The sequence below is a fragment of the Sylvia atricapilla genome, chromosome 4 (assembly GCF_009819655.1).
Source record: "Sylvia atricapilla isolate bSylAtr1 chromosome 4, bSylAtr1.pri, whole genome shotgun sequence".
NCBI lineage: Eukaryota > Metazoa > Chordata > Aves > Passeriformes > Sylviidae > Sylvia > Sylvia atricapilla.
The window spans coordinates 57,196,744-57,268,490 of record NC_089143.1 but is presented as its reverse complement, the minus strand read 5'-3'; the positions used below and the strand labels follow the sequence as shown (position 1 = coordinate 57,268,490).

Sequence of the window (71,747 nt, the reverse complement as noted above, 5' to 3'; positions counted from 1 at the left end):
CTTTCAGCTGTGAAACTGCTTTAAAAAGGATCATTAGTGTCAAGGAAAAACAAACAAAAAACCAACTACCTCTCTCTTTACTTATGCTTAGCGAAGTCTTAAATACAATCAGCTGTCCAAATTCCCCAGACGGGTGTTGGTGGTGACCAGCTGGGGCTGTTCCTGCTGACCCAGGTGTGTGGGAAGGAGACGCTCTGCAGGCTGGGAAAGGGGAATACTCCTTGCTTGTTTGCCTTTTGCTTGCGCTGCTTCGGGTCTCTTCATCTTCTTCTTGGCAGAAGAAAAACACTCAGAGCAATGCTAGGGCCCTGTTCTTCAAGGTGTTAAGGACTTGCCTGTGCTTTGACAGGTAGGAAAAATGCATTTTTTTTTTCCTTGAAGCTGGTTGTCCATTACTGGAGCAGTCTTCCCAGCTGTCCTTGTTTCAGCTGGGGCAGAGTCAATTTTCTTCTAAGTACCCGGCCAATGCTGTGTGCTGGGTTTAGTATAAGGATTAAATTGGTAACACACTGGTGTGTTGGCTGTTGCTCAGTAGTGCTTACCCTGAATAAAGGACTTTGCAGTATCCCATGCTCTGCCAGTGAGGAGGTGCACAGAAAGCTTGAAGGGAATATCGCCAGGATAGCAGAGCCAAACTGGTCAAAAGGGTGTTCCTTACTGTAGGAAATCATCCCAGGACATAAACAGTGATGAGTTACCCAGGAATGGGCCAGTCACTCTTTGGGGATCAGATAAATGCTGGTCAGTAGGTTGTGAGCAATTGTATCAGCATCAGCTGTTTTTCTTGATTTTTTTTACATATTTTAATAGTTATTTTAATTAGTTTCAGTTATTAAACTGTTCTTATCTCAACCCACAAAGGTTTGGGGGAAGGGGGTGTTACTTTTTTTATTTTTTTCCCCCTGATTCTTTTCCCCCACTCACTGGGAATGAGGGGGGAGTGAGAAAGCAGCTGTGTGATACTTAATTGACAGCTAGGGCTAAACCATGCCACCAGCTCAGGGCCTAAAATGCTCCCTGTGCATTGCTCCACAGGACCCTTCACTTTTCTGGGGTTTAGTTTGCATTCCTTATTATTTAATAAAAGGCCATATTCCTTTTATCTGAAATAACTTGTGGTGGGGGATTTTCTTGAGTTTGGCTCCGTGTCAAGGTGAGGGGGAAGCATTACTCTGTGCTGGGGTCCTGCTTAGTTTGGGCAAATTGCTGACAGTGTCCAATGTACCAACCAAGGACATGGAAACAGGAGTGGCTGGGGGGTGATGGTTATTTTTTGAGTGCTGTACATGTGGCTTTTTGGCCACCAAGCTCCATCAGTGGTAAAACAGCTCCATTTTGACCATGAGAATTTCTCTCCCTCCTCTGTTAAAGATGGTAATTGTGTGCAGCAGTGAGATCGTGTCTCTTGAGATGAAGCCTCACCAGCAAAGGAGCAAGGCAAATCAATGGTACCAAGTCTTGCTCCTCAGGTGTTGGAGGTATTCATCAGAGCAATTCAGAAATGTGTTTGACCCTCTCAGGGATGTGAAGTCTGACTCCACACAAGTGACACATTAAATACAAACTGCCTGCAAAGCATAAATATGATTTTGACTTTCTGGAAGAAGAATCGTCAGCTCATTTTGGTTTGCCCTTGGTTGTAATGCCAGAAACATTCCCAAATAGGGCTGTTCTTGCTGGTGTTAGGAAACATCTGTCTTGTTTATCCTCGGGTGGAAACAGGGATTGCTTCTGCCTTTTTGTTTGTAGTGCTTGCTGATAGCCGGAGAGTCAAAAGCTTTTTCTTTCTTTCTTTTTTTATCTTTACCTTTAATACCTTACTGTAAATGTTGTCACCCCTTTTGCTCCTTTCTCACGCCATTCATTACCCCCTTTTAGAGGACTAGGACCCTCTAACACTGAACAGGGGGTACAGAAACTGCAGGACCTGATGGAGAGCTTCTATTAGTGTTTAAAGCTCAAACAGAATCCACGCTTCCATTTTTACTGTTCAGTAAATGAGGTGACACTGCTGACCTCTTTAAGAAAAAGAAGAAAGAAAAACCTTTTGAATGCAAAATGTTGAAATACTTTTTTTTCCCTTTGACGATTTCAGGGGGTAAGCTGGCTGAAGGGAGGATTCAGTGTTGAGCACAGTGGGTGGGTGTGTTAAGGAGGAAGTGTTTGAGGGGTTTTTGGGGGGTTTTTAATGAAAACCATTGGAACTGGGAACTGATTGTTCTGGACCAGAGCTATGAGCTGAGGAGAGCACAAGCTGAGCTGTGTGTGGGTGGTGCTGTTTGGGACATTTTGCTGGAGGGATGCTGGTGGCCAAAGGAGATGACCAACAGCTCAGGCTGGGGCAGCACCTCAGCAGGAGAGAATTCTCTTCAGGACAGGTTATTTCAAGATTAGTGAAGGATGAGGAGCAGGAGCCAGATCTGTGAGCTGCCTGCAGATCTGCTGGGTACCTTTGTTTCCCACATATGTAGGACAAGATAATAGATTGTGTCCTCTAAATTTCTAATCCTTTCTATGAATTTTCAGCCTCCAGCCTCTTGGTCAGTCCCAGTTTGCTGTTCCAACCCCACAGGAATTATTCCTGACTCCCACTCAGAGAGGTTGCAATCAGGTCGTCTGTTCCTTGGGTAGTGTTTGTATTTCTGTTATTGCTCACTTCTGTAGAAGCCATGATTCTCAGGAGTATGTTTCCTCCTTCCCTGCCTTTTCTCCATTACTGCTGTGTTTCCTTGTGTCTACCTGCCTTTGCCTTGTCATGTGGCAAATCATCACACAAAACCAGCTGCAAACAAGATGTGCTTTAAAGAAATATGTGCTTTAAAAATACCTACACTGGAGCAGGATATTTGGAAAAACCTGATATGCGTATGATATATGCTGACATAATGTAGTTCAGCTTGCAAAGCAGAAGCAAGAGGCAGGAAAGAAGGGGCAGGATGTGCATGTGGCAGTGAGATGAGGTTGTTGCAGAACTGACTGGGGAGGGAGAAGAGGCTGCTGTGTTGTATGTCAGGAGCAGTGGGTGGATAGGGGAAAGTGCAGAAAGGCCAGGCAGTGATGGCTCAGCCTGCAGGAGCACATTGCTGGTCAAAGGCAGCCTGGCTGCTTTGCTGTATTTTGCAGAGCATTTTTTCTTCTCTCCTTCTAGTGCAAGTTCTCAGCTGTTCACATTCTGATCACACAGCAGGAGCTATTTTCTGCAGCAACAAATTTCTGTGCTGGCTGTGCTCAGGCAACCCTGGCCTGGTATTTGCTTATCACAAGAAAAGGTGGTGAGAAAGATGGTTCTCTAGCATGTATATGAATGATTTTGAAGTATGGTAGGGTTTTTTGATTGGGAATTTTTTTTGCAACTCATCCTGGGCAGAGGAGCTGGCTCCTGGGGTGGAGCTGGAAATCACACTGAGGTTCATGTTAGCCAGTGTTCTGTGCCTGGTTTGAGCACTTCTAGTCAGTCCTCAGAAAACCAGTGTCTCCTAGAAGAAGCACCTAGAGAGTCATAAATTCTGTAGGATACTAAGCACTTTCTACCCCCATTAAAGATGGATATGAAAAGGGGTGCTTGGTAGAGAAAGCTTAAGGGATGTGTAAAATGCCATTGCAGTAAACAGTCATGTGGTTATTTACTTCTGCCTGAGACAAAGGCATGGGAGATGTGAGGCCTAAAAGCAATGAAAGGAAATAACATAATGCAATATCCTATTGATCTGTGGGATTTTCTACTGCTTAAAATGGTGGCGCCACAAGTAATGGTTGTAGTTGTACTAACTAGAATTAAAATAATTATAGGATGGAAACAAAGCATGACAAAAACTCCTTAGGGCTTAAAGCTTTCTGCTTCTCACTTGTTGGCTGATGGGGTCCAGGGGTTCCTGCCATTCCTGTGTATTACTGCAGTGCCCAGTTATATGTGCTGTGAGTGTTTTGTGTCTCGCTCTGGAGCCACTGGTAACTTTTCCCTGAGCAGGCTGAGTGCCAGGTCCATGGCTGAGAGAAATCGATGTAGTGCTGCTGACTCTGGGAACTGCCCGCCCCTGCCAGGGGCTCAGCCAGCTCCCTCCCACCCCAGCGCCAGTAGGGACCTCACACATCAAATAAAACCAGGATATGTCCAGCTAAGAGGGAAAGAAATGAAAGAAAACCCTGCTTCTGCTAGAGGGATAAACAGCCTGGCATCCCAAAGCAAGCCAGGGAACTGGTGCTGAGACTTGGACAGCGCAAGGTAACAGGGAAGGTGTGGTGTGGTCAGTAACACCATGACAATAAATAAATGACTCATTTTAATTATGGTGCATTACAGAGCTGTAGTGGAAAGCATTTTGCTTACTTCCAAGCCCCAGTTAATATATGGCTGTAATCACTAGCCCAGCAAACCCAGGTGACAGAATCTGTGTGAGAGCTGGGGGACAGGTGATAGTAAGGACACAGCTCACCCTCTCCCTAAGCACCATTGCTGTTTGCACTAGAACTGCTTAGTTTGAGGATTCTGCTTTTATTTCTTCCTTTCTCAGGGTAAAGGGAAGGTCAAGTCCTTCAGTAGCTGAGGGGTGTGGGCTCCTGGCCTCACCACCCTCACAGAGGTTCTACGGTACCCAAGTCCAGGCTGGGTACTGAGATGCCTTGCTGCTTGTTTGAAGTAATAGGTAACAATTTAGGTTATTTCTTTTCAGGATGAAGCAAAGTGTCCTTTACACTTACAGCCAAATATATTTTCTGCTATTAGAAGGAAAAAAAAATTAAAAATAAAATCCAATGACTGGAGGAACCAGGGAATTTTTTCGTGGGAAGGTTTGACTGCTTTAACTTGCATTAAAGCTGATCGATGAGGACTCAGGTTGCATCATCCTTCATAAAAGAAACCTGGCTCACAGGAAGCTTCTTCTCCAGTGATATGCTGTTTCAATAGGCTGGTCTTGGAGACCACACAGGGATTTAAAAACAAGCCCCCAAAGTTATTCCATCAGCCCTCTGTGAAGTGATGCATAACAATTATTAATGAGAACAAGAGAGTCCACAAAAGACTGATGCCTTTCTTTCTGCATCCTCATTTTCTTCCCCCACCCTCAATATTCATCTGTGCCTGTGGGTCTTACTGAACAGTCATTAATCAGATTTGTGTGTCTTCTCCTCAGAGTAACAAATGGTCAGGAGGCCAGGTGGGAGCTGAGACTTGTGCTATGGACTTTAACACCGGCAGGGAAATGGCCTTCAGTTTCATAGGACTGGCTGTGGAAAAAAAGCCTTAAAATTCGTCTTCTCGGTTTTCAGCTGCACATCTAGGAGCTGGCACTCATAAGGCTCTGTGGTTTTTATCCAGCAGCCTAAAAACGTGTGAAGGAAATATTCTTGTCAGAGCCAGGTAAGACAATTTTCCTTTCAGTACCTAGCATCCCCTTATGATGCCATAATATTGTTTGCCATGTTTACTTGTTCTTCTAAAGAGAGCCCCAAAGGCTCTCCCAAGGAACAAAATCCTTTGCCCATTTTGACTCCCTTTCCCTCTGGTATGGTGCTTCAGCACAGCTTTGAATGAGGCTCTGGTATCAGCCCACAGGGATTTCTGCCGGCTCCATAGCGCAGTGTCTGAGTCATGCTCTAAAAATAGCCAGGGAAATGTCAGCCCAGCCAAAGTCATTGGCTGATTAACGAGGAGTTTTCATGATTCTACCTACCTCCAGATACGCTCCTGATCTTAACTATGGAGCTGGGCTTTTTAAAAATAAATATATATATAATAAATTATGGGTAGTGAGTTAAAAAAAAAACCCAAACTGTTAGAGGCAATGCAGAAACAGATTTCTTCACCCTCCCCAGGAGTGTATGTAATTAGCAAAGGGCTAGGGGGACTGTCTGGCTGGAAATGCAGTGTGTCCTTTCTAGCAAGAGGAATGAGAAATTAAAAACTGGACGGGGCTAAAGATGAAGCAAATCTTTTGTCCTTGAGGGCAATGTGGTACTGTGACTCTGGTCTGGGGACAACCATAGGCCAGGCACATGGTGGAGGATAAGCCAGGGACATGGTGGAGGGTAAGCCATGACGCCTGGTGCCCAGCTGTGGGAGCTTGTCTGGCAGAGGAGTGTGGAAGTCCCCTTGCCAGGAGGAGTTTCACTTGCCCAAAGTGACAGATCTGCTTTACCAGGAGTGATGCAGCTAAAAGCTCCCTCCAGCACCAGTTGTGCAGTGTCACCCGATGCAATGGATGAGCAGCTGATCTCTGAGCAGGGGAGCTGGGACAGGAGTGCTTGATGGAGGCAGGGGAGAATGCCCCAGTGCCAGAAATATCTGTCTGCTGCACGTGCTGAGGGTGTACCTGAAAGAGCATGTGGCAACAGCTCCATCAAGAGCCTTGGAAAATAAATAAAATTAATCTGATTTCTCTAAAAGCTGATGTGGTGCCAGAGCAGGTGTTGAACCACTGCAGCAGCAGCCTGTGATGGCCACATGTTCCTTGGGCCAGGCACACCAAATGGCTTGTGGTCCAAAGGTGGTGGAGGCAGACCTGAAATACCTCATCTGGAGAAATAAGGGAATGAACTGAGAGTGAGCAGTTTGGGCACGGGTGCCTGACAGCTACTTCCAGATAATGCTTTGCTGGCAGAGTTACCTGTTCCCATTAATTAATTCTGGACAAGTCTTTGCTCCTTGTTTCTGATTTATGCACAGGCCCCAGCCAAAGGCTGCTACCCATATGGGCAAGTGGAGAAGAAAAGGCATGCTCAGATGTGGCCAAGCTGCTGGCCAAGGACAAGGGTGGGCATGCCAGCACCCTGTCCAGTAAATTGGTCTGCTTTGTGTGCCAGGCAGCGAGCACTGCTTTGCTGCAGCTTTGGCAGCCCCTTCACATCCCCCTGTGAGTTCCGCACCAGTGCCCAGGAGTCAGGACAAAAACAACAAAAGTATGGATGGTCACACTGCCCCTGCACACAGTCCTTAAGTCATCCATTCAAGTAAATGAGCTTTTCTATACATGCTTTCAGGCAGTGTGCATGTATTTCAGTTAAGTTACATGAAAAGATCTCTTGCTAGGGCTAGTACCTAAACAAAGTTGCCATTAACGATAAGGAAGAGAAGGAGAAAGTTTTAGCTTGATATTTCTGAGGTGCTTTCCTTTAGACGAGGAAGTAAATGTGACTCTTTGATAGACCTCATCATGCTTGATGGAGCACAGCAGGATGCTCTCTGCAGGTACATCCTCCAAATAGCTTTTCCACCTCGAAAGTAATCACCTTCCCCCTGTGCATCCACAGCTCTGGTGGGCACACGAAGGTGAAATCACATAAAAGAAACAGTGCTGGAGTGGGGCTCCCCTTGGTCCTGATGCCTCCATGGCATGGATGTAGATGCTCATGGGGGTGCTGTGACCTCCCTGGCACCATTCCCTGTGCTCATCCTTTAAAGAACTGACCCATGGTATTGCCTGAGTCAGCGGGTGGGAGGGCTGGGGGGCACCTATCAGAAAAGGGGTCACACAGTGGTGCTGCAGGGGTGTCCTGACTGATGGCTGATGTCTTTGTAGGAACAGATTCTCTGCCCCCACACAGGTTCTTGCCCCTCCTGAGCTCACTGCCTCACTCCTTTGAAATTTCAGGTCACTGACCCATGGAGGAGCTACCTTCTTGTCAGCTTGCTGAGCCTCACGGATGAGCGAGCGCTGTCTCCAAGGCTGGTACTCAGCTGCTGGGCATGCAGAACAGTCAGGATGTGCAACGTGCTCTCCTGGATCCCTCCTTTGCCAGGCAAAGTTTCCATTTCCTGCAGAGGAAGGATAACTTCTCTCCAAATGCACCTCCCTCGCTGTGCAGTGAAAAAAGTTTTACATGGCTCAGTGAAGGAAGGGGGCACAGCTTGCTTGACCCTATCTCTGGGTATCCCTGGTTCCCAGTGCCATAGAAAGGTATGTTTTTTGTGCTAAGTGGAGTGGCCCCCTTTTTCCAGCTCCTATCCCAGCCTAGGTGCTACTGGAGATTGAAGAGAGGTGAGAAAACAGTGACGTGCTTCACAAAGAGGATGAACAGGTAGGGGTGGGTAGATTGCTTAACTCACTCTGAAAATCAGATCCAAAGGAGCAAGGGCAAGACTGTGGATCAAGCAGCACAGCAAAGTCCATGGACATGACCTGAGTGTTGTTTGAACTAATGTAATTGTTGAAAAGAGGTTTAAACATTCAAAGGGATGAAGTGTTTCGATCTTCCTCTGATGCTGCTTACCACTGAAATGCATGCTATGAGAAAGAAAATATTTCTGCCAAGTGTCTTGTAAGTAAGTATTCTTTCATGACCTCTGAGCTTTTTAGTACATGCATTTTTATAAGCTGGTTGAATGCAAATTAGCAATAATGTTTCCCTGATTTGTCAGTCCTTCCTCTTGCATTGAGGACAATGGAGGTGCAGCAGAGAATGGGGAGTGCAGCAGTTTATCTGTGCTAGGAGAGGCCTCTTCCTTCTCAATAATCAAAGAATAATTTTTCATGCCATGTTGGTGTCGTAATATGCTCCCACCATCCATCAGCGTTCCTTGCACAGTAGCCCCATCTGTCATCCCTCATAAATAAGTTTGAAAGATGCAATTTGTTAAGCAGGCGGTGCAGCTTTATTGAATAAATATTTCAGGGCCACAGACAATAAAGCAGAGTGAGGCATGAATGAAAATCTCCCCAATGAAAATATCCTACAGGTATTTTATACTATTCTGGCAATTACCAGACCACTTTCCATATGAACAGGTGGGTAAACATCAGGAAACAAACGTGGGCAACCCTGGTTACAATGACCATTAGAAATGGAGACTGTCCACATTGGCTCATGTGGACACAAAAGACCACGTTTCGAATATAGATCATGGTAGTCCAGAGACACATCTGAAATACCCCAGCATAAATCGGTTGATGTGCTGATTTGCACCAGGTGGAAGCCACTGTCTTCTTCCCCGTGGTGTCACTGTTTTCACCCAGGTCTGGGCTCTACTGGTTGCTAATCAAAGGAAAATCCCAAAACCTCGAAACTGATTGACCTTGAAATCCCCAAACCTTGAAATTATTCCTGCTCCTGTGTTTGTCAACTATGATGCAGCTGCTAAAGTTTCATTTGAAAACAGTTTTAATAGCAGTAATTTTTGATTTTGTCCTTCAAAACACAAGTCTACACATGAAAATCAACATAAGTCATGGGAAGTATGGGTTTCTACTGCAGTATTTGTATCTGAAGGATTCCTTGGAGCATAATCTTATTCTGAGAGGAAAAAAGTAGTCACTTAATCCAAATCAATGTAATTCACTTTCAGACTTAAGCTTGAAGAAGTCGAATTTGTTCTTAAATGTGTCTGAGGAGTTATTTTGGAATTACTACATAGGTTACCCATTACACTGGAGCTTCATTCTTTGAACAGATAACCAGATTCCACTGAATTATTTTTCCCCCTTACCTTTTTTCTCCTCCTCCTTCTCCAATTAACGTGATACTCAGCTACTAAAAAGCAGGCAGGAAATACTTAGAGGTTGACCTAGAGCTGGCAGCCAGCCTATGAAAACCTCACCAGCTCAGAACAATGTTTCCTTAGCACTGCTTTTTCCTGCTTTCTGGAACTACTACTGGCACTTTATTATCAGGATGATCAGAAGGTAAATGCCTGTCTACAAATTGTCTAGGTTGGGATTTTGTTTGGTTTATAACAGGGAGTGTGGTGGAAATAGGTGTGTAACTCTTCTGCTTGTTATCCACCTGTGAATGGGCCACCAGAAATCAATTAGAATGAGAAGAAAACTATAAAAATATAGGTAGGCATGAGCTGTAACTGCTTTGCTGAAACATGCAAGCAACAGCTGGGCCTTCTCTTACCCAAAATAATAGAATTGTGGAATGGTTTGTGTTGTAACAGATATTAAGGATCACCTAGTTCTAATATCTGGGTTTGTGCTTGTGTGAGATTGTCTTCATCTCTATAGCAATATCTTTCTGTATCAAGAGCTTGCTTCCTTCCCCCTCCTTGCTTTTTTTAGGAAAGAAAAAAAAAAAAAATCAGTCTGATCCAGACACACATGACTTTCCAATCCCTGAAAAGTTCTGTCTCTCTCCTTGCCTTGACAGCAATTACATTTCATCTTTTCAGAGCAGGCCACAAATGAAATAAGTCAGGAAGCTGTGCAGAGAATAAAAAGTATTTCTGGCTGTTTTCTCTCAGATGTCAACAAATTGATTTCTGAGGTTTTCCCATTATATATATATATATATATGTATGTACATGCATTTTGAAATATGTTAGGGCTAATGATTATTTTATGTAAAATTGAACCAATCTTTTCTGAAGTTGTTGTACCAGATTACCTTCAAAACTTTTCAACCTAAACTTTCCTGATTAACTGCCTTGAATTTCCACAACTCGTTTTCATGGCTACAGAAATATCACTTCGATCCATAGATAGGCTGCCAGAGAAGCTGAATTCTAAGATATGAAATAGCTTTTTCTCCTAAATTACTTGTACAATTTTAGAGATTGAATGCTTAAGCCTCCATCCTACACCACAAAATATGCAATGACACAGACTTTGGTCTTTATGTGAAAGCTGTGCTTCTATAGGGAAAAAAAGCCCCGAAGTGCAATGTTTTATGGCCATTATTTTCAACCTTAATTTTCTCTTGTCTGCAGTTGCTGATTTATAAAGAGCTATGAGTTATGGACTTTTGAGGTAGTTGCTGCCCATGAATGCTCCTGAATGAGGAGGTAAAACCCACAGGTCATCAGGTTTTCTATGGCATTTGACATCTTCTAGAGGGAGACAAACCGAAGTCCTTAGTGTGGGTTTACAAAGCTGTTGATAAGGCATGTGCATACAGTTTAATAATATGTTATAAATTAATTCTACAGAGAAATTAATGAAGTTTATGCATGGGGAACTTCTAGAACGGTGCTGAGAATCATTTCAGAGCTTCCAACTGGTAAGAATGTTCACTTGTTTAAAGACTGGCTGTTGCTAATAGAAAATTTCAGTGTTCTGTACCAAAACTTGTTGCAACTCTGGAATCAGTTTAAGATACCCTACAAGTTACTTAGAAAGGAGTTTGGGGTGGTTTTTTTTGGTTTTGGGGTGGGTTTTTTTTTGTATGTTGCTGTGTTTATCAACTGCTCTGCATAATTCATAGCTCATATTTTATTGGATAGTGTTGTATTTTCAAAAGTATGCTTAACTAACCAGCATAGCTAAAGATTAAGTAATGCCTTGGGTGCCCTACCTGTTGTGAAACAATTTCACAGTTAGTCATACCTAGAAAAACTAATGAAAGTGCTGAATGTGGTTTCCTGTTGTGGTTGTGTGCTACTGGATCCAGCACAGGAAAAAAAAGAAAAAAAAAAAACCACAAAGCAGCTTTTTTGTATTTTAGTGGAGCATATAATACTACTTGAAATGTGTATTTCTTGACAAATTCTTTTGAAAGATTCACTTAATGCATCCTACTTTTTTCTTTTTTAGGACAAAATAGAGATTTCAAGAATAATTAATTTCAGTAAGGCAGTCATGGTGTACTTACTAGCTGTGAGATAATGACTTTTCTCCATGAATCTATTAAGTAAATTCTTCCACTTTCAATCATAGGTACAGGCATATTTTATTCCCTTTCTGATTTATCATTTCTGTCATCTTTAATTTATTCTGTCATCTTTGGTTTGTTAACCATTTTTTCTTTCCAAAGGCATTTTTGACCCTTCTGATATGAAATCCATTCTGGAATGGTTCCTTTAATTTTTTGTTCTAGTCTCATCACCATGTTCACTGATACTTAAATCCTCACCTGATCTATTTTCCTTTCTGCATTTGGGTGATTTTATGATGATTAATTTATTCCAAAAATGGTTGTTGTAGCTTTTAGGTGGGTCTGAGGGGAGAGGGAAGCCTTGGGGCTCTGCAGTGGGCTTTTCCAAAGCCTCGCTTCCCCAGGTGTCCAGCGTGGTGTGGGGAGAAGGCTTTCTGTGTGAATTGATCTCTCTTCTGAAGCTATTCATGCTTTTTTGGTAGTTTGTATTTTGAAGGTTTTTTCCTCACCTTGAAATTGTGCAGTGAAAGTAGACAGCTTCGTTCTGCAGTGGTGGGGCAAGCCTGACCCTAACACAACAAAGTTGCCCAGAGGAGCTGAGGAAGGAGACAGAAGTGTCCTTGTGCTATCTGCTCACCACCTGCACTTGCCAGGATCTGGCAGAGTTGACTGCATACACCCTGGTATGAATTGCCAGCATGTTTTTATTGACCGAATTCTCCTGTGATGCAGAAAAAAGCAGATAGCAGGGCACTGAAAGAATCTGCCAACATTAAAACACCGATAATTTGATGTGCTACCTCAGTCCTTTAATTTCTTCCCTCTTGCTCTTCTCCATCCCTCCTTCCCTACATTTCGATTAGTCATCTCTTTTTCTGCCTCTATTTCTATATTTACATATACTTTTCTTTTCCCTGCAACCTTAAGCCATTTCTTGCTGTGTTCTTTCATTTCTCTCATCCCTTTCTTTCGCTTTCATTTCACAGTAGCCAAGAATGGGTTGAAGAAATGATTCATCTTCCTCCCTTAGTCCAGGCACAGGTTACAGAAGGGCTCCAAGGCACAGGTTTTTCCCTGACTTCTGATGCTAACAAGTGATGACTTACCACCAGTAATACCAAATATTTTGCATATTTGTATCTAGACAGGATATGAGCCTCCATCAGGAACATTTTTGGGGGGTTCTTTTGCTATTTCTGCATGTGTGCATGAGTAGGTACCCTGGAGCTTTATACTGATGTTTTGGCCCAGTGCCATAAATAAGGGACAGCCTGGTTTTGCCTTAGAGTGGAACTGTGGGAGGACATTAGGACCTTTTTGGATGTCTGAGAAGCAGGCAAGTACTGAACTGAACTAAGCTGGAGCTGTGCAGCTTACAGCCACTTAGGCTATGCTAGGTGTAGCTGTAGGTCCAAACAGCCCTTCTGTCAGAGGCTGGCTGTGTGATGGTAAGCAGACTGGTGGGGAAGTTGTCTGAGCATCCAGACTGCCACTGTTGCCAGTAGAAGTAGGCATTTTGTGTGGAGACAGAAACACTGGTCCCAGACTCCCAGCAGCTGCTTGGTGAGCAGCCAGGAAGAGTGGGATGGAGAGAGAGCAGCAGTTCACAGCCTGCCAAAGAGATGGTTTTGTTTGCTTGTTAGAATTGTGTGATTTACTGTGGCTTAAGTAACAAAGAAACCCAAATGAAGACAAGCTCCCTGTAGCTATGGCTGTGTAACCACTGGGTTGCATCAGCAGGACTTCTCCATCATCAGAAACAGTAGCGGGATCTGGTTTTACCTGGGGAGGCAGAACAAGGTTAGCAAAGACTAAAACTGTGCTGATCATGAGCAGAACAAAAGGACAGATATGTCTTGGGGATGGTTTATTATCCCATATCATTTTGGGGGGATTTGTTTTGTTTTGTTTGTGCCTGGCGTGGCTTCTTCAGCACTGGTGCTGGGCTTGGCAACTTGTTTCTCCTGCCAGAGGCCACCCCCTCCGCCCAGCCCGGAGCCAGGGACAGCCAGCGCCTGTGACAAACACTGCGGAGCCTCTCCCGGTGACATTCGGGAGCGGGGCTGCCACTGACGCCTTCAGTTTTAGCTTCCTTGTTTCTCAGATTTTTGTGCTGCCTAGGGCTATAGTTCTGAGCCTCATAGTGAGTGCCAGTAAGCTCTCTTCACAGAGTAAGTAGACAAAACAAATCCTTTTCCTGCTGAAGACCAAAGACAACTTTCAGGTCCAAAAGCACAAACAGTGGTAGCCTGGAGGGAGGAACAAGAAGGATGGGACCTCACAACCTGAAGCTGGAATTGGGCAATTAAACCCCAATATGCAAACGGACAAAAACTTTGAACAGCGTAAGACCTTGTGTCTGGTCAGCCATTTTGTGACCATTCTTAGTCCACCCTAGGTGTAGCCCTGGTCAGGCTCCTGTCCTGCCCAAGGTATATCCTAGGAGCCTTTCAATAAATACCTGCTTTATTCACTAGCTCTGTCCAGTCTCTGTCTCAGGGCAGCCTTCCCAAGGCACCACCACTGCCCAGCTCTCAGGGTTTCTCTGCCCGGCTCCAGGTTTTTGCTACACCGTAACTCACACCCTCTGCCCTGCCAGGACGCTTGGAGGCTCCAGCCACAGCTGTGGAGTTACTGATACATCTCACAACTCTTTTTCTTGTCCGGGCTGTTCCAGCCTGCTGCTTCCAAGGTTCCTGCTACAGCTGCCTTTGCTATCCAGAGGGAGCGATGGGATCAGCTGTGCCTGTGAGTCCGGAAAGGAAAGCTCTTTTCCATGCCTTTCCACTGGCTGTGTCCGCCATTGTCCGCGTGAGGGAGCGGGGCGGCGCTCGGCCACAGCGCCCCCTGGCGGCGCGGAGGAATCATGGCCCCCGCCCCGCCCGGAGCCAACAGCGCCCCCTGCCGGCTGTGGCCGGCACTGCAGCGAGGGGAAAGGGGCTGGCGGCGAGAGAAGGCGGCACCTGGGAACCTGCTGCTGTTTGTTACACAGGGATCTGTTCCGGTGAGGAGCTGCCAGGCCTTCTGTCACAGCTCTGCCTGAAAGCCCTGCAATTTCACAGTGACAATAATTTGGAAGGTATTATATTTGGGGATCATATTTTCCATTTCAAGAGAGGTTTCCACCTTCCTTGGCTGACAACTGTCTTTCAAACCAGGATGCAGATTTTAACCTTTTAATTGGATTTCACCTTAAAATAAGCCTTTTAATTTACTTTAGATGTACCTCACTTGCAACAGCATTGTACGCGGCTCAGAAATCTCTCAACTCTTTCTTTTGTTGTTACATCTGAACCTTGACTTTCCTGTTTCTTTCAGTTTTCAGAAACCTCTAAAGCTACAAGTTTCTCCCAAGTGTTGCAATTCAGGACTGTTGGAAATTCTGCCATGGTGATGTGACCACAGTATGTATACTGACATTTTTGTTTGAAAATAAAATTGGCAAATGATTCACTGCATACTGACTGTCACACTTTAGTATTGGCAAATGCTTCTTATACATTGTCTATAAATAAACTCATATGGATAAATAAAATGTGTATCTGTAATTTACAAAAGTTCACGTTATGCAAATTAAAAAGTAACACCGAAGTAATTTATTAAAATTTTCATAAGCTGAAAATCCTTACCACAAAGGTTGTGTGTGGGTGTCTACACCCCCTCAAGTGTAATGTGTAAAATCATAGTTTAAATCAATACATAAGATTCTACAGATAGCTTCATGTGCAGTGGCAAACAGGATGGGAGTTCAGCTGGGAGTATATCTATCAAGTATACTAGATTTTTGGAAGGTTTAGGAAGATATTTGAGCACATGCAATATAAAGCACAGGTGTGATCCTCTCTGATACAACAGATTTCATTTGTATAGCGTTCTAAAGGCCTTCTCTAACACAGGTTTCCACCCCTAAAATTAGAAATAAAGCTCTTCATCTTTATTCATCAGGAAGAAAACTTCTTCCTGACTATTGATTTCTGGCATACCTCTGATATGTTGATTTCTAAACTGAGAGAAAATGCAGCAGATTTTTAGAACAAAAACTATTTTAAAATGTCTGGCATGTTGTCCAAAACATAACCCCATATTATCCGATATGAAGAAAATTAACTTCACTGCAGCTGAAAGCAGCATACATTTAACAAAAGTTTCTGTTCTGGAACAGATCAACTTTTACACATCTTTTCTGCCAAATCAAGGTAAGTGAGGTTATGTCAGAATTCCTATAAGACATTTAACACAATGACACTAATCCCTAGAAATGCTATTATAAAGACCATGTAACAGTCCATGTGAATTGCCAATCAAATGAAGAGCAAAATAAAATATTTGTTGTATTGGAAATTCCTGGGGTAGCCCATGTTGTAGTTCAATTGCCACTGAAGTTGAAATCCAATTGCCATAGCTCTGCATGTGCACGACTTGTTGGCTGTGTGACTTTCTCAACAGATTTCTGATATTTTCCATAACTGCTCTCAGTGGCTCTTTTTAAGCAAAGAGGAAAATTTCACAAAGTTCCACTTGGAATATCCACTTGAAAAGATCCAAAATACAATTTTCTGTAGAAAACTACTGCCTATACATGTAGTCAGCTGCACAATCTGATTTAGTGTAGATAGATTTTCCTAGGTAGTGGGATGGAAGGGAAATGGCTACAAATGACTGATAAATCATTTCTAAATATTCCTGAGGGGAATGTTCCTTATTGTTACCAGTACCTACTGGTCCCTTATTCCCTCTCCAATTTCTTGCCATACATTTCCCTCGGGACAGGTAGCACAGAGCAACTCCTTCCATGGGAGCCACAACACAATCATGAGCAAATGGGAAGTAATCGTCCAGAGCCCACAGCAGAAATTTCCTCCAAGAGGAGAGGAAGCTGTGAGTTGTACTCTGAAATTTACCATTAATTTTGCACTTTCATGTTCAAACAGCCAACTTCTGTATTTTCCTGCAACTTGCACAATGATATGTGCTGGTACTCAGCTGGGAGCTGTGCGGAAATTGCATCCACGGTGTTGGTTTCTGCCTTCTTTTGGGTAGACATACTACTGTAATACCAAAATAAACTACCACTCTCTTCTGCTTCCAGGGAGAAGAGGGGGTTGGAAGAAAGTAAAGAGGATTCTAATGAAGAAATACCGTGTTTTTGCAGCTTGGACTCAAGAGGTGAGAATGATCAGATTTAACAAAAAGGGTGAGTTGTGACTAAATCTCCTCCTTACTATCCAGGTCATGGCAATGTCCCCCTATAGTGACCTCAGCAATTCTAGGTAGCTCAGGAGCCAGCTAGCACTCACTTGAAGCAATAAACCTGTGACCAGGCATTTTCTGACTCATGTTCCCTCAGCTACCTCGTTGGAAGGAGGAAAGTTAAATCCAGACTTTGAATGGAGATGAGAAGGCCTGAACTTCAAGCCACTGAAAGGGGGCAGTTGAGGTTTCTTGTTTGTTTTGAGCATAAGCAGAGTAGGCCTTCCATGCTGCTTCACAAAACTGATTCATGTCTTTTCCCTTCCTCTGATAATCAAAGACTTTTTTGTCTCTCTCCACCTAAATATTCTCTTGCAAGCTTCCTAGAGAAACTGCAGATTTCCTAAGGGTCCAGTAGACATCACACTGGGTACCACCTCATCCCAGAGTTACAGACGTGCATTTCAAAGCCTCCTTTGTCCACACCTTTTTTGTGAATGCTGCTCAGGGTTTTTTGATCTACAAAGCTGATAATAATAACAACAATGAAAACTTGCCCTCTTTCTTCTTTTAGGTTTCAGACAGCTCCTGTACTGGGTTTGGGCGTGGAGGTCAGTGAAGGAGGAGGTGGAGGAACCAGGTCAGTGTTGTGTTACATGGCTTGTTCAGAAAATTAGCAGAAACCAGTCCATCTACTTGGGTTTTTGCAAGGCTGCGTGGAACTACTGCAATAGCAATCCTCTTCTAAATTAGACCAAGTACGCTGACATTATTTATGGGGGATTTTAATGTATTCCACTGCAAATGATGCAATACTTTGAAAAGAATTCAGCTCTTCATATTTCAGTATCTTAACTAATCTTGGTGCTGTCATATTATTTTCAATAAGCAGGCAAGTAAGTGGTAAACAGTTTATTACCCATCATTTAGATGCCAAATCAAGCATATTTATCAACATTTCAGAAACCATCTAGTTCCTGCATGAACATGTAACAGAAGTTTTTAAGTGTCAATTCAGATACCAGCTGCCACATAATAATTTTTAAAGTATTTAATCACAGAAAGAAACATCGAGGAGGAATCTAGCTTCACTGATTGCACTGAAGTTGCATTATGAGTTTCTTTCGTGTATGGCACATACTCATCTATTTTGGAAGCAAGTAGAGAACATTTCAGACACTTAAAAATAAAGAAAATATAAACTGGGTGAAATGAAAGAAAAATAAACAGTACAATAACTTGTGAAATACTTAAGGATTCTACTATACTCCATCTGTCTCAATAAAAAACTGCAAATTGACTTAACTCTTTAAATCCTTTAATACACAAATATTTAAATGGATGGACCAGTATATTAGCTTTTACTTGTTTTAGCATGTAAGTTTATTCCTCATTTTCCATGGGGTGTTGCTTCTCTGAATTATTTCACTTCAGATGTGCATTCTATTTGAGGATAACACAGACAACAGGATCAGTGTATAGAAAAGCAAGGAACATCATAAGAGAGTAAACAAAATTTATTCTGAATTTTAGGATAAACAAACCTAACCACTTTATGAATGGGCAATGTTAATTAAGTCTTATGACACATATCAAAGTATTTAAAGTCAGGTACTTAGCATAAGAAATTAATGAAGAGATTCTGGGGTAAGTAACTACTGAGTGTTAACACTCTTAAAGCCAAATTAAGTCCAGCATTTCTCTGTTGTCCAATGTAACTTATGTTATTCCTCAAGAAATCTGTCATCTCCAACTGGTTAAAACTGTTAATTACATGAGCATGTAATGAAACCATCAAAATCTTTGAAAGAAACTTCGTTTCTTGCCAGTGTTTGTCTTTAAACATTCTCACTCATGTCATGCTAAAGAAACAGTGCCAAGGAAGCTGTTGGCTGAACTGGTTTGGTGACTTCTCATCTGTCTGGTTGCTGGTGGCTCCAGAAGGTGCCAAAAGGAAGGTGCAAAATGGATTTGGATCACTGAATTTCATGTATACCTCTTTTTTTTTTTTTTTTTTTTTTTTTTTTTCCCTAACATCACACTGAAACATGGTAGCTGTGCATTGTTACATTAAAATATCAGCTGCCATCAAATGTTTGTTGCCTTTCCATTTATGTTAGTAACATTGGCTCAGCTGTGTGAAGTCTCCTAAGGCATATTCAAAGAGCTGTTTTTCTTTTCAGCTTTATTATTTTCAGCTTTGTTATCATAGGAAATTTAGTAACTTTTTTGGAGTTTGCATTATTAAATCTTTTCTATTTTCATTCCACTGGAATATAGCAGATGTTGAAATTCATACATTTATCAGCATGGTGATGCAGTTTCCACATTTAAAAACAAGCAGCTCTATTAATTAGCTAGTTAGACTTAACAAACTATGGACTGGTTAATCTATCACTGAACTTTGTTACAATAACAGAAAAATTAATCTGCCACAGTGTTAACAGATAATTCCAGGCTGAGAATATAATTGTTCTTGCACAGTCTTGTGGAAGTAGGTCCTGTCAAACAAAGCTTCTGTGTTGACAGGGTGAAATCTTTGGTCAATAGAAATAGTAGGGTCGGTATCATATGCCTGGATTTTGCTGAAGAAATTTTAATTGTAATGACAGATTGTATACAAAATTAACTTGGTCATAACATCTGGGTGTAAAACAAACCCACAGAGATATTGGAGAATAAGGGGATAATAATGTGTGAGAAAGCTGGTAGGAGTCCCTGTATAACTTTAATATTCTACATGATCAATTCTGTGCTAAAGAAACCTCATGACAATTTTTCTGAATGACATAGGGATTGACAAGATAAACAGTGATGTAAGGTCACTGCTCTATCAGGACTCAGATCACTCTGCTATAGCCCAGTGCTTATGTCCATACACCAGACCTGAGGCAAAGGGTGTCAGTTATAACCAAAATGGTTTGGAAAGCTTTTCTGAATGAGGATTTGGATACAATGCTCAGTGTGTTCCCAGTGCAGTGCTGTGTCAACAACAGCAACAAAAGGATTCAGACATAATGTCTCTAAACTAGCAAATACATTGCTTCTGTCAAAACAAAACCAAAACTGGTAAAGCTCTGTTAACATACAGAGTTTACCTGTGACACCTACACTCTGGGAATTATCAGAGTTCACAGGATCGTATAGACATGAAGGAGAGCTGGAAACTGTGAGTCTTATCCAACACACCTCAGGAAGCTGAGTAGTCCACAAAAAGGTGTGTGGGCTGTGGACAGGCACCTGCCTGACCCACGGAGAACCTGGAACACCAACAGGGCTTTGGAAAGAGTAAAGGGGTCAATATGACACCTAAGGGGAGTTAAATATAAGGAAACACTTCTTATCAACTGGTAACAAGTTGTCCATTTCTCCTGAAAGAACAGCAGAACTTGACACCAAAAAAAAAAAAAAAAAAAAAAAAGCCTAAGAAAGCTGTCATTCACAATGAGAGAAAAAGTAGTAAGTGCATACTGACGAACAGCTGTCATAATCATAGAGAATTTAAAAAGTTAGTCCATCTCAGAATATGAAACTGTTTTATTTAACCTTCCTTGGAAAGGTAGGTTCCTCTTCCAGACTGAAAGCTTGCAGTCAGTTTGTTTCTCCTGAATATATACACCTGTTTTTCCAACCTGAGTAAGGTGTGCATTTCTAAAAGATCATCTTCCAAAATTTTGATATTTTAACTTTTCTCCTAGTCAACTGAATGGCTCTTGAACCACAGGCAAATGATAGTTGGCTGGGCCTAATGAAGAGATACATTTTAAGAAGGTCTTCTGGGGAATAAATGGTAAAATATCTGTTTTATTTCATCTTTAGCCTGCTTAAGTAATGTTGATGTCCATTAGTATGATGATATTGTGCAGAATGGTTGTCCTTCTAGAATCATGTTTATTTTCTTCCCTGGAAGGTTTATAATATGTTATATGAAATAACTCCTTGGTTTCTATTGATATCTGCTCCTGATTTCTTTAATTTTTTTTTAATTGAATGACACACATTGTAGTTTTAAATCTAGTGGCTCAGAGAACTTTAAACAGCCCCAATTCAGTGTTAAAACCACACTGAGGTTCCAATATCGTACAGTTTTTTCAACAAAATATTATAAAGCATGCAGGGGCAAATTTATTTCCATTTCAGATTTTTCAGATTTTTCTAAATCCCTATTGTAATTCAAGGGACTGACCAGAAGTTCATTATTTTGTTCCTGTCATGGCTTGACACTGGCCAAATGCCAGGCACCCACGAAAGCCACTCATTCATTCACCCTCTCCTGTCACAGCTGGACAGAGGAGAGAAAAAAGATTAACGATGGGGTCACGAGTGAGATAAGGAATGGGAGAAAACCCTCCAAGGGCAAAACAGGCTCAGCTTAGAGGCACAAAGTGGCTTTATTACTAACAGAGGCAGAGGAGGATAATAAGAAGTAAAATCAGCCCTTAAAAAACCATCTTTTTCCCCAGCCACTCCCTCCTTCCCACCAACAGCACAGGGGGACAGGGAGGTGGAGGTTTTGGTCACTTTGTCACTGGAGTTGTTCTTCCACTGCTCTGGGAAAGGGTGAAGAAGCTCTTCTGCATTTCCATTCGAGGTGCAGCTGCCCTCTGATGATGAACATTCTCCATGGTGCAATGCAACTGAGAGCAGGACTGGCAAGTTTTAAGAGTACATCAGGGACAGTCACCTGCCCGTCCTGAACCTTTTACCAACACACAGTAACAACCTCACATGAAGAGTCATGTCTCCCAGGGCTGTGTTTGTGTCCATCACATGATGGACACTGGGTGCCAGCTCCATGCCAGCAGCAGTTATGAAAGTTAGGCTCTACTATAAAGTACAGCCTGCATGAGCAGTTTGTGCTCAGAATGTGGCTGTATGTTGTCTCTGGGGCCTAATTTAGCCTTCTCAACATCTTTAGTAAAACAAAGATACATATCTAATTGGAAAGTAACAGTCATATAGCTAGGAGAGGTCAGTGTGTCCAGTCCTCTCCTGACAACTTGAACACCAAATAGCATTCAGAGATACAAGGGTAGAAAATATGTTACCTGTACACACTAGTGTTCCCTTTGAGTATGCTTTATTCTAGGGCTCTTCAGGTCCTCAGAAATTACCCCCACCTTTAGCAGTAGACACAAGGTGGTCTTCAGCAGCAGAGGTGAACTTCAAACATGGTGTGGGGCATGGAAGAGAACAGGGACAGAAAAGGGGCTGTGGCAAGAGGGCAGGGCCACCTCCTCTGGTGGATGGCTCCCTTCTGGTTGAGACCAGAGCCTGCTCTTCCTTTTAATACCAAAATTTACAAAATTCTCTGAGCCACATGATGAGAAGGCCAAATCTTTCAAGGGAAGCAGTTCAAAGGGGAATCTTAGAATGGTTTGGGTTGGACAGCACCTTAAAGATCATCTCATTCCAACCTCCTGTCATGGGCAGGAACACCTCCCACAAAACCAGCACAATCCCAACCTTGAACACTTTGAGGGATGAGGCATCTGAAACTTCTCTGGGCAATTGCCCACTGTCCATTGCCTCTCCACTCTCCTACTGAAGAATTTCTTCCTGCTATGTAATCTACACCTGCACTCTCACAGTTCGAAGCCATCACTCCTTGTCCTATCCAAAAGTCCCTCTCCAGCTCTCTTGCAGCCCGTTCAGGTACTGAAAGGTGCTGAGAGGTCTCCCCGAACCTTCTCTTCTCCAGGATGAGCAAACGGAACTCTCTCAGACTGTCTGCAGAGGAGGCTGGGGACCCCAGAGCTGAATGCAGCGCTTCAGGCGGGGTGTCACCAGAGCGGAGGGGCGGCATCCCCTCCCTCCCCCGCTGCCCACGGTGTTTTGGATGCAGCCTAGCGCACGTTTGGCTTTCCGGGGTGCGAGGGCGCGTCGCCGGCTCGGGTCCATCCTGCGGAGCCCCGAGTCCCCCCGGGCAGTGCGGCCGCGGGCCCGCGGCTCCGCCCGCAGCGCGTCCGCGGAGCGACGGCGGGCGCGGCTTCGGCGCGGCCGTGCCCGTGCCCGCGCACAGGTGCGGGGGCGCGCTCCCCGCGGGGCGGGCGGAGCGAGCGGCGGCGCGCACGGCGCGGGTCCCGCGGGCTTTGTGCGAGAGGGAGCGCGGAGGGGCCGGGCCGGCGTTGATGTCAGCGCTGCGGCGGGAGCTGCCGCCGCCCCGGGCCGCAGCAGCCGCCCCTCGGCGCCCGGCGGAGCGCGGGTAGGCGGCGGGGGCCATGCGGCTGCTGCCTCCGCCCGCTGCCCGCCGCTGCCCGCGGGGCTGCGCCGTCCGCCGCGGCGGCCGGGCACGGCGGCGCCCGGTGCGTGCGTGAGCCAGCCCTCAGCCCGCCGGGCCTGCCTTTGTCCGCGCCGGGAGCATGTGGGTGAACCCCGAGGAGGTGCTGCTGGCCAACGCGCTGTGGGTGACGGAGCGGGCCAACCCCTACTTCATCCTGCAGAGGAGGAAGGGGCACGGCGGCGATGGCGGCGGCGGGGGACTGGCCGGTAAGGGCGCCGGGCCGGGGCCGGGGCGGCTCCCGGGGTCCCCGAGGGGCCGGGGCGCGGCTGCAGCGGCCGCGGGTTCCGGATTCCCACGCGGATTCCCACGCGGGTTGGCGCCGGAGCCTTGTGCGGGAGAGCGCCCAGGAGCGATGGCTCCGCGCGTCAGGGTGTGACTTTCCCCCGGTTCTGGGGGAATGGGCTGGCTGAGCATCTAGCCCGCGTTCCCTAAAATAAGACAGTGTTGTAATTCAGAAATTTGCGAAGGAAACGGGTTTGGTTCGGCGTCTCCGTATTCTCCAGATGTCCTTGTGAAGTGTGTTCCCTGAGTGCTTTGTTTGCGACTGCTGGCGGCTGGAGACGCTTTAGTAGAGGTTTGGGTCATACTCGTCTAGGTCTCAGTAATCCTGTGCATGTACAGTCATCGAGGTCTTCCACCCTTTCTTAGGCAGCGTATTCATATGAGATTGGAGATACGGGACCCAATGGCGCTTCCATTGGTGCTTCTTGAATTGGTACGGAATTATCAAGCTCATTCTCCTGAAACCTGGGCTTTCTTCTTTACTTCCATGACAATTAGTCCTTCAGGCTCAGCAAAATAAACATACAGACTGCATATGTGTTTGGTTCAAGGCCCTGTGCATGTTTACTGTGAGATTAAGTGTTTCTTCAGCCCTTCAGTGCTCTATGGGCTTGTAAACAGATCATAATGTAAACGAAGGCACTGCTGTGAAGTGTGTTTTCATGTAGACTGATGGGATCTTCAGTCAGTGTTGTGTTGATAAACTACTTCATTCCTGTGTGGGAAGTGACCTGCAGCCACTCCACATTGGCTGTAGATTTTAAATTTTTTTAAAATAATCATTTGAAGCGTGGACAGGATTGACAAATCCATAAAATACGTGTTTTGCCTCAGAAGTTCACCTCTGCTCTGCTCACTGAAAAATTCTTCTCAGGCTCTCCTTTCGTGGATTAGCCCCTGGCCTCTGAAGGTCTGCCAAAGCATTCTTCTACTTTTCTGACTTGGTTATCTTTGAATTAGAGGTGGTTTGAGATAGCCATCAATTTTCCAGTCATTTCTCAGTTATTGGGAAAACAGGTCGAGAGTTTAGGATTCTGTTCTTCAAGCTATTTGCACGCTGCATGCGTACCTGAGTCTTCTTGCAGTTGGATCTGTAAGTCTGATTGGTGATATCATTTTAGAGAAGGAGGAAACACTTCTGGAAGATTTTGTCCTTGAATGGAAATAGGATTCATAAATGTGCACTCCTCTTTTTTTTTTTTTTTTTTTTTTGTAGAGGCCAGATAAGCCTGCAGCATTTGGTAGAAGTCAGAATAGAGAAATAGTTCTTTGTTTCTGCGTTACCCCCCATGGCTTTTGGAATTGAAATATTTGTGTGCTGTATCCATTATTTTAGCATGTGAATGAAGTCTGCATAGTGAGTATTATTTAGAAGGTGAAATTCTCCACATGTTTTGAAATCTGCTTCCCATGTAGCTCTTACTAATGCCTTTGCTTTGCCTGGAATTGCAGCTGATGTGGCATTGAGGTGTAGCAACAAGTCCATTTCCAGGGGTTTGGTTTGTTTGTTCAGGAAAGGGCTGTAGCTTTTTTCAGTATGCTGCCAAAACCATAGCTAATCAAACCCCTGTAAGTAACTAATTTATTAGAGTTGGCAGCATTTCAAGGAATGTATGGAAACTTATCAGACCACGTTGCTAAAATGGCAAGGGTTTGTGGCACAGTGGTCAACAAAAGGTGAGACAGGAAGGGAAGGAGGGATGGATGAAGTCTCCAAGCCAGTCCCAGTGTGACAGGGACAGTAATGAGTGGAACTTAGCTTTTTTTTTTTTTTTTTTTTTTTTTTTTTTTTTTTTTTTTTTTTTTCATGGAAATACCGGAATTTTCTGGTGGTTTCTTTTAACAGCTGCGGTCTGCCAGCTGAGGGACATGGAAGGTGGAGAAAGCCAGTGGATTGTCCTTGGTAGGAAAGACTGGTTAAAGGCAAGGTATTGAGGGATCTAGCTGATCCTGAGTTAAAGAGTAAATCTGCTGACATGATAAACAGGATACATAATTGGTAGTAATTATAGCATTTAGGATGAGCTTTTGGGAGCTCTCTAGATGATGCTGATCTTGTGACAAAGGTGGAGGTTACCTGGTCAAAGGTAAACAGGGAAAAAAAGAACTTTTGGTGAGGTGGGTTGGGGTATTTTTTTCTCCTTAATTACCGTTTTTTGTAGTGACATAATGCTGAAATTTGCTCAGATATAATCTAAGAAGTTAACCACCCATGAATATGGTATAAAATTTGGCCTGGTTGCTCTGTGGGAATATGTCCTTGAAGTTGACTAGAAATATTGTTTACAAGATTTGTAACTGTGCTAGGGATGATCTCAATGCATATTTGCAAGAGAGGATGTAAATACAGCTGTCTCTTTTTTTTTTTTTTTTTTTTTGTGATTAACTTTTGCTGACTTGTACTCCCTCATTATTGACTCTTGAAGTCATTTGTCTTGAATTGTAGGATGAGAATTGACTTTCAAATTGATGAAACTGTGGGTAGGGTGACTTTGGATGGCTTCACCATGTAACCGAAGCAGTGGCTAGACAATGAGAAGCATTGATCCTCTGGTACTGCCCCCAAATCTAGGTTTGCTGTGAAACTGTCATCAGCAAACTGATCAGGGCGCAGTGTAATGCCCTTCTCTCCATCTGGGATCGTGGCAAACTTCTTTTGGCAGGCCTCAGTCTAAAGCCAAGTGTTTTATGTAGCCTTGGGAGTGGGTGAAAGTACTTCTTGTTGGCTTTATGTTGGAGCAGAAGAACAGTACTCGAGTTATCTGTTCTCCTGGATCCACTCTGAGTGCCCCAATGCTTGCAGGAAAAGGAGTATCAGTCATTTTGAGGGAAAGGGGTGAAAAATCTGCCCTTTCTGCACTGATTCTCTCCTCTTGAGTTTTGTTTATGTAGCAGCTGAAGAGAGAAACTCTTATTTAAATACTTGTGTGGACATTGGAGACATTTTCTCTGCTCTGTTGTATTGTAACAAGTTAGGAGAATGATGATGATCTTTGAATATGTTAGGGCAGTGCTGATTAGCAAGCCCATAGAAGTAATCTCTGCTAACAAGGTGTGTTAGGTCAACAGTTTACTTCAGAGATGCAGATTTTCTAATAAGCAGCGTGGATCCATTTTTATACTGAGTTAGGGTCTGGACTCGTTTGAATTATTGTGTCAGTGTCAGTACTGGTCACATCAATGGGACTTTTCTTCGTAAGCATGCCTTAATTGAAGGGTTGTTTGGGGTTTATTTTCCTTTTCAACAAGAAGAAAATAGGAAAGATTGTAAATTGGATTTCAAATTGGATTTTCATAGCTGTTCTGCAAACTCACATTATCTCACATCACTGCATTAATCTTCCAGGACAAGACCAAAAAATGTACTTTTCTGCTTTAAAAGTATTTGATGTTTGATGAGCTTTCCCTGCAATTAAATTGTTTCATGCCTTGCACATAATGCCGTGCCCATATTTGGCTTCTGTGTGACCCTTGGTCAGGTGTTTCATCTTCCTTTTGTTCACCAGCAGGGCAAAAAGTACTTTCTTTGCTCATATTCTTCTTGCTTCCCTGGGCAGCCCGGTAGTTTGGCCTGTGTGAAATAATTCCTTCTCCAGAGGAATGGGGTGTGTTTATTGACACAGCAGCAGCTGTAGCAGAGGCATTTGGGCAGAACATGAACCCAGATCTCCACCATCATTTGGACACTGAGCTCTGCGTGACAGCATGACTTTTATGGATGTAAACATCTTGAACATGTCATAAACCTTACAAACAACTAAAGGGCTTATGTTATAAAGTGTATCTTGCATTCAAATGCAACAAATAGGTTTAAAAATGTCTCTTAACTGCTTTCTGCTATGCTGTGATCATGTTGGCCAAACCCTTCTACTTTGAGGCGTTATAGTAAGGAATTACTGTGCCTGGTGATGGATGGCAGAGCAATGTATCCACCTGGAGCTTACAGGGAGAGAGACTGAGGCTCTGGAACAATCAGCTGGTGGCTGCTGTGCTCCTTTTGCCTGTGTACATTTGTGTGTGTGGAGTAGAGATGAAATTGTAAGTGACTTAACGTTTAAAATGTTACTGTGAGGTCTTTGAATCCCAAGGGTAATAAGCTGTTCTTAGCAAGAACTGGTTTTGGAAGTGAATTCTTTTGCAAATAGGGTGTATGTGCCTTACAGCTGAGACAGTGCCTGTGTGAGAGATGCAGTAGGAGTTGTAAGTCCAGGCAATGTTGCCAAGAATGATTCAAATCTTTAAGCAGAAGAGAGCAGATGGAAATTTGCTGACTTCTGGTGATAAAAGGATCTGATGAAATACTACTTCTCCCCAGATATTTTTGCAAAAGGAGTTGTCATTTAATTTCCACGTTGGAAAGGCAAAAAGGAGAAGTTCTGAGCTTGGGTGGCTGATGTGACATATCAGTGTCAGATCTAATATAATTTTTAATACTGTGACAGTGTTCTAAAGACTTTTCTGCAGCCTTTCTGGACAACACAATTAGTATTTCACATTTGGAGCTAAGATTCTGTCTTGCAGCCTCTCAGTTCAGAGAGTTGAGGAAGAGATTACTTGAAAACCTGTTTATGCTTAAGATTTAGAGAAGCTTTTGGCCAGTTGATCATCTGCCTGAACAAAATATGGTCCAGGTTTTAACAAATGTGACACTTTCTGCCCTTGTTGACTCAGGTGGTTGGGATTTTGCGTGTCAGACTTGAGTAGAAAGCATGTGCTTTCTGGTACTTGGAATACATTGTTTATCAAAATGGATGCAATTGGCATAATGGTAGGGGTGGGCAGCCTATCCATGGGCTTTCCAGGATTGTTTTGGCACAGAGTGGGAGCTGCTCTCTTCTGCTCTGCTTTCATTTGTCAGTGCACCAAATCTACTCTGATGCTCTGAGCTGCTCCTTCGGATCTGCTGTGGGTGTGTTTGCTTCTGCACACCAGTGCATTTCCACTTCAAGGAGCCGTGCAGATGTCTAGGGCTGGACTGGTGTTTGATTCCCCAGACTGACTCACAGTCTTGCTGTTGAGTTCCCAGATGCTTTTCCCAGTTCCTCACTTCCTGCCCAATGCTTCTCTCCATCTCCAGCTCTTGCAGCAGGGCACTGCTGGCTCTAGATGCTGAGATGTTGCTTAGTGTAGCTTTGCCTTCTCTCCTCTTGTATTTCTTGCTCAAAGACTTCCTTTGAATGATACTTTATCTCCTACACTGTGAGCAGTGTGGCCCATCCAGGCTGCTGAGCTGAGCTGCCTTTTGCCATTTTTGCCTTTGAAATAATGTTACTGTTTGACAGGTGGAATTCCAGGGTGGCCTGCTGAGATCTCTGTTTGTAGGAAATCCCGTTGGAAACGTTGCACAGGATCACAGGATAGGAAGCAATCAGTGTCTAGGCCACTTACTCATTTTCTGTGTTATACCAGAGTTGTATTGCTTACAGGGTTTTTGTTACTGTTCTCTGGTCCCACAATGAAAGGTGTAGAGGAAGTAGCACTTCTTCACATCAGTTTCCATATTTCCAGCTGTGCCTCCTTGTGAGAATATATCATATTTCTCCTTGTAAGAATATATCATATTTCACAGAGGTTTCGGCCCTTGATAATTTCAATTAGACTCCCGCAGAAATAAAAAAGTTTCCACAAAGCACGCTAACATATACTCAAACGTCTTTGGAACTTAATCTGTGTGTTCTCATATGGTATTTCTTCTTGTAAATATTTGGTATAGGCAGAATCTACTTGTTTTTATCTTTCACAGTATCACACTTACTGTGGCTTTTCCTGTAACAGACAGGAGTTGTCTCTGCCATTGTTTTTGCTGAAGTATGATGATCCAATGTATATAAAGAGCTGTGAGAATTGGACTGAAATCTCACTTTTTGTTAGCTCATTTTCCACTAATCATACTTCTGTTGTCTGATCAATGTTGATATTCAGAAATTACATTTGCATTTTGACTTTACATCTGGTGCTTAGGTGATCTTAGGTTCTGGAAGGACTTCTTTTAAGTCTTTCCATTTGTTTTCTTTCCAAGGGAAAGGTTGTATTTTCTGTGCTGGATTTGTGATTTCTTTTTTCCTGAAGTTTCCAGATAGGGGTGTTTGAATTTCTATCACAGCAGTAAGCTTAGTTTGAGTTAGTGCATTTTTTAATGTTTTGGATTTTACTGTTCTTTCCTCATTGTCTTGTTCTTCCCCTCTGCCTCTTCCAGTATTTTATTGGCCAGTTATTGGAATTTTTTGTTCAGCATTGTTCATTTCCCTGGTAAAAATGCCTCCTCAAATAGCTTATTGAAATCTGATCTATCTGCAGGTATTCAGTCAGAACTGTTAGAATTTCAAATTCTCTTTTCCTGAAGCTATTGCTTCTTTTCAGATTTAACTTGCATCTCAACATGCTTCAGGACTGTTGCTTCTGAGTTCAAGCCGAGTTTACGGTGCTCACTTCAGTCCTCAAACAATTTCATTGACTAGATTCAGTTTACAGTATTTTTTCTTAGGTCAGCAGTGGTGATCTTTGGGGTTTTTTTCTGTTTTGTTGGGGTTTGTTGGTGTTTTGTTTTTTTTTTCTTAATTTGCTCATGCTTACTTGATTTGTTCTTTCATCTTACCCAGTTTATCTGAATGTTATGTTGGTGCAGATAAAGATTTAAATTTTCCTCTTGGATGAAACTCTGTTGAATTTGCTTATGCTACTCTGTCAGAGTGGGATACTTAAAAATAATTAGTTGTGAGTGAAGTTCAGTGACTTCTCTGCTGTTTTGGTCTGGGATACTTGATTATGCTTTTCCTAAGTGTTTTTTACCAACTTACGAGTAATTGTTTATATTGTGCCTAGAAGGCATTTGATAACTTCATCTATATTTTTCTCACTGTTTCTCCACGATTTCATGTAGTCTGGTGTGATTGATATGTAAAAATTATATTTTTCATTATTGTGAGGTCAATTGTTTGGGGATTTTGTTTTCTTTGTTTTCTCTGTGTTGGAAGCCTTCACATACTTGTAACTGTGACGTGTCCTGTCAGTGTTCATCTCCTTCTGTGAGCTTCAGCTTAGCAGAAGTTACAAAAAGTTACAAAAGCTGAAAGTCTAAACCCAGCCAGATTTAGGTTCACGTTAAGATACAGATTTTTTGCAGGGGTGGTTGTGAGTTGTTTGGACACCTTAACAAGCACAGCTGATCCCTTTTAAATTAACATATTTGGAAGATAATCTCATTCAATCACAAGTGTTAAACTTGAAGGGCTGATGAAAGCTTTACTGTTTGTTGCTGCTTTATCCCTTGGAAATCAAGCCAGACATCACATTGGCCCTTCCCAAGCTTTTTCTTTAAGTGGTTAGTTTTTCAGTCTTCTCTCATTTGTGTTTGTCAGCTTGGAGACAGAGAAAGTAAATACTGATTTTGCTGCTTTTTTCATTAAATGTCAGCAGAGTGACAATTCTTCCTTAAAGTCAGTTTCACTGAACGTGTTTGAAAGCTCCTGTGCAATGGAAAGGGTGGCTGGACAAATCAGTGCTCTGTAGAACTGGGTTGGTAAGCAGAGAGAGCAGCAAAGGCAGACATTGGGGAAAAATTAACAAATCCTAATTTCTTAATTATTTCTTTATATAAATATATATAAGAAATAGATATAGTTATTCATTTCTTAGTTAATTGAAGAATATTAATTGTCATAAGTTCGGAGGAAGAATTTGGTTCTTGTGATACAACATTAGATAAGCCACATGGGAAGACAGTTAGGAAATAAGTCTTTAGAAGAGGTCATTTTACTTTCATCCATATGAATGAGCACCTATTTAAAAAGTGTAGCCCTTCATAAAGTTTTAAGGGCAGTGTTCACAATGAAGAGGTTATATTCTTACTTTTGTGGGTATTAATGCCAGTATTGGCAGCTTAACACTCAAATTCTTTTTTGTGTGGTGTATAATATTTTCAGTTTATATAAGCTTTCCTGTAAAATCACATCAAGTAGAATTGGCCCTCCCTTTTAAAAGGATCTGTCTGTAGTATTACCCACGGAGTTCAGGTTGTTGCTCTTGGTTTTGACAGACAAGTAATGGGATGATCTCATCTTGTAATAACAAACGAGAGAGCTAATCACATAAACTCCCCTGAGAAAGAATGGAAGGAGTGATGATTCATTATTGGTACTATGAAAAACAATACCTTGTGCTGTATGCTTTAGCTGTGTGTTGTTAAGAGTTATTGTTTTTATAGCTCAGGAAGCAACACTGAAACTTTAGGGTGGGTTTATTCGTTGTCCATTAAATCAAATTAGAACTGAATGCTCAGGGTGTAAATATGGCTTAAACCAACCCTATTGATTGAAGCTTTCTTGAGAATCAGCTGACATGTGCAATCTAAATCGGTGCCATGGGTGTTTCAGGTTTATGACCAGAGCTCAGAAATGTGCTCAGGATGTGTGCGTCTCACTTCAGTGGAAAGAGGAATCATGAGTGTGCTTCAAATACTGAGGACCTTTTAAGCAGTGGGGTTTTGATTCAGTGTTGGATTATCACAGTGCCTATTCTGAAAAGTTCTTGCTTGTGACATGTGACATTCCAAGTTTTCCTGGTTGTGGTGTTGAGCTCCTACACAAATAGGCTGCTGACATCCATGAGGCTGTTTGAGTGACAGCTCATGAGCTTGACTCCAGGAGTCACAGTCTGATCTGTATTATGTCTCAGCTCCTTTGCAGGGCATTATTTTGAATTTACTCTGTGTGCTAAAAACACGCACGGTCTTTGTTTAGACATTTCTAGATAAAAATCTTCTAACAAAAAGTATTTTGAGGTGTGGATTCATGTTGACCTGGAAGGAGGATGAGGCAGGGCTCTTCTCCCAGGAGCCATGTGAGTAACATGTTTGTACTCTGGCAAACTGGGGGAAGGGAGGGCGCAGCAGGCAGTGGCACCAACTGCAGGGTGATGTCCTTGGCCCCAGGCAGAGAATGTCACGAGTTGCCCGTGTCACTGAAGAATGGATGTGTCACAGGTCCCTGGTGTGTGCTGGAAGCTCCTTTACTCTGAGGGTAGAGGTGACTAGGAAGCATCACTGTCTGATACCATCCCAAGATTTTTGGTACTTGCTGTGCAACAGAGCCATGGCTGCTGGTAATCCTTAAGCTTTGAAGTGCCATTATTTATTATAATTCATTGGTTTCAGTGTTTTGATAAAGTGCACTAGAGGTAATGCACAATCCAGATCCTCACTCCTGAATATGTAATGCAATCTGCTTTGAGCAGGTAAAACACAGAAGCTCTCAAGTATAATACTGCTGTGAGGGGGACTGTAAAAGGGTGATAAAGGCTGCTCAGTCTTTGTGTTTTTAAATGAAAACGTGGCTTTCTGTAGAAGAGGGTTAGTGTTTCTCATAGGAAAATCCTTTGCTAATAGAGAGTTTGTTCATGTGTACAGCGCATAAACTTGCTTTTCCTTTAAAAACACCAGTAACTGATGTTTTACAAAGACACTTGCAAGTTATTATGCAAGATAAAAGAAAGAAAAGAAAGAGAGAGAGATATTCCTGCAGCAAAGATCTGTGCCGTGGATATCCAAATGGTATACTGAGGTACTACAGGTATACTGAGTTACTACAGGTGTTGGAATCTATGTACTCCAAGGTGTAAGTGCTTAAAATGTACCAGGCTGATTCTACAGGTCACTGCTTGATTTCATTCCTGTTTGTGGGTAGTCTGTAATCAGGCTGGACTGTAAGCCATCTGCAGCACTGGTCTCCAAGGAGCAAGGACTGCAGTGGTGCTTGGAAGAGTCTCAGCTGGCTGAAGCTCTTGGCTTAGTTTTCAAACCAAGATGACCTACCTTTCTGAAAAATACTCTTTGGTGAGATAGGAATAGTTTGTGAAGGGTATCTGTGTTATGGAGGAGGTCAGGCTTCATGTGATGCCTTCTAGGAAAAAAAAACAGGTTGAAAATCGGTTGCTGTTGTAAGGATACAAATAGAGAAATAAATTAATGAATAAAGACTACTAGTCTATACTTTCTGCAAGGGTTATAGGCTCCCCCTCCAGCTTATGAGTAAATGTGAGCCACCACTGAATGTGGTCAGATAAGTAAAATGTAGTGTGATTTCTTCCATCAGCACGAAGTGCATCGAGTAACTGAGCCCCTTTTCCAGTAATTCCCTCTAGTGCTTTGTATGTCCTTCCAGTAACACGATGCAGGAGCAATTGCCCAGGCCCTCAGCCAATTGTGGCTTTGTGTTCCCCGGTTCCAGATATTACATGTAATTATTTTTCCTCTGCTAATGCCTGTGTTTTACAGAAAAGAAAGAGAATACTGATCAATCTTCTCGACCTTTGCTTTAGAATTGAAGTTAGCAAGAGAAGAACCTGACCTTATTAAAAAGTTGTATCGAGCAAAGTGAAGGCATTATCCCTCCCTTTTCCCCTCCTGCCTCATGTATAGGTATGGCTGCTCTAGAAATTTGGGAGGTGTGTGTGTGATGAGTCTGTTCATACATAAATGGTTACTCATGCTTGAGTGCCTTCAGGACTGTGGCTCCCATCAATGACGTGATGCTAACCCTACAATTTATACCATGTGCAGTAAACCTTCTCTCATGAAAACCTCTTGCTTCAATGAGGGCTTGTAGGTTTCAGATTCTTGCACTGGAAATTTCTCCCCTTAAGTCATTATGCAGTCAGAAACCTGATGAAAGAATGGGAAAAAAATTGCAATCAGTATAGTCATGTGATTTGATGCCTGGGTAATTCACTGGCTCTTGCCCAAGGGCCAGTCTAATCTGAGGAATATGATTCTTTGTTGCCTGTTCTGTTTCTATAGAAACTCATTTACTTAATCCTGTCTGAAAAGGTACTTGATACATGAAGAATTAATGAACTAATGAAAAGTATTAAAATTCTCTTAATTTTTTTTTTAATTTTCATTTCTACTTCATGTAGAAAATCCTCAAACAGATTATCAGTATGAACTGCTGTGATTTCATTCTCATTGCATCACATGTCTGCATTGCAAAAAAACCCCCAACCAAGCAACAAATACCCAAACCCAAGACAACCAGCACTGACCTAACAACACAAAAGGAACAGCTCATGGAGGAGAGCAAGCAGGCTCAGCTGCTCAATTACACAAGGTTTCATGTTATAAAAACACATACTTTATTTTTTAATAACACATATTGTCTGTCAAAACAGCTGCTGCATGACACAAGTAAAATGTTACTGATAAACTGTCAGTTGCAATTATCTTGGTAAGCTCAGATTTGAATTTCCATGTTATCTTCTGGAATTCTGTCAGTTTTCTTCCTTTAACCTCACTACGTGGTTATTTTTTCAACCTGTTTACTGCAAATCCTCTGACCAACTCCTACTTACTGCATCATTGGAAAGTATTCTTTGTTTTCTTTTCCTTTCCTACCCCCCGCCTGTTGTTTCAGCCACTGCTGGCTTCTCTCTTTTGTTAATTTTTTTTCATAGTGCTCTCCACATTCTTTCAATACACTGCTCTGTCTTAGCCTGTTTGGTGGCACAGGGGGATGTTCCTCTCCTGTCTACCATATCCAGGGGAGAAGAAGGTAGGATGAGACGTTCCTTTGAACCTGACGTTGCTGTGCAAGTCAGTAGGTTTGTTTTGACTTCTTGGTCTTACCTGAATGTCCCAGTTTTTACATCACTCCAAGAACTAGGGGCAGAATTGTTTGGCAGGACCATCCATGTGGCAGTGAATTTGGAAACGCAGCAAGAGGAAAGAAACAAGCATATTTTTAAAGAATACAGGGAATTAACAGTGTTTCTCTGTCTCAGAGAAGATTGCATTTGGCCAGCATACAACTTTATTTAGCTATTACATCATGCCTACTGCATATTTATTACTGTCAGTAGTCGTGTGAAGCTGAAAAGCACAGAGAAAAGATTCCTGCTGTATTTGCAGCAAACCCAGATGATGAACAAAGTGTAGTGTCTGCCTTGGTCCCCACTCCAGTTGTGCAGTTCTGGCAGCTTTACATGATTGAGGCTTTTGCCCTTGGTTGAGGCTTTCTGGGCCAGGGCTGTACTGTATTTGTGAAGCAAATGGAGATGGAGAGAAAAAAAATAAAGTAATTAAAGGTACATTTTAACCTACTTCATTCTCCTGAATTTGAAAGGAGCCGGGATGTGCCAGAAGGGCTGGTGGAGAATTGTCAGTGTGTACAGCCAGTCATCAAAATGTGTGAGAAATGAGGGGCAGCTGAAGCTAGTGAGACTAATGTACACTGGGATATTTTACATTAATGTTTGTGTTTGTATCAGATAGTCAGATAGCTTTGTAGCCTTACTAATAGTAAGATTACATCTTACTAAGGGTATAAAAATAGCTTTACACCTTACTAATGGCCTGATGTTGTGCTCAGACTTGTTGCAGAATTCTTGGATTAAGAAGTGGTGCATGGTAATTCATTGAGCAGAAAGAGATTACAACCTGAGAAGATCTGTATGAAACAAAATAAAAATGAAAGAGATAGAAAGGGAGAAATACAGAATCACTGATAGGTAGAGTATTTCTTAGTGTCAGTTTCAGTTCAGATTTGAGGGATCTACTGAGATGGAGAAGGGGTACTGCTTTTACATCCTTATGATGCACAGCACAAATCTGAAAGAAGAACAGCGAGGGAAGCAGTATTGTGTATACCAGTTACAACAGAGCAAAATGAGGAACTAATAAAACTATTGACAGTAAAAGATGAACACAGAAGACTGGAAAGGAGAAGAGAACTTTTAACAGGAGAGTTTAAAAATGGGTTTGGTGCCCGTCTGTTTAAACCCGCCCCCTAATTTCTACCCCAATAAATATTTTCACCAAAAAAAAAATCTCTGAAAATTCATCCATTTATTGTTTATATATTTCATTTTTTTTTAAAAATAATTGAAACAATTTGCTGAGAACTTCAACATAAAAATTTAAATGTGACATCTCTGCAGGGGAGATGAAACTTCTTTCTGGAGATGAAAAGAGGGTAAACTTACACAGTTTAAAAATAAATAGGTCCTTCTTGCAGAGAGGTGGGGGGTTAGAGTTTTGTTTTATGTGTAGTTTATTAGAAAAATAGGATCTAATATTTGTGGAAATACAGCTGGGAATTATTAGCTTTTGGTATGTGACTGTTGGTGGCTCTCTCAGTAGCAAAGAATTTTCAAAGCTACTTCTGGAAAACAGTATAGCTTTGTCTTTTCTAAGTATCCTTTCACCTGAAAAACAGCTTGACTCTTAAGGCATTTTGATCCTTCCTACCCTATATAATCAGACTGTTAAGTAGAACAATTATTTTTGCTGGAAGTCTTGAGTTTTACCTAGCTGACATTCATGTTTTGAACCCTTTTAGGGTGTATTGTCTGAGATTTCTTGTTGGTGTTGGAGGAGGGTTTGTAGCTGTTTTGTTTGTAGGTTTTTTACTGCTCAGGGCTCCAGATCTGAAACACAGGAAAGAGCTAAATAACTTAAACATGATTTTATAACACAGTTACCTTCTGCTTTGCTTCAGTTTGCCTGTCTTTATGCTGGCATTGATATAAGTTAAAGAGTTGAAGTCTTGTTTAAGCTGAAGATGTTTCCCTGTTAAATCACTCTTCCTTTTACAACATGAGGCAACAAGCATGAGGATGAATCTGTGGATCTGCATTTTGCTGTGGAGAGTGAAATGGAATGGGCAGGGCCTGCAGAGCCCTCTCCTGTGGGATCTTGAATTTTCCATGACTGCGTGTTCATCAGAACTTCCTCTTCCACAGGTCTCCTTGTGGGTACTCTCGATGTTGTGTTGGACTCCAGTGCCAGAGTGGCACCGTATCGAATCCTCTACCAAGCACCAGACTCCATGGTCTACTGGACCATTGCCTGTGGTAAGGACAAAAACACTGACATGTGGAATTTTGTTCTCCCTGGATACTGTGTCACATAACATAGTAAGAGAGCAGTCCTTCCTGCTGAGCATGGTCATCTCAGGGCAAATAAATGGGTCAGGATGAAAACCTGCTGCAGTGGTAAAATTCAGTGGCACCAGAGTTTCTGATAGTCAGACCTTGAATGCCAGCATGGGGGAGGTGTGTTATGCACAGTGATTGAGTGAAACCAGAAATGGCCATGGAGCAGGGGCAAAACATCTGTTACCTCCCACATTTCTTCTCCCAAAGGTGTTCCCAGAGCAGCAGTACCATTCCTCCTCCTCGCAGGCTCTTCTCTATGCCTGGGGCTCACTCCTACAGCACTAATAAAGTGCAGCATTCCTGGCTGATGGGGTGTCTCTAAAGGGGATGGTGGGAGGAATACCTGGATTATAGCACCCTGGTAACCCAGACAAGGCACCTGGCTTCCCTTGGAATGGTAACCAGGAAGAAAGTGCAGCCCCAACGGTCATGTGAATACTGAACAGCAAACACTGAGACATTTCCTGTCTCCTCCAGGATAAATACCGTCTAGATCCCAGGGATGCCCTGCTTCCTGGGTGTTTATTTCAGGCAGCGTGTGATCTTTCTAAGTATGATGAATTTAGAATTCAGCGAGATGGTAGCTAGGCTAAATAACTACAGAAGTGTATGTTCTTACATAGGTGCAATGACTTTAAGATTTTAATGGTCTTTAGTGCTCCAGCTTGGACAGATCTAGCAGTAGGACTGCTCCTTTTGTCATTATAGTAGTGCAAACAATTGAGTGGATACTTTTGTACATTAAATAGGATTTTTGCATGTATCACATCCTGTACTAAATGCTTATTTCTGTGGTCAGGCACCTATTGCAAGTAACATAAACCAGAATGGAGTTCGTCTCTGGTTTTGTCTGCTGTCTCAAAAGCATTGTCTGGGGTTAAATGCAGAAGATCCAGCTCATTTAGCTTTGATTGGCCAAGCTTGTCACATCAGATCACTGGTTTGATAGTATTGCTTTTCAGTCTTAGCAAATGCAAACTTTTCAGTGCAGCTCCTCCAGCTCAAAAGTTTCACTGGCAACAAGGTTTTTGGCAACAGCCAAAACTCTGTTAATTTGAAAGGGAATTGACAAGAGAAAACAAATGAGGAATGCATACATGACTATCATCTCTTTAATGGCCTGGTAACCTCCAGCACCCCCACTGCTGTGTGACATTCAAAAATTCTGGGAAATGATGCTCTAGGCTTCTTCTCTGCTAACTGTGCCACTTCATTAGTGCCCATTCTCCCCATAAAATTTGACATTTAGATTGTTTGGATGACTTCTCCTCCAGACAAACACGCTCTTGGGAAGGGAAGAGAAGGAAGAGCAAATGAAGGTTTGCTATAGATCTAATAATTCTAGTTCAAACCAGGCTCTCTTCTTAGGAGCATATGATTTCTGTGTCTGGCAAAGGTGGTATCAAAGCTGTGTCACCTTCTGAATCTAACAGGAAATTTTGCTAATAGCTCTTACTAGCAGAAGTATTTCTTACTATTTTTGATAGTATCAGACCTGAAAGAAAGTAGCAGTTCAAACAACCTTTTCCCTCTCTACACCCATTAGTACCAACTCCCTGAAGATTTTAGAATTCATGTAAGATAACTTACCTTTAATTTAAAATTCATACAACATAATTTACCTGATAGCTAATACTAAAAGCAGATATTAACAAAGTTGTCAATATTATGAATGTTGTTACCAAATCTGCATTTAACAGCTTTTTACTGTTATCTACTCTTGCTGTGACCATGAGTAGTGCCTGTCAGCTTTCCATGGATCCAAGAAGAGAAAGAATGGTAAAAATACTTGCCTGTATGTTTATTTCTTTTCATCCAGATGTCAGTGCACAGCAATTAGTAACCACCTCCATCCCATAAACTTGAAAGGGGGCAGCTGAGGACACAAGTTTTCTTGCTATTTGCAAACTCCCTTTCAAAGAAAACAGCGTATCACAAAGCTCCCAACAAAATCTTCAAAGACCCTTATACTGTGCATGTAGTCAGAAATGATTTTTAAGACTTTGGAAATGGGTCATGTGGCTTCTCTTTAGATTTTTTTGCATAACACCTATAGATAATGACTGTAATTTTATACCTACAGTGTGCCTCAAGATAAGCAGGGGCATAAAATGGAAGACAGAGTTATGATTTATAGCCCCAGAATAAATAAATGTACCATACATATGGAAATTTATGGTGCTGCTGAAGTGTGAGAATTTTGTTTTTCTTTGGAGAATGATACTGTGGATTTTATGTAAAGTACAGTACTCTGTCTACATTTAGGCTAGTATTAATAAGCATGCTCTTTAATTATGACTCTCAATTGAAATTGCTGATGTAGTTAATGTATGTGTCTGTGAGTCCATTTTGTGGAGTGTTTCTTGAATTTTTTGTCTCCTAATACCTGGTTGGTGGCTCAGTTGTTTTGGTTAAAGACTGCTTTAGCGTAGTCTTGTCACTTGAGGGGAAGAGTGTGGATCTTACAGGAAGGGAAAATTTTACAAAGAACAAATAATTTATCTATGCAGCCTTGAAGCTGAGCAGCTCGGTGTTCCCTAAGGCTCTGCACTGTGGTTATTTTATGCATTTGCAACTAAAGCAATTCCTTCTGAACTGCTCAAGGGTTGTTAAAATTATACAGGTTACTAAGGGCTTTGGCTGCATTTAGCTGTGCAACTCTGATTTGTCCAGCATTGTCCCTCCCTGTTCTCTAAGGGTAGACTGCTGGTTATTTGGTACTTGTAATCTCCTATTTTTACATAAATTTGTCTTTTTCTCTGCCTTCAGTAAAGAAATAATCTCCATCTTCAGTAAGTTGCTGTTCAGAGTGACTCAAAGAAATGCAATTTTTTCATTATTTGTTGATGACCTTTGGTCTTGCTTAGTACAAGAGTATTCTAAGGGTGAAAGTAATCCAGGGGGTGTTGTCTACTCTAAAATGACTGTTTAGAAGATTTGGATATGAATTTTCTTGGATATTAAGTCTACTGATGTAGGCTGTATGAGGATTCTGGCTGGTGAATGTGAAGCTTTATAGCTCTGGAGAGAAGTCTTGTTAACAGCCCTTTCTCCAGTACAGTGTTGGGTTAAAGGTGTCGCAGCTTAGAGTTCTGTCTACTGAATTATTATTCAGGAGAATTGTTATTTAGTTACTTTTCAGGAACAATTGATGGTCTAGAAATGCAAAATATTGTGCACAGTCAGCCTTTCCTATTGTAGCAGCCCTGCTGTGTCCCATGCCAGTGTCCCCCCGAGTCTGCTCGTGCTCAGTTTAAGGCTAAAGTAAGCTATATCTAAATTCTGCTTGGAAATGAACAACTTTTTTAGATCCTTCTCCACCTGTAAAATCAGTCATTCTTGTGTGTTTTTCAGGTATAGAACTGCTGTGGGGTTTTTGTGGTAATGGTAATTATATGCATTTTTATGCAAGTTGCTATGTTGTAGCTATTTTCATTTGTTATTTCCTGCCAGTCTTAAGGGCTCTGTATTTTGAAGTGCAATGTTTTAACTGTTAAATTGGATTTCTTCCCCTTCCCCGAGAGTCAGAATAATTGCTTAATTTACCTAAAAGGCCAATGGTGGCAAAATGGTGAGTACTTTTAATATGCTAAGACAGGGAAAAACTTCCCAGTAACAGAGATAAAAAAACCTGTAGTTTAAAACATTGCAGCAAATATGTATTTTAGTCCTGAGTGAACAAAGCCAAGAGAAAGACCTAGCCTGTGATGATGAATTGTTGAGAACTGGGGTCTAGGTTTTGGGCTGATTGCGTGCTCTGCTGTAGGGGAGACTGGGACATTAAATAGTGAGATAATGGAGACAAAAATCAGGGGGGGCAAAAAGAGATGTTCTGTTACAGGTTGAGAATAATCAGCCAAAGCTGTTTCAGAAGTGATGAAAAATAATTGCTGAACCACAAAGCAGAAAGAGACAGCTTTGAGAAATCGTTCATCATGATAGTGTGTCTGCACTGCTTGTCACTGCTCTTACGAGCTAAGCAGTTTTTCTGATGACAGTTTAGTTTTGTATCCATAGCTCATGCATTTCATCATTGCTTTTTCCAGCAGTGTTAAAGGCAACAAGAAATCAAATAGTGTTCAGACCACCTCCTGAGTTCCAGAAAGGTCTGGTTGCATCCAGTAGCTTTAAGGAGAAGTAGCAGTGATCATTTCCGGTTCTGAAATATTGATTACATATGTAGGCTGTTCTGCTACATGATTTATGTGTCTGTACTGCAACCAGAATTGTGACATTCCCCTGGAAGTTGGCACAGAATGTTCCATTCTGTTGCCTTCAATGGAGTTGTTAATTTAAATACAATGGGAAAAAATTTTGGAATTTCCAGGAGGACAGCATCTAGTGAAATATTGCACTTACTGGCAAGTTTTCTTAGAGTTTTTGGTTATGATTAAAGGAACACTGACACTGGTGAATTATTTATTTTGTGACTTTTGGTTTGTTTGATTGGGTTTTTTTATATAGGTTGCTCAAGGAAGGAAATCACTGAACACTGGGAATGGCTGGAACAGAATTTGTTGCAAACTCTTTCCATTTTTGAAAATGAGAATGACATAAATACATTTGTCAGAGGAAAAATCCAGGTAGTGTATTAATTACTGCAAATGTTGTTCATGATAAATGTGACTGTGGAAGGAAAACTGATGTGAATTTGAAACAAGTTGGAGCTGGTAGTCCCCAGGCTGCTCTGCCTTTTTGAAGAAATACCAGATGCTAAGTAGCAACATGTGTGTAAAAATCAGGGAAACTGGGATCAGTGCTTGTAGCTTACAGCAGTGTGATTTTTAAAAAAACCCGTATAGATATCTAGGCAGGGCTTAAGGCATTGTAAGTTCTAAAATTAATTGCACTGTTGACTGTCATAAACTTAGACAATTGTCTGTGCAACAGTTTTTCCATTGCAAGGCTTAATTTTTTTTTTTTTTTTAATGCGCTCAAAATGTCTCCTCCCCCTCTTCTGTGTAGTTAAATTCTTTAGTACTAGCATTTACACCTCATATAGCTGTTGAGGGTTGATGGTTCATTGATTTGTTTGCTTGGTGGGAAGTGGGAGTGTTGCTTTTCTCAGAATTTCTTTTTCTCTTTATAGGACAGATAATAGCTATACTGGCAAAAAGTACTTTTTTCATACTAAGAGTTATGTAAAAATTAATACTTTGTTCAAAGATTGTAAGCAAAATTACTCTCTTTACTGGGTGTGTGTTCAAAGTATCGGCTTTGTCTCATTTCTTCTAACATCTCATATAGTAACTCAGCTCTCTTATGAATCCCACAGTTGCTTGTGTTTTCCCAGTGAATCAGGTATTAGATGGTCACGGAAATACCTTATATGTGAAGACATTTGTGTTTTGAAATATAATCCTTCAGGAAATTGGTACTTCTTTAGAGTTGGATGAATGCTAAATGTGAACGATGGTTCTGTCTTACACTCTGCTGCTCTTCATGTAAACATGGAGCAAGTTGAAGGCAAAAAGTCACAAAAAAGGCAAAAAATGTATAACATTAATGTAAAAGACAATAGAGATGATTGTAAAGGAGATTGGGAAAATAAGGTAATAAAAACAGAGCTTCAATATAGAACAGAAGAAACCATAGTCTTTAAAAATATCAAAAAACATCTTTTCACCTGTTGCCTCTTCAAATATCATGAAGATCATCTGCACCTGAAAGTGGGAATTTTTTTTCCTATCCTATTAGTTTATCTAATTGAAGATTTCTTCTTTTTTTCTTGTTCCACCTCCCTGCCTTTTGCTCCACTTCTTTGCTCAAGGTCCAGTAAGAGGGGTCATAGAAGTAATTTTAAATTTTCCCTAAAGAGCAACAGTTGCTTTTCTCCCTTATACTTTTTTCCTTCCCTTTAGAAAAAATTCATGTGATATCCTATGTCTGTCTCCCCAGGAAGAAGGAGGAAAATACTACAGATGATAGGTTCTTCACAGGGCTGTTAAGAGTATTTGAGTTAGTTAGGCTGGTTAATTTAAAACGAGGTACTGGCAAGTGGTTGGTGTTTGGTTCCTTTTGCCATAGGCACAGTAGGGAGTAAGGTCATCAGAAAGAAAGCCTTGAATAAAGTAAATAACTACATAAGCCAAAGAGTGAGCAGAACAGAAAGAGCTCACTGGAAGACTTCCTTGGCATTGCAGTAACCATTGTGGCCTGTGGCCTGGACAGCAATGGGAATTAGGGAATCTGATAGCCTATGGCCACTAACAGGATATGTCCTTTCTTCATTCCCTACCAGGGCATCATTGCTGAGTACAACAAAATCAATGGCATCAAGGAGGATGATGACACAGAGAAGTTCAAGGAAGCCATAGTGAAATTTCACAAGCTGTTTGGGATGCCAGAAGAAGAGAAATTAGTCAACTACTACTCCTGCAGCTACTGGAAGGGGAAGGTTCCCCGTCAGGGCTGGGTGTATCTCAGCATTAATCACCTTTGCTTTTACTCTTTTCTCATGGGCAGGGAAGGTATGTTTTCAGTGGAATGATAATTTGTGCATCTGAAAATGGTTAGGAAATCTCCTGTAGCTTGTTACTTTTCACATGCTGATCTCTGAGGGTACAAAGACACTGCTGAGGAAAAGAGAAGCAGGGAGCAGTTCCCTGATTTGTCACAGAACTGTGTGTTTGGTCCCTTGTTTGTTTGGTCTTTCTCAAAGTAGTTCTCTTCTAAACAGTGTTTGGCATTTCCCAGGGACATGGTTCACCTCAGGAGCTATGCCCAAAAGGGAATAGAGACAAGATCACACCAGTTCTGGCTTTCTCTTCTGCTCTTACACAATCCTCAAGTACCACTCTGTCAAACTTTGCAGCCTTAAATGGCACATTTACGTTTGTACAGCACCAGAACATCAGAAAGGTTTCAGAGGAGACCCAGAATAAGGAACTGCATAGTGTGGATGCAACTGGTCTGCAGTACAGGGAGTTGATTCAAAGCACGGTGGAGGTGAACAATTCAGCAGTATTTGGTTATGGGCAATGGATCAGTATCAGTCCTGGGATTTAGCCCCTGCTCTAAGGACACCACCTGGATTGGTGTTGGGAGAAAAGCTGAGGTTCTGTCATGGCTGTAATATTTGAAACTTTATACTGTATAAAAAAGTAACACAGGCCTGTCTGGTGTGTTTAGACTGTCTCTTGGCTTCCATAGGAAAAGAGGACATCAGAGTCTGAGAAGTGTGGTGACAATGATAAGTCGTGTTAGCTCACCTAGCTTTGTAATGCTTGTGTGGTGTTCTGTAAATAAAGGAAATGAGATTTAAACTCTTTCATCTGCTGTTTGTCAGCTGATAGCTGTTGTTTGTACAAGCTTGGTCTATTTATGCTGTGCTCCCAACTTTTCAAGGTGCAAGAAAAAGTCAGCTGAATGCATTTTAGATGAAGGGGAAGCTAAAAGCCCCTGAATATGCTCAATTTTGTACTGAATGTCGTTTTTTTTGTTTGCTCCCGTTCAGCAAAGTTAGTTATCCGTTGGGTTGATATCACTCAGCTTGAGAAGAATGCTACACTGCTCTTCCCTGATATGATCAAAGTGAGCACAAGGTCAAGTGAACATTTCTTCTCAGTATTCCTTAATATCAGTGAGACATTTAAACTAATGGAACAGCTTGCCAACATAGCTATGCGACAGCTTTTGGACAATGAAGGATTTGAACAAGACAGGTCATTACCCAAACTGAAAAAGAAATCCCCAAAAAAAGTATCTGCTTTAAAAAGGTAGGTAGCACCAGCTCTTACTCATCTCTTCCTCCTCAGTGCTTTTACTTACAGGATTTTGTCCAAAACTTTTCTGATGTTGAGGCCACTTACTGTTACTCCCAAAAGGAATGATTGAATCCAGCAGTGGCAAAATGTGAATAATTATGTAAATATAATCACTTGGTATCTTGTTGAAATAGGAAATGGAAAATACTTGAATATGAACATGTTGTAAAAATAAACTTACTTGAGCCAAATGCTCATTTGTTCAGAAGATCTTCACTGTATCTCCTGACACTGGCTGCATTTCGGTATCTATTGTAAGGCCATTTTATGTCAGTAGGGGAAGGTAACAAAGTGATTAATGTGTTGTTAAGAATTGTGCCTAGCATTCCTGCTTGGTCTTATCACTGGAAATGAGAAATGACTCTTTATTCTATCTAGGATGTAGTTTAGGTAACAGTGATACAAAAATTGACTAAATTGTAAGAGATGAAAAGTTATCTGGAAAATATTTCTTCTTCTTTTATATCATACTTCAGCTTGTTAGTTTCTTTTTCATTTTTTCTTCATATGCTGTTCATGTTAGTTTACCATACAGAATTATAGCAAGTGCTTGTTTATATTTCTCATTACTTAGTGACATCTGACATGTATTATGTCACATTTGTTTGTCCTTACTGTTGAGTGTTTGTTTGCACTGAATGCATTATCAAGACAAAGTCTTGAAATTGTTAACAAACTCTAACCTTAAGGGTTCCATAATGTTAATAAATAAGCCTCAGAGAAGCATTACTAAGCAAAAAATGGATTTACTGTACATATTCCCAGAAAGTAGGGTTGAATATGAAAAGCTCACTGAGTCTTTCCTCTCTGAGAAGTAAGGATGAATGTCTGAATCATTCATGGCAGACTTTTTTTTTAATGTAGTTTTAGAACCTTCTAAAAGTGAAGACTGTATCTCCACTATATGCAAATTATTTCCAACTTTTTGCTGTACGGTCCCTGCTTAGCTGAGTTATATGTTGCAGGTAACTTGCAATGTTTTGCATAAAGTACATCTTAAAATGTATAATATATTCCCTAAACCAAGAAAATATTTCTGTGGGGATTTTTTTTAGGGATCTTGATGCCAGAGCAAAGAGTGAGCGATACCGTGCGTTGTTCCGACTTCCCAAGGATGAGAAATTAGATGGACACACAGACTGTACTCTTTGGACTCCATTCAACAAAATGCATATTTTGGGTCAGATGTTTGTTTCTACAAACTACATTTGCTTTACTAGTAAAGAAGAGAACTTGTGCAGCCTTATTATCCCTCTTCGAGAGGTAAATATTTGTATTTTATATTTTATTTTAAATTTTAGGGCAAGTAATAAAGCAATGTCTTACTAAATATTTCAGCCTAGCTTTGAATTTTTTATTTTGCGGTGGGTTTTTTACTATTACTTGGGTTTTTTGTTTGTTTTTGTTGATTGGGTTTTTTTTGGAGACAAGGCTCTTTTCATATTTTTGATCTCTTGTGAGCATGTCATTCTGATGTGAATATTTAATGACTGTGTACCTTAGTTCACAGTTCCTGCTACTAAAGTTCACATGGAGTTTGTTCCATCAGTTTTCATCACCCTCGTATGTTCTTCCTCTCTCATAACTTGTGTTCTGATTTACAGCCCAATTTTATGTTTTTTTTAGTGCCTCATAAGGAGGAGTGGAGGATGAAACTTCCTAGATTGACGAGTCGAAGTTCTGTTAAAGAATCTGTTAGATAAGGTTGGCTTTTGTCAGATGTAAAAAGAGCCATAATCCTGAAGTTTTGAATTGCCTCTTCACAGAGGCTTCCAATTGTTTATTCATGTGTGTGGAGAATATTTTGCCAGTATTTTTCAAATTGGTGTGTTTCCCTTTTTAAAGCTGGTTACTTAAAGCAGATCATCAGTAAGAAGAGTTTGTTTGATGTGATAAAAAATAATTGTCTTGGGGAGTTGTTTTTTTTGGGTTTTTTGGGTTATTTGTTTTGGTTTTATGGTGTTTTTTGTTTGGTTGGTTGGTTTTTTTGGTTTTTGGGGTTTTTTTGTTTTTTGTTTTGTTTGTTTTTTGGTGGGAGGGTTTTGTTGCTTTTTTTGTTGTTTGGGGTTTTTTTTGGTATTTTTGGTTGGTTGGTTGGTTTGGTTTGGTTTGGTTTTTTTTTAATGTTGACTTGATTTGTGGCTTAATGGGAAATTGTGTTAAGTAAGTTTTGGAAGTAGCAGCAAAGCTGTAACCAAGGACAGTTTGGCTTGACTGAAGAACCACAGAATATTTCAAGGCACTGTTCTCCCCCACAAATGACTAAGAGTAAAGCAGGTACTTGTTCAGAAACTTGGAAGTACAGCTTCTCAGCAGCTTGTTGCAATGACTTTGGTTATTTGGGATGAGACATTCATTCATTTGGGATGACCCCTTTTCCTGGATGCAGATTCAGCAGGTGCTTTCGACAGCCACAGTCACAGCAGCACAGGATTCAGAGCAGCTCTAAAGCTTTGAGAGACAGAAGTAGCTGAAGGACTAAGTGCTTCTGTGAGAACAGCTTTAAGTCTCAACACGAGCAAGGAGAACAGTAAACCAGGGGGTAGTGCTATTCCTCAGAACAACTGATCAGTACCATTAGTAATTCAAGGAACGCTTTCTATTTAATTAAAGCTTTGGATTAAACCCTAAGTTAATTCCAGTGTTCTGTAATATCCTGGAGGTGTTTAGACAGATGAGACAATAGCAAAGCATTGATTCAGAAATTATGATGGGGGAAGATGTTTTTCAGTGGCTGACTGCAGTGCTCGCTGCACCTTCAGCAGGTGCCCTCTCCAAGACAAAGCACTTCAGATATGTGTGTGTCTTTATTGAATAGGAAATAAGTGGATATCAGCTCTCATTACAGCAGAGCTATAATTAAGCTTGCTGTAATAATGTCTGTCCTGTGCCTTTAGAACTTGCCTATCTTTTGTGCTGACTGCACAGGAACGTTTTTAACATGGAACAGAAAATATAGGGAGCACTTCTCAGCTAACTTCAGTATGTTATTAGTGAAGTCCTTTAGGTTAACAAATAACAAGTAGATTTGTAGTTAACAGAAACATAAAAGGAAGTGAGGAGAACAGAGAAGTGGTTTAGCACCTGAGCAGTGCACTGTAGTCTTTAAGTCTTCAAAGAGAATAAATGAGAAATGGTTACCCTATCCATTTAGCTAGAGAGCTATTAATATTACAGTACTCATGTCTTACCATTGATTTCTGTTTTTAAAAGGGTTAGAGGAGCAAAAGTAAAATCCTAGCAAAATTAAATGTGCCACCTTCTATTCTGAAGGCAGTAAGTCAGTTTTCATTGCCTAAGGAATCATCTAAAGTCATAAAAGCAGTGGTTAAAAGTATTTACAATTGTGAATTGTGTTTTGTTCAGTGTATGAACTGCCCAAACTTGATGGATTGATATACTTTTAAGGCTGGTAGTTGGTGATCTTTAGGACACACAACTGTTACATAAATCATCAGCAGTGTATGTATGACTTATCCCTGAGATTTCTTTGTGTTAATGTGCTTTACCAAAACCTCAGGGAACTCGTTTCCTGTACTCAGTAGACTGTGGTATGAGTACTGTTTACTGTTGGAGTTCAGCTGGATTAGTGACCATTTCCCCAACAACTGAGGGCCAAACAGAAACCTCCGCCTCACAGGGTTAGATATTTTCCTTTGTACAGGAGGACATGGGCTTAACTTCTCTTTGCTGCAAGTTCCTGTGTACTGTGAAAATACAGTTAAAATAACACAATGCAGTTTTCACAGTATGCAGCTATAATACAGCTGAACAGGAGCATCGTCTCAAAAATGGTTTATTCACATGTACATGGCAGTAAAAGGTAGGCCAAAGTTTCTATGGATTCAGCCTGTGCTGCTGATGTTAGGAAGCAGGAGAGGGATTTGGAAGTCCTACAAAAAAGCTGATAGATTTGTATCCCACACATGAAATTTTGTTTCACTGATTGTTTTAAAATAGGGCCTGAGGAAAATCAACTAAGTAGTGCAGGGGAGTTTTGATAGAAAATGTACTGAAACCAGTTATTTAAAGGATTACAAGCCTTCATCTTTCAGGCCTATAAGCCCTTGTAGCAAACCATCTTTTCTGGTAAAAGGGTGTCCACAAGGGTTTGATATAAGGGTGGAAGAAGCATGGGTTTATTGTATTAAGATGGTTTCCTAGACCAAGCAGCTTGATTAACTAAAGATCTTAACCTACAACAACTGTTTCTTCCCAGGTGACAATAGTGGAAAAGGCAGACAGCTCCAGCGTGCTGCCCAGCCCACTGTCAATCAGCACGAAAAACAGAATGACATTCCTCTTTGCCAACTTGAAAGACAGAGACTTCCTCGTACAGAGGATCTCAGACTTTCTGCAACAAACCACTTCAAAAATATACTTGGATAAGAATATTTCTGGAAGCTATATCAGCTCAGATGATGAGGTATGTGAAGGAACATGTGTAATTTATTAGAAGGGGATTTTAACTGGTGTGGGGAGAGGAAACACCTGTAAGTTTTTTGAAGGTAAGTCTTTACGCACAGTAATGTGACCTCTTTTGTGTTAATGCCTTTGAGCTGAAGTGTTAAAATTTGTCAGTTAAGATAGCTATCTTTTTCATGTTAAACCTAAGAGAAATCATCACTCCTGACTAACTCTAATTCTGCTGCTACAGTCTGAAATTACTGTGTATCTTGTTGGAAAGTGTCATAGTTAATTAACTGGTTAATTGAATAATACTTTTAATATCTATTTACTTGTCCCAACTCAAATGTAATTCCAGAGTTTTAATAATTTGAAGAAATTATCAGTTGGCATGAAACTCCTTTTATTCAAGACTTTAGCTGCTAAATCCCATCTTTTGGTTCTTCTGAAAACAGTGTCAGAGCTCAGCAGGTTTGCATGTGCACTGCTAATGAACTTTGGCACATTTGACCTAACAGGAAAACAACAGCCCTGTCCTGAACATCAAATGACCCTATTCTGAACCACCTCCTTATATATGTGTGTGCAAAGTAAATGGTTCTTAAAAGATACGATTACATACACTTTTCTTAGGTGCTTTGAATGTCAAGCCTTCTGCTGAATTCCAGCTTTTACAAGTAAATTCAGATGCTTCATAGAACAACCTCAGTTCTGTTAAAACCCATAGTAATTCAGATCTCGAAGTAGAAGGGGTGATGTATCATTTTGGTATTATGTAGGTAGATATTCCAACATAATTGGAATTTCAATTCTGTCATATTCCAAGTCTGTCCTAAGCCATACCTTACTACTGTCCTGAGTAGCCCTACCCTGTTTGCCATGTGTGTGTTAAAAGAATTTATTTACTTGCTTTGTTGATGGTGAGATACAATCACTGTGTTGTTGTATACCAGAGCACATAGGCATGTATAGTGCTGGAACTTTTGCTGTAAATGGATCTAAGTGTTCTACCTACTGAGTTATAAACAAATTATTTGTAGGCCTTTACTGCAATCTGTAATATGACTACATATCTAGATCTGCATGACTGCTACTTGCACTTTCAGGCATTTGGTGTGAACTGCTCTGTGAGATTTTACCATGCTGCAGTTTCAAAGTTGTTTGAGAAGTCAGAAAATCCTTTTTCTTCAACATGCTTTTCTTCCAAATCACAGTCTAACAGGTCATAATGCTGACAGATTGAGGGAGCTGGATAAATTACTCTGGGCTACTTAGGGTTAACCTTACCCTAGCAATTCTAAATCTAGAATTTGGTTGTGTTTCTGGAGAGCTATTGAGAAACTGGACGCTATTTCATTATTCTCTACTGGTTTAATATCTGTTGCCACATGTTTTTGTTAACTGTAAGCACGTATAAATTTTTAAGTGAAGTAAACAGTCCAGACACTGGCTCATCTTTACGCTGTATTGCTTGTGACTGCTTTCTACAGGTGTTCACAAGGTCAAGCAGTTTAATTTCTGCCAGCCCTCACAAAAGCCTGAGCTCCGAGTCGGAGGGAGAGCGCCAATTCAACCTCAATGATAACGGCATTCCAACAGCAACTCAAGCTTTAATGACCATGTATCGGCGCAGGTCACCCGAGGAGTTCAACCCCAAGCTGGTAAAACACACCTCTGAGTGCTCCACGTGGCTGACAAGGCTGTCAAATTATGTTTGCCCAAAAACCCATGTTTCTGAGCCAGAAGAGTTTCATACTGCTAGAGAGTTAAGAAGAGGCAGTATTTTACACAGAAGTAAAGGCTTGAACATGTTGTTGTCTTACCAGTACAAATAACTTCACTACAGAAAGGCAAAGTTGGATGTAATTCAAGGAGAGGTTGTATTCCTGCTCTTAAGTATAACTGCTTCTCTTAACAGCAAGGTCTACTGGCATAGAAACTAGGAAAGGGGAGGAGACAGCCTATTAAGGTAACTGGACTGTAGCCAAGTTATTTCTTGCTCACTTGGAAGGTTAGGATATTGCAGGCTTTTTAGCACTCAAGATTTTAGTGGGTCAGAGTGTTAGAAAGAGAAGCTGCATCTTTATGCCTGCCTTTCCTTGCTTGTAGGCCAAGGAGTTCCTGAAGGAACAGGCCTGGAAGATTCACTTTGCTGAATATGGCCAAGGGGTCTGTATGTATCGCACAGAGAAAACAAGAGACCTTGTGCTCAAGGGCATTCCAGAAAGCATGAGAGGGGAACTCTGGCTGCTCTTCTCAGGTAGGTTTTTGTTGGAATGTCTCTGTGGGACATAAGCAAAAGCATGAGGAAAGAAAGGATATCAAAGATTATTAAAGGTGCACATAGTAAGTGTCTGAAAATATTTGGAGCAAGTAAGACTGTGATTGTTAGTGAGTGCCAGACAGGTTGAGACAAGATTTCTGTTCAGATGGCAAATACCCTTTGTCAAGCTGGCTTAAGAACGTCATTAAGGAACATAACATAATTAAGGAAGAACATATGAGAAGCAGAACACACACTGTAACCAGAAGCCAGTAGTTTAAGGGCCTTCTAGATGTTCAGCAACCACCAGCAAACCTAATTCCCATTTATTTAATAATTTCTGGATCCAGTTAAGCTCTTGGCCTTCACAGCAATTGTTGCAAAGAATTTCAAAGTTTAGGCTTGTGGCATGGAACGACTATCTTATCTTTTCTTGATAATAAAAATAAGCTACTCTAACATTTTATTAAGTGCTTCTATTAAGTGAAAAATGGTGAGAAAATATTTGTCTGGGATTCTGTGCCAGAGAAGGATTCTCTAGATCTGTGTCCACCTGAAGTTTTTCTTTTTGAAGTTGAAAAATTTTATTACTAGTTATATGGAAATCAATCCTACCTCAGGCTTTCTTCATAACCTATCACCATATGCCTTCTTTAGCTGTACCCTCCCACACCACTTAGGGTATGAGCACATCAAGGCCTTTATCTGATCACCTAATGATGCTTTCAAGTTTGTTTTCCATTTCTTCCCTGCTGTAGTACACAGTCACGTACATTTTCTTTTTGCTGCTGGGCACTAAAGGCAATGTTTTCAGAAGATACACACAGGAATGCACAGCTCTGTTTTGTGTCCTATTAACACTAGTTTGCACCAGTTTTCACTGTGTATCTATAATTCATATTTTCTATGTAGATTACTTTGTGCTACTGACACTTGATCTTTGTTTCCAGAGTTGTAAAGTCAGTAGTAGGAAATTTCATAGCAACTCTGAGTGTGTAGTGGTATCCCTGAAGCTGAATGCCCTGCCCAAGATGACAGAGTCATTTTCAGAAGTAGGAATAGAACTCAGGAGTTTCTGTCTCTTGCTTTTGGCTGACATATCATACTCTCTGCAACCAAACATTAATCTATTCTGTCCTCGGGGCAAGTAGCTTTCTCAGAGACAAGTTTTGAGTTATTTAGGATAGCCAAACCCACAGCCAGCTGCAGAGGGACCTCATGATACCATGTGACTGCACAGTTGGTTTGTTCTTCATGCCTCCTCTTTTGTTCTGCCTCAGAGAAGTTTTAACCTCATTAAAAAAGTGCCTGTAGAGAAGACAGGAAGGGGTGATAATCACCAAAGCACATCCTTTTCGTTTTTGTAATCACCTTTAAAGAAATAATATTTTCATATTTGCTTTCGAAGTTCTTGGTGACATTTGGAATGGAAGGTGAGCAGATCATCATGTTTGGAATACTGTACCTGCTAAACCTTCTGTTTATTCCTGGTTTTAATATTGTTCTCCTACTCTTAGGAGCCATTAATGAAATGGCCACTCATCCTGGCTATTATGAGGACCTAGTGGAGAAATCCATGGGAAAATACAATCTTGCTACAGAAGAGATAGAGAGGGATCTGCACCGCTCCCTTCCAGAGCACCCTGCATTCCAGAATGAGATGGGTATTGCTGCTTTAAGGAGAGTCTTGACAGCTTATGCTTTCAGAAATCCAAACATAGGATACTGTCAGGTAATTGAAATGCCCTGGACTCCTTCAGTTTCTGGAATTCTAGTTCTTTCCTTGCAGTCCTGTGTGTGTTTGGCTGTGTGAGGCGCAGTGGGGTGTGGATGGTGCTGTGAGCTCACCTCAGTGCTGCAGAGAGGCAGGAATGCTGAGGCCAGAGGGATATCACACAACTCTAACAGCAGTATTAGCAGCACATGTTGAGAGATGTTTTCTGTAAGCAAATTTTCTGCTCATAAATCTAAAAACTGGACAGGTGATAAACAGACCTGCCTACAGAAAATGACAATAGACCCTGAAGAAAGGTTTTTTTTCTTATTAACAAAAACCCCCTCAAAACCAAAACACTTTGTGCTCAGCCTTAAATTTTTATCTATCTATTTTTAGCTATCCATCTTATAATGAATCATTATTCTGTGTATTAGTTGTAACCCTCCAGAACCCCCTTTCCTCTTTCAGTGATACCATGCCATCATTCAAAACAATGAAAAGAAACAAAACCAACCAAAAAACCAAGCAAAAGGCCTGCAAACGCTTGGCAAAAAATAAAGCATCCTAGGAAATATCCCTGTGAGTCCCAGCCATCTATCTGTGGAGTTAATGCTGACTCCAGTGCATGGTTATGAGGTTCTTACGACCATAATTCAAGTCACTTTAGTTTCTGGTCCTAAATCATTCTTTGTTTGGCTTATCATCTGGGCCTTTTTTTGCCTTCCTACATACTTTTGCAAAGAGGAAACTTAAATTCATTAGTATTAAGAAGCCTGATTAGTGTCTGGCTGTTAAGACTTCTAGATGCAACATGAGTAAGTGCAAGCAGTTCTAACAGATACCATCATAATAACACGTGTGGTACTAAGTAATAGCTACAACATTTGTCAAGATTATTTAACAGAGGAGCAGTAGAAGGACATTTCAGTTCTGGTCCCTAAAGCTGTCACACTAATTAATAACCTTGAGATTTGGTTCAGCTGCAGTGAGAATTCAGGCACATCATTAGTGCTGTAGGAAGTGTTTTGGCTGCACCAGGCCCAGATTCCCCAAGAGCACCTATGGCAGAATATCAGTAGCAGTGTAACAGGGATGCTTGACCTGAGTCAGCCTTGATTGGGGAGAAAAATATTGATTTCTTAAATCTGCAACACAAAACCAACCAACCCAAAACCCCACCAAAAAGTCCCAGTGAAACAGCAATAAAACTAAAATAAAACCTACGGAATTTTTGTGATTTGAGGCTTTCTTAAGCCTTTCTTTGAGCACTGGGAAACACTGCTGTTTTTACAGGGAAGTACTTGAACAGTTTGGGATCTGCAGGGAGAGATGCAGCTAATTTCCTAACCAGTCATCTGCCCAGGTACAGTGCTAGATATTGAATAATTGTATTTCCCTTTCTTTTAGGCTATGAATATTGTCACTTCAGTGCTCCTCCTTTATGCAAAAGAGGAGGAAGCTTTCTGGCTGCTGGTGGCTCTGTGTGAGCGTATGCTGCCTGACTACTACAACACAAGAGTTGTTGGTATGCTATGGGGACGCTTTTGAAATGAAATTACAAAAAAAGAACCAAATTAATTGGTGTTATTTGTTCTGAAACAAATGTATGGGTAGATGCATGCTAGTGACAGGATAGCTTGCTCAGGAGAATAAAGGCAGTTTCCTAAAGAGGTAATGTTATGGTTAATAGTTTATCACTTGCTTAGGATCAGATGGCATTCTGAAGTGGGCTTAAGCAAAGCAAGTTTTTAAGAAGAGATGGGAGCTAAAATTTGAGTTTTAGATGATCCAGTTGGGTGATTAAGGTAGGGTGGAAACAGGAGCTTCAGCAGTTGGCAGCAGAAGTCTTTGTGCCTGTACCCCTGATGTGAAAGGGCACAAGTATCAGAAAGCTGTTGTTGTCAGATGAGTTCCTCATGTGTGTGGAAGTCAGTGACTTCAGTTTATCATGGAATCTGTTTTTACTGTATCTCACAAATACTTGAGATACTCAGCCTTAGAAATTCTTCTTCCTGGCCTGGTTAAACACTGATGTTATGGTATGGGAGTGTATCATATGGGGTTCTCTTGAGGTAAATCTAAACCCTCACAGTCACTCTGGCCTCATTCAACAGGTGATGCTGAGGTCTTACTCCAAAAAGAAATGGTAATATCAAACCACTATTTAACTTCTGCTGGTGCTAGACCAAATTAATCCTTTTTTTATTTATTATGGATTGTATAATTAAAACAGAAAAAAAAAACCCTTATTACAGTTCAATTAGTATGTATAGCTCAGCAGTGTAATGGAATATGTTACTCATTTGAAAGTGAGAAAATGTGCATAAGCACCATGCAGAATATTCTTGTTAATCAGAAAAAATAGATTTTTTTCCTCCCCTAGATGACAATATATTGGTGGCGCCTGAATTAATTCAACCTTATTTATCTTCAACAGGAGCATTGGTGGATCAGGGTGTCTTTGAAGAGTTGGCTCGTGACTACATTCCACAGCTTTATGACTGCATGCAGGACTTGGGTGTGATCTCCACCATCTCCCTGTCCTGGTTCCTCACTCTTTTCCTCAGTGTAATGCCATTTGAAAGTGCAGTGGTAGTTGTGGATTGTTTCTTCTGTGAAGGAATAAAGGTGATATTTCAGTTAGCACTCGCTGTCCTCGAGGCTAATGTAGACAAGCTGCTTAACTGTAAAGATGATGGAGAAGCCATGACAGTCTTGGGAAGGTACTTATTACAGAAAATTAAGTATCATGTTTGGTGGGGTTTCTTGCTTGCTTTTCTGATTTGTATTCTGTGTCGAAACACTAAAGTTAAACCAGTACCATATATATAAATCTTTTACATGCTTGTAGTCCCCTTTCATCCACGTAAGGTACTCCTTACATTATTTTAAAATAATGCTAAGTGACCAACAAGATAGAAATTCTTCTTTCAAGACACTCAAATAAACTTCCCAAACCTGGTTATAGAAATTTAACTTGATTCATTATTTTAGTGGATAACATGAGTTTTTTTACTTCTTTTAAATGTTACTAAGAAAAAGCCTTGATGCCAAGGAGAACTGGTTTGGGAATAGACTAAGTAGGACTCAGAAGAATTACATAGGCTCTTGAACTGTTAGATTTCAGTGAAACAGGATGATGACAGATAGAGTGGCCTGAGTCATTTAACCAGAACTAATGCTGCTGAGTGTAATCTCTGATTTTCTTGTGCTTGGTAGCAGTGCTTAATTTTCAAGATGCTGCTGGAACTCTGGAATCATTTTCATAATGAATTTCAGTAGTATCACCCTAACTCTTCCTAGGGAAATGGCTTTGATCACTTTTACATTAAATCATCAATGTGATGTTAACCCTCAGAAGGGAGGGCCTACAAATTTACCTTGGGTTTCTCATGTCTTTTTTTTTTTTGTCCCCCACCAGATACTTGGACAGTGTAACTAATAAGGACAGCACCCTTCCTCCCATTCCTCATCTTCACTCCTTGCTCAGTGATGATGTAGAGCCTTATCCTGAGGTGGATATCTTCAGGCTAATCAGGTCTTCCTATGAGGTAGGATAAGATTTCTTGACAAGAACTTGTCAAGGCACACAACTTCTGCTTCCCAGAGGAATTTCATTTGAAACTCTGTAGGTTGGCTTTGCTTGAAATGGAAAGAGTGTAAAAGAAATGGAGACTCATCTGAGCAGGCTGAAATGGAGCAAGGAAGAGGAGTTAGACTTTCTTATTCTTTTAACTGAAACTTTTAATTGGAGCTGTTTCATAGAGAAGTCTGAGGCCTCAAAGGAGAGCAGCCCACAGCCAAAAAGTGATTTACAAACAAAGGGCTGAACTTCTAACTTGAAAAGAATTCATTCTCATTTAAGCTTTTTCGTGCTTTTCCAGACTGAAATAGTAGTGAAAACGCTATGATTTCAGAGGACCTTTGTTACCAGTGAAACTTTGTTTCTTTTGCCTTTGGTTTTCTTAAAAGTTCTGATTGTGACCATGGGCCACTATATTGCCTATTATCACCAAAGCTAAAAAAAAAAAATAAAAAAAAATTCGAGTGAAAGGAGCTGGTAATAACTGATATCTATTAAAGGACAGGACAAAGCCTGCAAAACCAACTAAAATCTGCAGACTGGTTTAATTGTCCTTAAATTAAAAAAAAAAAAAAAAGAAAAAAAGCCATCAGATAAAATGTCTCTGACGGTTACACTGACATACCCATATTTCATAAAAATTAAGGAAAAACTGTAAAGATTTTTTTGTCCTTAATTTCCATTATTCCCTTCCATTGACATGTGGCGTAAATGAGTAATTTTAGTTCAGGAGGTTGATTTACACCTTAGCAAAGGCATATCTTTCTCAAAAGTAATTTCTTTAATGCCTGTAAATGTCTGTAACCTGCCCTTGCTTTAACACACCGCAGTTAATAAGGAAGCAGGCAGTCCTTGGTGTATTCTATGCTGAAGACAAAAGTGTACCAGGGTAGATGGATGTTTGGTAGATGTCAGAATGGCCAGGAAGGTCTTTGTCTGAAGTTGTATTTCCCTTGCATTTTTCCATTTTCCTCATCATGAAGACTGCTTGCATTGGCTTAACTGCTCTAAGATGAATAACCTGAGTCTGTGCAGAGCTAGTCTGTGTTTGTGGGGCTTCTGCACCACTGAACCTTGTGCTTCCTTCTAGGTAAATAACCAACTGCGCTTCAGTAAAATTAGGCAAAACAAGTAGCATGGGGAGTGAGGAACCGTGAGGAAAGCAGGAGCTGGTTGCAAAGAGAGAATTAGTTTCAAGAGAGTTGCTGTTAATTCATTTATTATAAAATTCCCAACAATTCTTTAGTAAACTATTGAAGATTCAAAAGCTTCAGGGCGTCTGTTATGTGCAGTCAGGGCTGAGAACTCACTGCTAGCTTTGTTAGAGCTCCAAAGAATGAAATATCAACTAAATGAGCATATTTTTGTTACTTTTTAGAATTTAAATTGCTAAGAGTACTTGCTGGATAACCATCTGTTCTTCATCTTGTAGACATTAATAGTTTAAAAATAATAGGAAGACCTACAGCTGAAGAAAATGTGGGATTTTTTTGGAGGCCTTTGCCTTCCCTCAAGCATACACATACCACCCCCAAGGAGAGGGGAAAACCTTGTCCCTTCCAGATTGTCCTGTGATATTTGTCGTGGAAATGTGATGAGTCTGAGAACTTGATGGCACTGGCAAAGGCACAGTATTTGAATTATTTTATGAAGACCTGCTTTCCATCATGCTCTGACACTGTCCAGCTCTTAGGTAATCATGTCAGATGCACACATGAGAGGTCTCCAGTGAAAGTTGAAGGGATGCAGAAGAATTTCTTGGTAAATATGTGATTGGCAGCCCTCTCTGCCATTGTACTGAGCAGACTTTCTACTTTCAAAGGAGAAACTGTCTTCAAATAAGAGAATGTACATAACAAATGCATTTTACACTGCCAGTACTTTCTTAATTTACTGAAAATAGTTTTTAGTAAGAAATCTCTTATCCTTTCATTCAATTTTGCATTTAATTCAGAAGCCATGGATCCTGGTGTCATAATAATTATAGTGGAAGTGACTGAAATAATGCATAATAACTGCAGTTTTAAAAGCCTGTGCATAACTCACTAGCTGTCTGTGGAGTGTAGACTCATAATCAGAGCTGTTACGTGTTTAACTCATTTAATTTGTGTGTTAGCTAATTAGGGAAGAAATAGGTCTTCAACACTTCAGCTGTGTGTACAGTGGTATCTGGATTTTTTTTACTTTTAACAAAAGAGCTGGCACTGAAAGGTCTGTGCTGAGGAAAGGTTTGATACAGTCTTGACCTTGAACAGCTGACATCCTTCCAACAACTCCTTGTACAATATGAGACTTAGCTTGGGCAAAGGACCATTCCCAGAAGGAAATCACCTGCAACCTTCCTTTTTTGTAGACAGCATGAGCTTTAGTTTTATGGATGTGAACAGACTTTATTTGGCCTCCAGACCAGTGAATAAACTGATTACTGGAGTAACTGTGGCCTCAGAGCCACAAAAGGTCTGCCTTCCCAAGGTTTTGTGACCTCTGTGATGCTTGATATTCGTGACTGTTTATCTACATTCCATTTTTCCCAAAAGACTTCTTTATTTGAAACATGCTCACAAGTACATGAAGCATCATTTTACTTCCAAGGTATATAAACACCTTTAAACACCATTTATCTATAAAGTTGCACACCTTTATAGATAAATGCAGATTTATCATTAATTTCCTTTTACAGGAATGTGCCAGCATATTTATGACCTGCTTATGTAGATGCCCTTGCACTGGAAATATAAATCCATCTTGTATGAAAGTGTCTCCTGCCATCCCTTTATGCTTTTACATGTGGTGTAGTTGATGTCTGGCATTATTATTCCTGCTAATCATCTCTGTGGATTTTGGATGGCAAGGAGTTTCTGCTTATAATACTGCTACAAAATGAATCTTAGGGATTAGGCATTCCTCTACATGGAATATTCCATGGTTTCCCCTATGAGGCTTTTGTAGTATGTGCAGGAGCTCCCTGACACTGTTGTGTGCATTATGAAGAAAACTTCTGAAAACAAGACTTGTGTATTGAAGAGAATATTTTCCTAGTGGAAATTGCATTCTTGCTGCTTGGTTTCAGATCTTCAGGATGTAAGGACTGCTGTACTGCCTCAGCCATTAGATATCCAGTTAGTTTAATATCCTCTTTCTGTTCTGATTATGAGATTCCAGCTCAAACTGAAATAAAACTCTGCAGGAGGACTTAGGAAACAAGCTATTCACAGAGATCTTCCAAACAAGAAGTTTCTAACTTCTGAGATTACAGTTTGAAATAAGAGAGATTTAAATTTAATAAAGAGCTTACAAATTAAAATAAGTTCTTGGGAAAAATAAAATCTAGTGGTGCATTCCCAAAGTCTTTGTAATTTTGTAATGTGTTAGAAAAACGTGTTAACAGCATTTTCATTTATGGTACATTATGTAATTAAATTAATTTCTCTAATACAGTAAAGACGAGCTAAATACTCTGAATATTAATACACAGACAATCTTGTACTACTTTTTCTCTTTCAAGAAATTTGGAAGTATCCGGGCAGATTTAATTGAACAAATGAGATTCAAACAAAGGCTGAAAGTCATCCAAACCCTCGAAGATACTACAAAGCGCAATGTGGTCAGTACTGAAATCATGTTCTTTGCAAACATAAGTTCAGTCAGTTTCTGAAGTTTAGCTTGGCTTTTCATGAGACATGGATTTCAGATCTGTAACTGCTGATGTTGTTTCCAAAGGTACGAACTATTGTGACAGAGACTTCTTTTACTATCGATGAACTGGAGGAGCTGTATGCGCTTTTCAAGGTAAAGCTAAGTGAGGATGAGCTCATGTGCCCCCAGAAAGTGTAAATGTTCATTTTTGATGTGGGACTCTGTCTTTTCTAAGCACCAGGTCAAGTCTGTCAGTTGTTGTTGGCTATCTTGATACATACTTGAGTTAGCTGCTGTGTTGTTGATACACAAAATAAACCTAAACTCAAGCGGTTTTCAAAACACTGGGAACGGTTTATTTCACTAATTGATTTGTCCATGGGAAAAAAGTATGTACTGATAAAAAAATGAAATGAAAAATTGGATAGAGGCTTTTGATCAGTCATTAGAAACTGAACATGTGTCTCCCTCTCTCTCTCTACCTGACCCAAGTTTTGGAATTTATCACAGTTATTCTGTTACCTCAGACAGTTGATACTTTTCTATCTCAATAGCTGTTTTCTGCCATTATTAATGCTTGAATGCATTACATGGGAATTTAATGCCACGAACTGTCATTATGTGTTTTCATAAGTTGGTTGTACAGCAGTGCCATTAGATCCACAAATGTAAAGGTGAGCACTGAAATGTGTTAGCTTCACCTTCAGGCACAGTGTCTTAAAAGAAATTACTTTCTTCTCTGTTTTGTTATAAAAAGAGATATTTTTTTTAATACTATGAAGAATTTATTTTCTTTTCATTTCCCATCTGTAATGACAAGTCCAAGCTGTCCAGATCATACAGGGCATTCTTTCAGTCTTCATGAAATCAGACCGAGTCAGACGATCCACCCTGGTTGATTGCTGTGCAGTGCTGGGATATTTTTCCCTAAGCTTCTGAATTGTTTTTAATTAGATTCTGTCACAATTGGCTGCAGAACCTCCACTGACTTCAGTAAGACTGAAAGAATAGTACATTATTCAGTATTTTTGAGAATCTACAAAAAATATTTCAAATCAACAGCTATTTTCATATGATTAAAGATTAAATAAAGATTTCATGAGACTTCTGACATGACTGCATGATGAGAGTGCAGAGGGTGACTAAGCACAATCAGAGTGTAAAGTCACAGCCCTGGCTAAAACAGATATTCCACGTTTCATCTTCCTGGGAGGCAGAAAAAAGTTTTTCTTTATCTTTTTTATATAGAGGGAGGCTTTTTTATACTGGCTAGAGGAGAAACCTCTTCCAGCAGTGGAAGGGCTGGATGAATTGAAATGCATCAGTTATCTTGCACTGTTTATAGAATGCATGTGAAAGAGGGAAGAGTTGTTGGGAGGTTTTTTAATCACGGAGAGCGGTGACTTGTTCCCAGAGGTGCTGACAATGTCGTGGTGTTGACCTTGTGCTCAGGCAGAACACCTGACCAGCTGCTACTGGGGAGGAAACAGCAACGCCACGGAGCGGCACGACCCCAGCCTGCCTTACCTGGAGCAGTACCGCATCGACTTCGAGCAGTTCAAGGGCATGTTCGCCCTCCTCTTCCCCTGGGCCTGTGGGACCCACTCAGATATCCTGGCTGCCCGCCTCTTCAGGCTGCTGGATGAGAATGGGGATCTGCTCATCAACTTCCGGGAATTCGTCTCTGGACTGAGTAAGGAGGAGCCCTTTCAAACTGACCTGACAAACCAGCTTGTTTCTGTTCAGCTCATTTTATCATGCCTGGGACAGGGGTTCCCTCTGGGGTTTAGGCTGCTCTTAGTGGGTGAATCTACATTAGCCAGTGGTGTGAAAGGACACCTCATGAACAGATTCTTTAGGATCTGAGGATTTCTTTGACTGCTGACTCTCAAAAATTAACTGCAACACGGGTGCTTAACGGTGTATTTTCCCTAGGCATAGTTAGAGTGTGAGGTACTACCTCTGCTGCTTCTGAAATCAGTAACCAAGGCTGCAGAAAGCAGTTTGGAAGTCCCCTGAAAAGGAGAAAAGTGAAGGTCAGAGAGGGAGGCTGAATGTTTTTAGTTTTGAAGAAGCAAGCTTTCGGGACGAGGAAGCTGACACCAGGATTAACATGAGGAAGCAAAGATGAGGCAGGAGCCGGCCACTCCTTTTTTAAATAAAGCAGGAGCTGTTTGCTGTAAGTGAGCAACATCTCACCATCTACCATGTGTCATTTCATGGCAACCTGGAATTTTCTCCAGCTCTCCATTTTGTTCCTTTTTGAGAGTGAAAATGTTTCCCAGTCTGGCTTTCAGCAACTCTTTGTAACAGTGTGTTTAAGCATTAGGGCTCCAAATGCAGCCTGGCATTAAAACCTCTGTGGAGAAGTAGTAGCACCTGCTCTCTTTTAAGTGCAAAATAGCTGTGAAAGAGAAACTGGCTGCACACCTCCCCCTCATCCAAGAAATCCCAGTGCTTCCTGTGATGCAGTGATTCGTATTTGAGGTACTGTTTGCCAGGTAATACTCAATGGCCTTATGAGGACCCAGGAACTACTCTTCCAGTTTACAGGATGCTGTTAGTAACAGCTTTTGACTGAGACAGCATTGGGTTTGGAACCCGGAATGAGTAATAAGAACAAGGGCCAGTCTTGAGCACTGTGAACAGAAATGAATGTGAAATGCACAAATGTGGCTATAAGCCAACTTGACTGAACTAAAATCTTCAATGGGCAAAAGAATCAAAACTGCTCGTTCTGAAAACTCACGTTTTTAAGAATCTAAGCCCAGTGTGGTACAATTTGAAAAACGTTCTTTCCCCTAAAAAGTAATTCAACCCTGCCAACACCTTTTATTGTTGAGAAGAACACGAGAAGGACAGTGCAGTCAACAAAAGAACAGTGGACCTGTTTGAGCATAGCTCACTGTGCCCAGGACTTCTAATAATTCCATTTTTTTTTCATTGTCCCTACAAAAAATAGCTCAAGAACTTCCTGCTTCAGGTACCTCTAGGGCCTCAGCTGTGCAAAGATGGAATAACCTGGTGCATTCTTTGTGTTTACTCTATGCCCTGTTACAATAATATAGTCCAAAGGCAGGAGTGCTTTGCCCAGTGAGTTGTGCTGCTCAGAAGAGCTTTTCAGCCTAGGTTAGGAGCTCTTTGGGTTATTCACTCTTGACAAAGCTGCCCTGCACTCCTCTAGCAGGGAACTATAATCTTCACACTGGATTATAGCATTACAGCTGTTGACTGCGTATCCAAGTAAGCTACAGGGAGCTGTGCAGGGATTCAGAGTGGCCTCCTGCCTCCCGCCGTGTTTTTGCAGTACTGCCTTCTCAGAGCACACAGCTCTCCCACTTCTCCAGTGGTTGCTACTCTCTGCAGTACTTGTCACAGCCTCCTGTCAAAGTCAGCACCATGAAAGCTGTGTCTTGCAAGGAGTACCTCAGTGTTGTGAGTTTTTGCCGGTTTGGTTTGGTTTGTGGGGTTTTTTTTTTGTTTGTTTTGTTTTGTTTGGTTTTTTTTGTTTTTTTGTTGGTTTTTTTGGGGTTTTTTTTGCAAACAGGGTTTTTTCAACCACAGAATTCAGGAGGATATTCAAAAAGCAGAGTGGTAACCTCACCACTTCTCCAAGCCTTTCAGGGGCAGGATCACCTCCCTTGACCAGCTGGCGGTGCTTTTTTTAATGTCCTAATGCTGAGCAAAAAGGAAAAGGGATGCATTAGGAGGAAGGAAAAGTGTGCATCAGGAAGCACACACAGAGATTTATCTCATAGTAGCTATGGAGCTTTTTTCAGTTCTCTTCATATCTGGGGACAGAGAGAGGAACAAGCCTACACATGTCACCCTGTGCCCTGAATCCTGTTTTGCAGTTTGCTGTAGATGCAGGATGCAGAAGTGCAGCCCATTCTGTCCTTTGGTTATTTCATGTTGCCTTTGCCAGAAGAGAACACATTATCTGCATGATGTGATACACCAGATAGGAACACAATGAGGTTTTGTGCTTAAGAAGGACTATTGCAAGCAAGATGGCTAATGTAGATGTGCTCAATTTTTTGGCCTAACATATGTATTTATTGGAGTGCTGAGCTTTACAAGAGACTGTGATGGTTAGTACTTGAGTTTGCATAGCAGAGGTAAGTGGACACAGTCACCTGTAAGGTAAAATAAATCTCTGCACAATCTAATTATTGAAAGTTATTTCATTTATTTATGGATGGCATGTCACAAGAACTGAGATTTACAAAAAAGTCTGATTATCAGTTATTTCATTACTTCAAAATTAACTACTGTCCATTTGATTGATTGGAAGGAGGGGCTTCAATAGACCTCTTGGATTTCATACAGATAATTCTACTGTAGTCCAGAAACAAATAGAGGTTGATGTGGAAAAATCACTAGAAAATATTGCCTGAACATGAGTTTAGCCCATGGCTAAGCTATGATAAATGCTGTTTACTTGAAATTCTGGCGGTTTGGGGGTTTGTTTGTTTGGGGTTTTTTTGGTTTTTGTAAATACCTTACTGCTCTGAGACATGTGATGTTGTTATTGGATCCTCAGATCAGAAAGTTTGAAGTCCACACAAGAAAGGTCTTGTTAAGTTCCAGCTGGAGGCCTTTCTGAGTGATAATGCCGTAACCACAGATGGAGTGTTATGAAATAGGCATTTAATAAAGGACCCAAGATTAAAGTACAAAATTCAAGGTAGATTTGTCTGTGTTCTCTTACTGTTTTTACTTCATGATCTTAGAAGTCAAGTGACTTCCTTATGGTCTGGAGCTGTGAAGGGGTACAGTAGTTTCCAGAGTGAATGTAGCAGCTTCTAAACCAAAATGTTGCAGCAATAACAAATAAAAAGGTACAAAATGCTGACTAGTAATGTACTGCATATAATGTTGTTTAGGTGCAGCGTGCCATGGAGATCTTACAGAAAAGCTGAAGCTGCTGTATAAAATGCATGTTCTGCCTGGTAAGTAAATGATGTTAAAATAGCTCTGGTTTTGATGAGAACAGGAATTTGGAGCAGAGCTGTTTATGACTGGCTTTCCCAATTAAAAATTAATTTGTGGGAATTATTGTAGCTGTTTATGCAGCAGTAAAATAAGGAAGCTGCTTCTCTAACCAGACAGACATTCGGGAAGTCTGAAAGCACCCTCACAGCCCTCAATTGCTCCTTCCACAAACATATAAATGTTTCTTGCCTGTTAAATTGGGGTTTGTGATATCCTCCAGGCACATTACATTACATTACATTCGAACATTACAACTATTTGTGCATTCTTGTTGAATTCTTTTGAATTCTCTTGCACATTTACATGTTTTTATTGTAAACATGCCCAAAAACTTCGAGAGGACATTCACCTTTGTATGCTTTGAACATCTCTGATTGCTCCCTGATGGCTTTGCTTGGAGGTAGGCCTGAGTGATTCAGTAATTTAATGGGGGGAAAAATACTTTAAATACTTTTTAAAAATACTTAAAATTAAAAAAGAAATTGAGCTATTACAAAACACATGTTTTTAAGAATGCAGCTTCTCATATTTGGGGACTGGTAACCTCATACCAAATGATAACAGACTGTTTGCATGTAGGAGAGGGATCACACCCTGCTTAGGACACACTGAAGGAAGTGATGGAAGTAGGCATGGGAAGATGGGTAAGGCAGCCTCTGAAAGCAAACAGCTCCTTGTGAGACAGTATTAGGTGTTGGGAAGGAAACAATTCAGGTCCAGTTGTTCATCTCCTGTGAGTTAAAAAGATGATTCCTAGCCCATTAAACCCTCATAGTTTTACTTCTAGAAATCGACATTCTTCATGTATTAATGGAATATCTTTCAGTTTTTAATTAAAGCGAGGAATTTTTAATGAAGAAATCTTACTGTGTTGCTTAGATCCATCCCCTGAGCAAGAAGAGCCAGACTCTGCTTTTGAAGCTACTCAGTACTTTTTTGAGGACATCACACCAGACTGTACACACGGTAGGCATCTTTTGTCTCGGGCATGAGCAGATGAGGTGATGCATTTCAATCAACTTGTCTTTTAAGGGAGCTACTTTTTAATTGGATTAAACTTTGTTAGCAAAGTATTCTCTTTAAAAAGAAGTATGAAGCATTTGTATACGTGTTGGTATCTTTAGAGGTGCAGGCATGTGGTACAGTAAGAGTCCCCCTGAATTGTGCACTGCAGCTGTACTTGCAGAATTAAGCCAGAAGTGTGTTGCAGCAGAAGTAATTTTATGGAGAATAAGAATAAATAGATTAGCTTTCAAAATGTATTTGGATCAGAACTTAAAACATTCTAAAAAACTGAGAGCAAAAGATGCATCAAAATGTAGTTCAAGGGATTTGAAATCATGTGTGCCCTAATGAGAGCCAGGGTCTCATCACTGCTGCTTTAAATGGCTTTCTCTTTCTTGTCATACTTGACGTGAAGTTTCTTTCTGATTCAAGAAAAATATAACCCATCCTTCAGGGTACAAGTGAGAGCAAAGTTGTTTGAAAATACAGGTAAGAGTCACTAGTGTGTTCTCTTAGCATGGGTTAATCATTGTGCTTCTGAGATTGTCCTAGCCTCAGGGGTGATATTGTAAATGAAATGGAATTTATCAGCAGGTTTAAGAATAAGCAAAAATCATTTATTCCTGTATTTTTTACTCTGCTTTTTTTGCAGAGTTTGTCAATATTTTGAAGCATTTTGTTATTTTGCACTGTACACGTGAAAACTATGTCTGTATCTAAATCCACACTGATCTCTCTCTCCCCCTGCCCCTCCACTTCCTAGTTGTTGGCCTAGACAGCAGGAGCAAACATGGAGTAGATGATGGGTTTGTTACAGTGAGTCTGAAAACAGACAAAGGTATGCTTGGTGTCTCCATGTGAGTTACATCTTTCATTTCGTGTAAAGATGCTCCTTTTGAAAATGGGGAATAAAGGTAATAATGTAAGGTTTCTCCATGGACTTTTTCCTCCATCTCTGGGTAATTTGTTGGCAATAGGCAAGAAGAGCTCACAAGAGAATCGAAATTACCTGAGAATGTGGAGCCAAGAGAATAAATCCAAAGCAAAAAACACAAAGGACTTGCCCAAGCTGAATCAGGTACTTCTGATGGCACTTACTTTTCATTAAATTTAAACTTTCTTCATATATCTATAAATATTCAATGTGCTAACGCTGAACAAAGGTTTTACTTTAAGCAGATACTTTATAACTGGAGTAGCAGTCAACTGATTGCAGAAGTTTATTGTTCACAAAATACTTGAACTGGCATTCAACTCCCAAAACATCCCAAAAATAAGATACACACATATAGGAATGGTAAAACATATTATTTTGATCTCTAAACAAAGGATGTGACACTGAATATCACCAGCCAGCTCTTAATGTCTAATAAGCATAACTTGAAAGTAATATTTTATGTTTTGTAATTTGTCCTGCTAGTGTCAATCCCCTTAGATCCACAGCTGCTGAGGAGGCCTATTGGGATAGGTGTTTCCTCCAGAGCATGTAAGGGAAAGTTTATTTCCTTTACAACATTGATTCTTGCTGAAGTAGCCCTGAGCAAATCTTCCTATTTAATTCAACAGTTTTGAATTTCAAAAGACTTGTATCCAACTAAGTTACTCCTGTCAGCTAAGGAGTGCTGCAGGTCTTCCATTTTTCATTGCTTCTCATCAGTTTTAGCACTCTTAGTTGTACTTAGCATCATTCCTACAAGAAAATCCACCAAAGTGAATCCAAAGTGTCTCACTGCTCACCCTCTGTTGCCTTGTGGCTGCAGAGAATTATATTTGTGATATGTTGGACAAAATATCCAATAATTTATTCTAAATACCTTTGAGAGACACAACCTGTCTGACTGCCCAGTCACAGAAAATACTTCCTAGACTGCACCTGGGTTATTTCAAATTTCACTTCCGTCACATAAACTCTTGCGCCCCGCCTCAATCCCAGACTTTTCAAACTGATTTGGAAGATATCAGCGTGATTTTTTCCTGCTCTCGTTAATGTTCCTTCCCCCTGTGTTTAGGGGCAGTTCATTGAGCTGTGCAAGACCATGTACAACATGTTCAGCGAGGACCCCAACGAGCAGGACCTGTACCACGCTACGGCTGCCGTGACCAGCTTGCTCCTGGAGATCGGGGAGGTGGGGAAGCTCTTCAGCATGCAGCCCCCCAGCGACACAGACAGCAGCCACAACTGCAGCAAAGCCATGCAGAGCGAGCTGTTCCAGAAGAAGGAGCACCACCAGTACCCCCTGGAGCAGCACAAGGCGTTCCGGGGCGGCCTGGTGGCCAGCGAGGAGGAGGCCGCCGGCGCCGACAGCGCCCTGGGCATGCAGATGGAGGACATTAAGCTGGAGGACTCCTCTCCCAGGGACAACGGAGCCTGCTCCTCCATGCTCATTTCCGATGACGACACCAAGGACGACAGCTCCATGTCGTCGTACTCGGTGCTGAGCGCGGGCTCGCACGAGGAGGAGAAGCTGCACTGCGAGGACATCGGGGAGGACACGGTGCTGGTGCGGAGCAGCCACGCGCCCGCCCTCCGCAGGAGCACCAGCATCGACAGGGACTGGGCCATCACCTTCGAACAGTTTCTAGCCTCCCTCTTGACTGAGCCCGCGCTGGTCAGGTACTTTGACAAGCCCGTGTCCATGATGGCTCGGATTACGAATGCTAAAAACGTCAGGATGAGGGGTAAACCCATAACCTCGGCCAGTGACTATGAAATCTCTACTATGTCGGGATAAAAGGCGATGGGGTTTTTTATTTCGGTTTTTTTCCTTTTTATTCTCTATTTATTAGTACCTGGCAGAGGCCTTGGTATTTTCGAAACATAGTTGTTTTCACTAATGTGAAAATGTTGGGGTGCAAACATAACTATCTCCAAGTATAATCACTCTTTCTGTGGGAAATGTTACACATGCAAATTTTATTCAAAATACAGAAAAAAAAATAACGCTTGTCAGTGAAGTGTGTGTATTATGAATATTGCTGTCAGTGTATAATGGTAAAGATTAGTTCTTAATTTCTAAATATAAACTTAATGCCAATATTTATGTGCATTTTTAAAATAGACATATATAGAGATCTGATGCTTGGGGGGAAAAAAAAAAAACAAAAAAAAAAACCACCACAAAATGGGAAGAACCTAAAATTTAAAGGGACACTGTCAACCAGAAAAGGACCTCAGGTGAAAATAAGTTCCAGGCAACATCCTTGAAGCATAATTTTATTTCATATAATTTTTTTTTTCCAAAGAGGCTTTGAACGTAAGCTTTGATTTTACTTTTCTGAATATATGAAAGACCACTTCAGTGACACCTGCCTGGCTCCTAACTTCCTCTGCCTGAGACTGGTATGCTCAAGTGAAAGTGAGAAGTCCATCCCAGCCTAGCTGCCACATTTTACAAATGTGGATAAATGTGATGGTTTCTGCCCATTTGCCTTTCCATGGGTTCAGCAGAGAGAAAGCCCTTTCCCGGCTGTGGCCACCAAAGGAAGATTTCCAGCATGACCCTGTCCAGGGCTGTATTCCTACAGTGGACTTGAAAGCTTTGCTGGTGCTCTCCAAAGACAGTGTATGCAGGTCCCAGAACAGAAAAGGTAGAGTCTCTTTTCGAAATTTTAAGTCTCTTTTTAAAAGCTAAAAAAAACAAAGTCTATATATCTACTTCTAAGGCTGAATCTACAGCAAATATAGCTTAGTTCTTAAAACTAACCTTTACCACCAACCTATTATATCCGTGTTAGATTAAGAAAATAAAAGCCTGTATTGCATAAGTCTTTATTAACTACAGTGTAAAGCAGAAGTAATGAAAAAAAATCTGCAAGATAATATAACTGAATGTTTAAATCTTACTGAGAACACTGTCACTTTATATGAAATGAATAGTATCCTGTATTGACTTACTGAATAATATGTTAAAATGAAAACTGGAGCACCTGCACTTTGAATCCTTGCTTTTTTTATACAGATATTTGGATTTTTTTTTTTAATTTTGTTAGCTGTTTTTTAATTCATATTTGTTTGTTTCAGGATCATGCCTACATGCCTAATCTTTATTTGCTGTTTTGAGAATATTTTCTGCAGAATACTGTTGATTTTTTATACTCCTGTATAATACTGCATCCATGTAATAACTTGCAGATTTTTTTAGCACAAGCTATGTTTAATTCTTTTGTTTTAAAAGAATGCTTTTAAACTGTCAGATGAAGTGGTTTTTAACCACAAATAGGTAATGTGAACAAATAAAGTACACTCTGCACAGATTTGATTTTTAACTATTAAAGTCATGCTAGAGGGAAGATGAGGTGGTTGTGCTTTATTACACAGACAAATATTAGTATGTCTACTGGTAACAGTGTGAAAAAGCACTGTAGTCTTTCTGCTGTGACTGTGGATGGGTTTACATATGTATCAAATAATAGTATTAGTTTGAAGCCATCACCACCATTTTGAATACTATTGCTTTGTTTTAATTAAAGATGCCAAGGCCAGAGTGGGGTGCTTTATTATAATGTCTGGCAGCTGAATAAGCTCTTATGGAAGTCTTCAGCACCCTGAAGTGGACTACTGACCTTTTTAAGTTTGCAGATCCCTAAAATATTTCTCTTTTCGGTGTCTGTTATGGAAAGGTGAGTTTAAGCCTATCAGCAAGCTCACACACACACCACTAGAGACAGGCAGGACAGAGCTCCAAAACATTTCTGTTTGAGGGGTGTTTGTCACCTATCTGTCTTTGTCAGCTTTGTTCCCACCCCACCCTCTGCACACGGCGGGGGTACAATGGTTGACAAGAATTATTTTGCCCTTTGGGCTCCTGTAACAAGAAGAGGCACCCACAAGTGGATCTCTGCTGTAACAGGAGCCTGTTTGCAAGGCAGGATTTTTTTTTCTTTTGCTCTGGCAGCCTTCCTCACCTTCCTGACCCCATCAGCAAAGCTCCCACGTGTGAGCCGGGCCCTCGTTTAGGATGGCATTGCTGTGGGAACAGCCAGGTGAGCTGATCTTTTGCAGGTTTGTTGGGATGAGGTCGCTCACTTGATCAGGAGCACCTGGCAGTGGCCTGTTTGATGCCAAGATCTGCTGTGCCCTGTTCTTTAGCAGCTGTGCGGGAGCTGGTGAACAGAAAAGCTGCACAAGGATTCAACTTACCAGCATACAACCGTGTGAAACTTCTGGG

General features: G+C 41.0%; 1 protein-coding gene across 2 annotated transcripts; it reads left to right on the top strand.

Annotated features, from left to right (window-relative positions):
* The first annotated feature begins 22,904 nt into the window (after window positions 1–22,904).
* TBC1D9 (TBC1 domain family member 9) lies at window positions 22,905–70,869 on the top strand. 2 transcript variants are annotated; one of them, XM_066317981.1, is made up of 21 exons: window positions 22,906–23,205; window positions 37,013–37,123; window positions 41,672–41,790; window positions 43,449–43,677; window positions 44,664–44,925; window positions 46,029–46,236; window positions 49,193–49,399; window positions 50,871–51,041; window positions 51,490–51,640; window positions 53,161–53,375; window positions 54,768–54,885; window positions 55,798–56,083; window positions 56,782–56,911; window positions 60,449–60,547; window positions 60,664–60,732; window positions 62,032–62,272; window positions 65,466–65,531; window positions 66,454–66,540; window positions 67,343–67,417; window positions 67,557–67,657; window positions 68,589–70,869. In XM_066317981.1, exons 1-21 carry the CDS (start codon window positions 23,079–23,081, stop codon window positions 69,309–69,311), a joined length of 3,795 nt encoding a protein of 1,264 aa, XP_066174078.1. In that variant the 5' UTR covers window positions 22,906–23,078; the 3' UTR covers window positions 69,312–70,869. The 2 variants fall into 2 exon arrangements, with proteins under 2 accessions (XP_066174079.1, XP_066174078.1); XM_066317982.1 differs by lacking the exon at window positions 67,343–67,417 and having other exon boundaries at window positions 22,905–23,205.
* Window positions 70,870–71,747: the final 878 nt, after the last annotated feature.

Excerpts from the sequence above, each read along its gene's own strand:
- TBC1D9 (XM_066317981.1), top strand. The coding sequence starts at position 23,079 with ATGTGGGTGAACCCCGAGGAGGTGCTGCTGGCCAACGCGCTGTGGGTG. Across the intron at positions 46,237-49,192 it reads TTATTATCCCTCTTCGAGAG|GTGACAATAGTGGAAAAGGC; the intron begins GTAAATATTTGT and ends GTTTCTTCCCAG. Across the intron at positions 49,400-50,870 it reads ATATCAGCTCAGATGATGAG|GTGTTCACAAGGTCAAGCAG; the intron begins GTATGTGAAGGA and ends TGCTTTCTACAG.